This window comes from Mixophyes fleayi, chromosome 6 (assembly GCF_038048845.1).
Source record: "Mixophyes fleayi isolate aMixFle1 chromosome 6, aMixFle1.hap1, whole genome shotgun sequence".
NCBI classification, from domain to species: Eukaryota; Metazoa; Chordata; class Amphibia; order Anura; family Limnodynastidae; genus Mixophyes; species Mixophyes fleayi.
This window is the reverse complement of record NC_134407.1, coordinates 194,588,680-194,660,768: the sequence shown is the minus strand read 5'-3', so window position 1 is coordinate 194,660,768 and position 72,089 is coordinate 194,588,680. Positions and strand designations below refer to the sequence as shown.

The 72,089-nt window shown below is 41.7% G+C and overlaps 1 protein-coding gene across 14 annotated transcripts; it reads right to left on the bottom strand.

The window, feature by feature from the left end:
* Positions 1-12,661: 12,661 nt before the first annotated feature.
* EXOC7 (exocyst complex component 7) lies at positions 12,662-38,258 on the bottom strand. 14 transcript variants are annotated; one of them, XM_075177797.1, is made up of 22 exons: positions 38,088-38,258; positions 36,070-36,135; positions 34,857-35,041; positions 32,427-32,532; positions 30,739-30,961; positions 29,966-30,133; positions 29,065-29,076; positions 27,194-27,286; positions 26,678-26,746; positions 26,170-26,315; positions 25,931-26,083; positions 22,966-23,064; positions 22,475-22,537; positions 22,162-22,228; positions 21,393-21,431; positions 15,715-15,780; positions 14,995-15,115; positions 14,344-14,439; positions 13,514-13,574; positions 13,381-13,422; positions 13,076-13,209; positions 12,662-12,866 (listed from the first exon to the last, which is right to left on the bottom strand). In XM_075177797.1, the coding sequence occupies exons 1-22, from the start codon at positions 38,145-38,147 to the stop codon at positions 12,761-12,763; spliced, it is 2,175 nt and encodes a 724-aa protein (XP_075033898.1). In that variant the 5' UTR covers positions 38,148-38,258; the 3' UTR covers positions 12,662-12,760. The 14 variants fall into 14 exon arrangements, with proteins under 14 accessions (XP_075033898.1, XP_075033886.1, XP_075033889.1 ...); XM_075177785.1 differs by lacking the exon at positions 26,678-26,746 and having other exon boundaries at positions 29,065-29,079; positions 38,088-38,257; XM_075177788.1 differs by lacking the exon at positions 27,194-27,286 and having other exon boundaries at positions 29,065-29,079; positions 38,088-38,257.
* Positions 38,259-72,089: the final 33,831 nt, after the last annotated feature.

The window sequence follows — 72,089 nt, the reverse complement described above, 5'->3', positions numbered from 1 at the left end:
TGATAGTGTTACAATGAAGGCGGTAGGAGAAGTGGCGGTATGACATACCTCTGCATACACCCCCAATTCTACCACTGTATACACTGTATATATAATGTAAGTGAATGGAATGTGATAGTGTTACAATGAAGGCGGTAGGAGAAGTGGCAGTATGACATACCACTGTATACACCCCACTTCCACCACTGTATATACTGTATATATAATGTAAGTGAATGGAATGTGATAGTGTTACAATGAAGGCGGTAGGAGAAGTGGCGGTATGACATACCACCGTACACACCCCCACTTCTACCACTGTATATATAATGTAAGTGAATGGAATGTGATAGTGTTACAATGAAGGTGGTAGGAGAAGTGGCGGTATGGTATACCACCGTATACACCCCACTTCCACCACTGTATATACTGTATATATAATGTAAGTGAATGGAATGTGATAGTGTTACAATGAAGGCGGTAGGAGAAGTGGCGGTATGACATACCACCGTACACACCCCCACTTCTACCACTGTATATATAATGTAAGTGAATGGAATGTGATAGTGTTACAATGAAGGTGGTAGGAGAAGTGGCAGTATGACATACCACCGTATACACCCCACTTCCACCACTGTATATACTGTATATATAATGTAAGTGAATGGAATGTGATAGTGTTACAATGAAGGCGGTAGGAGAAGTGGCGGTATGACATACCACCGCACACACCCCCACTTCTACCACTGTATATATAATGTAAGTGAATGGAATGTGATAGTGTTACAATGAAGGTGGTAGGAGAAGTGGCGGTATGACATACCTCTGCATACACCCCCAATTCTACCACTGTATACACTGTATATATAATGTAAGTGAATGGAATGTGATAGTGTTACAATGAAGGCGGTAGGAGAAGTGGCGGTATGGTATACCACCGTATACACCCCACTTCTACCACTGTATACACTGTATATATAATGTAAGTGAATGGAATGTGATAGTGTTACAATGAAGGCGGTAGGAGAAGTGGCGGTATGGCGTACCTCTGTATACACCCCCACTTCTACCACTGTATATACTGTATATATAATGTAAGTGAATGGAATGTGATAGTGTTACAATGAAGGTGGTAGAAGAAGTGGCAGTATGACATACCACTGCATACACCCCCACTTCTACCACTATATACACTGTATATATAATGTAAGTGAATGGAATGTGATAGTGTTACAATGAAGGCGGTAGGAGAAGTGGCAGTATGACATACCACTGTATACACCCCACTTCCACCACTGTATATACTGTATATATAATGTAAGTGAATGGAATGTGATAGTGTTACAATGAAGGCGGTAGGAGAAGTGGCGGTATGACATACCACCGTACACACCCCCACTTCTACCACTGTATATATAATGTAAGTGAATGGAATGTGATAGTGTTACAATGAAGGTGGTAGGAGAAGTGGCGGTATGGTATACCACCGTATACACCCCACTTCTACCACTGTATATACTGTATATATAATGTAAGTGAATGGAATGTGATAGTGTTACAATGAAGGCTGTAGGAGAAGTGGCGGTATGACATACCACCGTATACACCCCACTTCTACCACTGTATATATAATGTAAGTGAATGGAATGTGATAGTGTTACAATGAAGGTGGTAGGAGAAGTGGCGGTATGATATACCACCGTATACACCCCACTTCTACCACTGTATATACTGTATATATAATGTAAGTGAATGGAATGTGATAGTGTTACAATGAAGGCGGTAGGAGAAGTGGCGGTATGACATACCTCTGCATACACCCCCAATTCTACCACTGTATATATAATGTAAGTGAATGGAATGTGATAGTGTTACAATGAAGGTGGTAGGAGAAGTGGCGGTATGACATACCACCGTACACACCCCCACTTCTACCACTGTATATATAATGTAAGTGAATGGAATGTGATAGTGTTACAATGAAGGTGGTAGGAGAAGTGGCGGTATGGTATACCACCGTATACACCCCACTTCCACCACTGTATATACTGTATATATAATGTAAGTGAATGGAATGTGATAGTGTTACAATGAAGGCGGTAGGAGAAGTGGCGGTATGACATACCACCGCACACACCCCCACTTCTACCACTGTATATATAATGTAAGTGAATGGAATGTGATAGTGTTACAATGAAGGTGGTAGGAGAAGTGGCGGTATGACATACCTCTGCATACACCCCCAATTCTACCACTGTATACACTGTATATATAATGTAAGTGAATGGAATGTGATAGTGTTACAATGAAGGCGGTAGGAGAAGTGGCGGTATGGTATACCACCGTATACACCCCACTTCTACCACTGTATACACTGTATATATAATGTAAGTGAATGGAATGTGATAGTGTTACAATGAAGGCGGTAGGAGAAGTGGCGGTATGGCGTACCTCTGTATACACCCCCACTTCTACCACTGTATATACTGTATATATAATGTAAGTGAATGGAATGTGATAGTGTTACAATGAAGGTGGTAGAAGAAGTGGCAGTATGACATACCACTGCATACACCCCCACTTCTACCACTGTATACACTGTATATATAATGTAAGTGAATGGAATGTGATAGTGTTACAATGAAGGCGGTAGGAGAAGTGGCAGTATGACATACCACTGTATACACCCCACTTCCACCACTGTATATACTGTATATATAATGTAAGTGAATGGAATGTGATAGTGTTACAATGAAGGCGGTAGGAGAAGTGGCGGTATGACATACCACCGTACACACCCCCACTTCTACCACTGTATATATAATGTAAGTGAATGGAATGTGATAGTGTTACAATGAAGGTGGTAGGAGAAGTGGCGGTATGGTATACCACCGTATACACCCCACTTCTACCACTGTATATACTGTATATATAATGTAAGTGAATGGAATGTGATAGTGTTACAATGAAGGCGGTAGGAGAAGTGGCGGTATGACATACCACCGTACACACCCCCACTTCTACCACTGTATATATAATGTAAGTGAATGGAATGTGATAGTGTTACAATGAAGGTGGTAGGAGAAGTGGCGGTATGGTATACCACCGTATACACCCCACTTCCACCACTGTATATACTGTATATATAATGTAAGTGAATGGAATGTGATAGTGTTACAATGAAGGCGGTAGGAGAAGTGGCGGTATGACATACCACCGCACACACCCCCACTTCTACCACTGTATATATAATGTAAGTGAATGGAATGTGATAGTGTTACAATGAAGGTGGTAGGAGAAGTGGCGGTATGACATACCTCTGCATACACCCCCAATTCTACCACTGTATACACTGTATATATAATGTAAGTGAATGGAATGTGATAGTGTTACAATGAAGGCGGTAGGAGAAGTGGCGGTATGGTATACCACCGTATACACCCCACTTCTACCACTGTATACACTGTATATATAATGTAAGTGAATGGAATGTGATAGTGTTACAATGAAGGCGGTAGGAGAAGTGGCAGTATGACATACCACTGTATACACCCCACTTCCACCACTGTATATACTGTATATATAATGTAAGTGAATGGAATGTGATAGTGTTACAATGAAGGCGGTAGGAGAAGTGGCGGTATGACATACCACCGCACACACCCCCACTTCTACCACTGTATATATAATGTAAGTGAATGGAATGTGATAGTGTTACAATGAAGGTGGTAGGAGAAGTGGCGGTATGACATACCTCTGCATACACCCCCAATTCTACCACTGTATACACTGTATATATAATGTAAGTGAATGGAATGTGATAGTGTTACAATGAAGGCGGTAGGAGAAGTGGCGGTATGGTATACCACCGTATACACCCCACTTCTACCACTGTATACACTGTATATATAATGTAAGTGAATGGAATGTGATAGTGTTACAATGAAGGCGGTAGGAGAAGTGGCAGTATGACATACCACTGTATACACCCCACTTCCACCACTGTATATACTGTATATATAATGTAAGTGAATGGAATGTGATAGTGTTACAATGAAGGCGGTAGGAGAAGTGGCGGTATGACATACCACCGTACACACCCCCACTTCTACCACTGTATATATAATGTAAGTGAATGGAATGTGATAGTGTTACAATGAAGGTGGTAGGAGAAGTGGCGGTATGGTATACCACCGTATACACCCCACTTCTACCACTGTATATACTGTATATATAATGTAAGTGAATGGAATGTGATAGTGTTACAATGAAGGCGGTAGGAGAAGTGGCGGTATGACATACCACCGTACACACCCCCACTTCTACCACTGTATATATAATGTAAGTGAATGGAATGTGATAGTGTTACAATGAAGGTGGTAGGAGAAGTGGCGGTATGGTATACCACCGTATACACCCCACTTCCACCACTGTATATACTGTATATATAATGTAAGTGAATGGAATGTGATAGTGTTACAATGAAGGCGGTAGGAGAAGTGGCGGTATGACATACCACTGTATACACCCCCACTTCTACCACTGTATATACTGTATATATAATGTAAGTGAATGGAATGTGATAGTGTTACAATGAAGGCGGTAGGAGAAGTGGCGGTATGACATACCACCGTACACACCCCCACTTCTACCACTGTATATATAATGTAAGTGAATGGAATGTGATAGTGTTACAATGAAGGTGGTAGGAGAAGTGGCGGTATGGTATACCACCGTATACACCCCACTTCCACCACTGTATATACTGTATATATAATGTAAGTGAATGGAATGTGATAGTGTTACAATGAAGGCGGTAGGAGAAGTGGCGGTATGACATACCACCGCACACACCCCCACTTCTACCACTGTATATATAATGTAAGTGAATGGAATGTGATAGTGTTACAATGAAGGCGGTAGGAGAAGTGGCGGTATGACATACCACCGTACACACCCCCACTTCTACCACTGTATATATAATGTAAGTGAATGGAATGTGATAGTGTTACAATGAAGGTGGTAGGAGAAGTGGCGGTATGACATACCTCTGCATACACCCCCAATTCTACCACTGTATACACTGTATATATAATGTAAGTGAATGGAATGTGATAGTGTTACAATGAAGGCGGTAGGAGAAGTGGCGGTATGGTATACCACCGTATACACCCCACTTCTACCACTGTATACACTGTATATATAATGTAAGTGAATGGAATGTGATAGTGTTACAATGAAGGCGGTAGGAGAAGTGGCGGTATGACATACCACCGCACACACCCCCACTTCTACCACTGTATATATAATGTAAGTGAATGGAATGTGATAGTGTTACAATGAAGGTGGTAGGAGAAGTGGCGGTATGACATACCTCTGCATACACCCCCAATTCTACCACTGTATACACTGTATATATAATGTAAGTGAATGGAATGTGATAGTGTTACAATGAAGGCGGTAGGAGAAGTGGCGGTATGGTATACCACCGTATACACCCCACTTCTACCACTGTATACACTGTATATATAATGTAAGTGAATGGAATGTGATAGTGTTACAATGAAGGCGGTAGGAGAAGTGGCGGTATGGCGTACCTCTGTATACACCCCCACTTCTACCACTGTATATACTGTATATATAATGTAAGTGAATGGAATGTGATAGTGTTACAATGAAGGTGGTAGAAGAAGTGGCAGTATGACATACCACTGCATACACCCCCACTTCTACCACTATATACACTGTATATATAATGTAAGTGAATGGAATGTGATAGTGTTACAATGAAGGCGGTAGGAGAAGTGGCAGTATGACATACCACTGTATACACCCCACTTCCACCACTGTATATACTGTATATATAATGTAAGTGAATGGAATGTGATAGTGTTACAATGAAGGCGGTAGGAGAAGTGGCGGTATGACATACCACCGTACACACCCCCACTTCTACCACTGTATATATAATGTAAGTGAATGGAATGTGATAGTGTTACAATGAAGGTGGTAGGAGAAGTGGCGGTATGGTATACCACCGTATACACCCCACTTCTACCACTGTATATACTGTATATATAATGTAAGTGAATGGAATGTGATAGTGTTACAATGAAGGCTGTAGGAGAAGTGGCGGTATGACATACCACCGTATACACCCCACTTCTACCACTGTATATATAATGTAAGTGAATGGAATGTGATAGTGTTACAATGAAGGTGGTAGGAGAAGTGGCGGTATGATATACCACCGTATACACCCCACTTCTACCACTGTATATACTGTATATATAATGTAAGTGAATGAAATGTGATAGTGTTACAATGAAGGCGGTAGGAGAAGTGGCGGTATGACATACCACCGTACACACCCCCACTTCTACCACTGTATATATAATGTAAGTGAATGGAATGTGATAGTGTTACAATGAAGGTGGTAGGAGAAGTGGCGGTATGACATACCTCTGCATACACCCCCAATTCTACCACTGTATATATAATGTAAGTGAATGGAATGTGATAGTGTTACAATGAAGGCAGTAGGAGAAGTGGCGGTATGGTATACCACCGTATACACCCCACTTCTACCACTGTATATACTGTATATATAATGTAAGTGAATGGAATGTGATAGTGTTACAATGAAGGCGGTAGGAGAAGTGGCGGTATGGTATACCACCGTATACACCCCACTTCTACCACTGTATATACTGTATATATAATGTAAGTGAATGGAATGTGATAGGGTTACAATGAAGGCGGTAGGAGAAGTGGCGGTATGTTATACCACCGTATACACCCCCACTTCTACCACTGTATATATAATGTAAGTGAATGGAATGTGATAGTGTTACAATGAAGGTGGTAGGAGAAGTGGCGGTATGGTATACCACCGTATACACCCCACTTCTACCACTGTATATACTGTATATATAATGTAAGTGAATGGAATGTGATAGTGTTACAATGAAGGCGGTAGGAGAAGTGGCGGTATGACATACCACCGTATACACCCCACTTCTACCACTGTATATACTGTATATATAATGTAAGTGAATGGAATGTGATAGGGTTACAATGAAGGCGGTAGGAGAAGTGGCGGTATGTTATACCACCGTATACACCCCACGTCTACCACTGTATATACTGTATATATAATGTAAGTGAATGGAATGTGATAGGGTTACAATGAAGGCGGTAGGAGAAGTGGCGGTATGTTATACCACCGTATACACCCCCACTTCTACCACTGTATATACTGTATATATAATGTAAGTGAATGGAATGTGATAGGGTTACAATGAAGGCGGTAGGAGAAGTGGCGGTATGTTATATCACCGTATACACCCCACTTCTACCACTGTATATACTGTATATATAATGTAAGTGAATGGAATGTGATAGTGTTACAATGAAGGTGGTAGGAGAAGTGGCGGTATGACATATCACCGTATACACCCCACTTCTACCACTGTATATACTGTATATATAATATAAGTGACTGGAATGTGATAGGGTTACAATGAAGGTGGTAGGAGAAGTGGCGGTATGGTATACCACTGTATACACCCCACTTCTACCACTGTATATACTGTATATATAATGTAAGTGAATGGAATGTGATAGGGTTACAATGAAGGCAGTAGGAGAAGTGGCGGTATGTTATACCACCGTATACACCCCACTTCCCCCACTGGTCTAATAGAATGGCTCCCAGGTACATGTATTGAGCACTCCGATTAGATGGACTTATGCAACAAACATTGCTACACATACGGTGTTCGTGACAGGGCTATACATACATGAAATCACTGATGTTAATATAAGAAACACATGTTGCTTTCAATAGGAATGTCTAATAAAAGTCACGAAACATGCACCTAAGTGCTGGCACAATAAGTATTGATTCACTGATATTGATATATGTCCCTTCACTGGCAGTACAGAGCACACAATGCGAAGAATCCTTTATAGTGCTGCCCTGTTAATGAATGAATCGTCAATGCACGCATATTGTAATGTCATAGTGACATAAGTTTGCACAGGACAGGAATAGTAACCAGACTGTCATGTGGAGACAATGATACATTCAATAAACATAAGGTGACATCTAACCCCAGCATGAATAAAACAAAGTAATGACATAGCATTGTACAGATCTATTTAAGGCTGCATTTAAAATTAGATTTTGATGCAGGAGAAAGATAGATGTGCATTAAATGACCACAGAGTCACAGTAGATTTCATTTTTGATATTATGAAGCAACATCTTAATAATACGTGCCTTTTTGCTTTTCTATGTTTTTTATTTCAGTAACGGAATTGTCTACAGCGCATTGTGTGTTTTATTGTGTTCATTCCCCACTATGTACCCCCTTCCCGTGGTCCCTTTTATGTCCCTCTTTCTCTTTTTTACTTTCTGTTCCCCCATAATTGAAAAAATCTTAATAAAATCTATTAATGAAAAAAATATCTATATATTAGTAAATGATGTTAGAACAAAGTTGCAACATTATTAGTCAATAAAACAAGATGTTATGGTGATGTATATCTGATCACAACTAATTACACTAATGCAATGTGTACAGTCATGGGCAAAAGTTTTGAGAATAACACAAGTATTGGTTTTCACAAAGTTTGCTGCTTCAGTTTTTTTAGACCTTTTTGTCAGATGTAGCTATGGTATACTGAAGTAAAATAAAAGTATTTCATAAGTGTCAAAGGCTTTTATTGACAATTACATTAAGTTTATGCAAAGCGTCAATATTTGCAGTGTTGACCCTTCTTGTTGAAGACCTCTGCAATTTGCCCTGGCATGCTGTCAATCAACATCTTGGCCACATAATGACTGATGGCCGCCAATTCTTTCCTGATCAATGCTTTAAGTTTGTCAGAATTTGTGGGTTTTTCTTTGTCCACCCGCCTCTTGAGGATTGTCCACAAGTTCTCAATGGGATTAAGGTCTGGGGAGTTTCCTGGCCATGGACCCAAAATTTAGATGTTTTGATCCCCGTGCCACTTAGTTATCACTTTTCCCTTATGGCAAGGTGCTCCATCATGCTGGAAAAGGCATTGTTCATCACCAGACTGCTCTTGAATGGTTGGGAGAAGTTGTTCTTGGAGGATGTCTTGGTACTATTCTTTATTCATGGCTGTGTTTTTAGGCAAAATTGTGAGTGAGCCCACTCCCTTGGCTGAGAAGCAACCCCACACATGAATGGTCTCAGGATGCTTTACTGTTGGCATGACATAGGACTGATGGTAGCGCTCACCTTTCCTTCTCCGGACAAGTGTTTTTCCAGATGCTCCAAACAATCTGAAAGGGGATTTATCAGAGAAAATGACTTTACCCTAGTCCTCAGCAGTCAATCCCTGTACCTTTTGCAGAATATCAGTCTGTCCCTAATGTTTTTACTGGAGAGAAGTGGTTTCTTTGCTGGCCTTCATGACACCAGGCCATCCTCCAAAAGTCTTCGCCTCACTGTGCGTGCAGATGCACTCACAACTGCCTGCTGCCATTTCTGAGCAAGCTCTGCACTGGTGGTGCCCTGATCCCGCAGCTGAATCAAATTTAGGAGACGGTCCTGGCGTTGGCTGAGCGTTCTAGGGCGCCTGGAAGCCTTCTTCACAACTATTAAACCTCTTTCTTTGAAGTTCTTTATGATCCGATAAATGATTGATTTAGGTACAATCTTACTAGCAGCAATATCCTTGCCTGTGAAGCCCTTTTTGTGCAAAGCAATGATGACTGCACGTGTTGCCTTGAAAATAACCATGGTTAACAGAGGAAGAACAATGAGTTCAACCACCATGTGGCCAGAGAGGCACAATGCTACATATATGGTGGACCTGCCCCCGCATAATCCCTTTTTGGAACATGATCCTTGCTCTTATTAACTCCATATCTGAATAACAGGTCACCAAGGATCCCTGATCGCTCCTTCTCTCTCGCCGTCCCTGACGAGAGTGTCCCATCCAACAAGCTGATCACTCACATACTGGCTGCTGCCAAATCCCTAAGAGCTAAACATTGGAAAGACCCTAACCCTCCCACCTCCCAGGCTCTACGGAATTACACCTGGCACAAGGCAAGCATGGAGAGTATTACATGCTACCTGCACGACAAATGATACAACTTTGACAAGGTTTAGGCCCCGTGGTATCTACATGACAGCCGTAGCTGCTTACCCTCTTTGGCTTCCCTACCCTCTAATGACACATAGATTCTGGGCCGCCTCCGGATCCTCCAGGCTGGGTGTCGTGCACCATGGGTACGAGACCCGTATGTGTTGCCATCTGTTTTTTTAAGGTCATTAATCCTTGGATATGCTGCTCATATTTTTCATTAGTAATCATTAAGGCGATTTACGTGACTCTCCTTCTCCTCCCTCCCCCCCGATAGTAAAATTAAAATAAGAGGAGACATCTCGTTGACTTATAATCTTCTGTTTTATTTGTGGTTTGTACTTTTTATGCTGCTTCCTCTTGTAATAAAGAGTTTAGACAAATAATTAAATCATCTTTCCTACAGCAGTCCAGATGGAAATATCAATTAAGTAATGCAACTACAAATAAACTAGCAGACACACTTGACCCCTCTAGCTGAAGTATCAGGAGGGGTCAAGTGGCAGTCAGCCAATCAGAAGCCGCTAGCTAAAGTAGTTTACCGTCATCACCATAATGGTCAGATCTTGTTGCACTAACCCTCCAGCACGGGTAAGAGATGCACCTCGTGACAGCTGTATATGCATCTCCGCACATGTCTACTTCAGACACAATTACATGAACACGTGCTTATGTACTTGGCTATTCTTGGCTTCCCCTTACCTCCCCAGTTCCACCTCTCCAGTCATAAGGAGCCGTAAGTGTACGATGCAACAAACTCCGTATATTGACTTATACATCTTTTTGATGCACATGGGCAGTATGGAGATGGGTATTTAAACCCCCAAAAAATATAAACAAACGTATGCCCAACTCTACATGAGACCCCTAATTTATTAGCTACAAACCTGACTAGTCCCCGTAAGGCTGGGATGAAGGATTATATACATGGATTCCATCACTTATCCAGCTATCGTAGACAGCATGCCGTTCTGCTGACATCTAATGTTATTTTGAGGCACTGCACTGTTTTGTTCATTGTCCAGTTTATAGGTTACATTCCTGAATGTGACATGACATTTTCAATTACACAATGTAAATATATAAACCTCTATAAAGCTCCAGAACATTTAACTTAATTCACTTTGTTAAATGTATTTCTGGTGTAGTATGGTCCCAAGGGTACGGTTTACCCAGATCTGCCCAGCAACTGACAAAGGCAGTTCCAGAGTTACGTCACATGAAGTATTCTCTGTCCATCACTGCTTACACGTCTCTATATTTCCACTATCCCTGTTAATCCACGAGGTACATTAAGAGTATTAATTCTTGGAAAACAGCATTCCACAAAACACAACTGTCCTGCATTAATCATACTGCAATGTGTGTAGGAGTAGTTCCTAATGTGGCAAGTCTCTAAATAAATCAATATTTAATTAGAACACCGACATAATGCAATGCTTTAGAAAACACACAGAACCTGCTTCTGTCAAACTCTGTGCTTATTGGATACCAATGAAATGAGAAAATCTGGCAAAAAGCTAGCTATAGTGGGTCAGTTATAACACATCATATTTAATTAGACAGACACAAATGGAACAGCAACAAGTTATATTTATGAACCGTTTCATATAGAGGTGTATCCGACACCAGACTCTTTCCACATCACTGCTCTGTGCTTATGGAGGACTCTGCTCCTTCCACTACGTGTGCCTGTGGCTTCCCACTAACCTCTACCCCCCTCCTGAAATCATGATACTATCTCACATAGCTCCGTCAGAAGCATAGTGACAACAGTGGAACCTGTCCTCCCATAAATTCAGCAAACTCCTCTTCTATAAATACCACCATTCCCATCAAGATCAATATAACGAGTCCCCAGGTATTCTGTTGTGACTGTATATAAGGTAGACATGGAGAGATAATAACTCAATGCCAATATCCCTACACTACACATTTTGTGCGTCTGTGTGATTCAGCCATAGCAACCCCTATTAGCTAGCACCAGGGCCGGTGCTAGCCTCCATGGCGCCCTAGGCATTTTTACAAAATCGGCGCCCCAGCCCCCCCCCCCCCGCAACAATCGGCGCCCTCCTCCCTCCTCACCCCATCTTTCCTTACCTCACCACCGCCGCCTCTCTGCTCCGTCTCCTCCTCTCCACTCACTGACACTAGTGAGTGGAGGGGAGGAGACGGAGCAGAGAGGCGGCGGTGGTGAGCAATAGCCTCTTCCCCCCCTCCCCGTGCATCTGAATGCTGTGCGGCGGCCGTGACAGGTATGGTCAGCGGTCGCCGCACAGTTTTAAAGTAATTTTCATTCTGGAGGGCGCCTTCCAGAGCCCGGCGCCCTAGGCAAGTGCCTAACCTTGCCTAATGGGAGCGCCGGGCCTGGCTAGCACATAATAATCTATATAAGTTGCTATAAAATAATCCATTAAATACCCTACAAACATGACACTCTACATGTAGAGAGCAGATTAGATCTGTATGACAGGGTCTCAACATTTCAATTATTGTATTCAAATAAACACGGAGGGTAAAATGCACAAGATCCTCTGCAACAAATACAAACAACAAGTTCCGGTATTAGTGTTTATTGAGTTAGTTTCTCAGTTATGTACAGCAGTATGACATATGTATAACGTATATATATACAGGCTTCAAGAGGAGTAGACATTCATGCAGATGTGTCAAAGAGCCTCTCGATCATTTCCCCAACGTGTTCCACCGAGTATTTTATGTATTTATCGGGGTTCTTAGTGAAGTTTACACCAGTACCATATCTAGAGGAAAAAGAATAAAAAGACATTAGAGAGCAAGGGGAGATGTAGTGGCACGAGGGCGGAAAGGCAAGTGGGAAAATCAGGACCTGGAGTAACATTTAATTAGAAGCTATGAACATAGTTATTTGAGAAGAGAACATCAGGAGATAAGGGTGGGATGTAAGGAGAACATTAATATTAAACAAACATCACACAACGTCTTGACTGACTTGTGTAAGAACGCCCCATATGCCTCCTGAACGATCTTCTTCTGAGCTTGACGTATCCGCTCACGCTGTTTTTTGTCTGGAATTGCCCACGATTTCTGGATTTTGCAGATCTCTTCCAGACCTTCATTAAACCCCTAGGTTCATATAAGAATATAAATCAAGGATACGATTAATGATGCTTCAATGCTACCACAACATTGACGACCATCCAAAAGCCATTCCATATTATGCTGCTATTATGGTATGTAATGTTTACTCATAATAAATCTTTGGTTCGCATAGTACACAGAATCCCGTTTACAAACCTTGAAGCGCTCTTTTATCATCTGTCGCTCTTTGTCCTTCAGCTGTAATAAAAGGTAGAATATTTAGTAAAATCACAATTTCATATTTAAACCTAGCAAGATTAATATGTCCTACGATCATTAGACAAATCACCTTTGTTCCCTGGAATGCTGGCATGTTCCGGTCATTGACGTATTCAGTCACTTTGAGCCAGCTAGAAGCAAAACGTACAACCTTAATAATGGGCAAAAGAAGTGTGCAAGATAATGATTTGGGTACCCTGGGGTGCCTAGCAAGTTCACTGAATGAGATTTCTGCCTTCTCTCTTGTTCCTGACAATAAGAGAGCCCAGGACCAATGATTTGAAATTCACCCAATAAGAATACTAGGATTGGAGCTGAAAACAGGAATGTTTAAGGAAAAAACAAGAATACAATGTTCTGTGCAGTCTGGAGCAGAAATATGTTCTGCCATGCCCAGCAATACCCACAGCCCATTTCCAGGTGGCCACGCTTTGTCACCCACTCTACCCCAATTGGCTGCCTGTACAGTAGACTAAGGGATATATTTACTAAACTATGGGTTTGAAAAAGTGGAGATGTTGCCTATAGCAACCAATCAGATTCTAGCTGTCATTCTGTAGAATGCACTAAATAAAAGCTAGAATCTGATTGGTTGCTATAGGCAACATCTCCACTTTTTCAAACCCGCAGTTTAGTAAATATACCCCTAAGACTTGCTGCTGGATTCAAATGCTAGATGCTGTCTCCTAGTTGCTAATCAGAGCCCATGAAATAAATCTAAACAGGGATAAACATCTACCCGTAGCCTTGAATTGTCCCTTAAAAAAAGAGGGACATATGGGTTTCCTAGACATATGGTAACTATGTGAAAACTCATGCGATGTCCACTTTGCTGACACAAGTAACGTAAAGGCATTTATATAGAGAAAGATTGTGTTCATTGGGGTGCCGGATAGGAACCTTTGCTGGTACGTCTGGATCTGCTTCTCTATGTGGTCGCGATATACACTGTCAGGGTTCTTCTGGGTCACCGAGACCACCTGCATGAGCTCTGACCTGTGGACGACGAAACAAGTGCAATCTCAACCCTCAGATAGGACATGCGGCTTTCTCACTGGTCCAGAGATCTCTCCTCACAGCCTGCTGTCATACACAGTTATATACCGCCGTTTATACAGTTTGACATACAAATGTGTAAGAAAACTATCAAGTATCCATCATATCTGTCACTTAAACTTAAATTTATAGCTCTGCCTTAACTGGCCTCTACTTCCTGTCCCGTCACTTCAATTACTGACGTTTTCAAAAGACAACATTCTGAAATATTGTAGACTGATGTGATGGGAGTTTGTTGGCAGAACAGGAAGTTTTCACTCGTATTAAGTTAGCTTTAATTGTTGAACCTATTACATCCAGAATAACCAGGACACAGACACAAATATCTATTGTTTGAGATATCCAAACTCTACGTCTACTCTAAAGGGCCACTGACCCAAGTCTGCAACAGCCCTAAGAGAGCAGCAAACAATAATACAATGATTCACTACGGTGCTTTGTGTGTCAGTTAGGCCTGTCCTTTATTCTACACAGTGCGTCAGCTTCCGACCTTACTTCTCCAGTGACTTGAGGATGTAGTTATAGTTGTTGTGCAGGAAGATGGCCCCCAAAGCCAGGTCCTCGTACATCTTAGATTTCGACAGGAGTTTTAGCTGCAAATATCCAAGGACTTTGCCTGTGAGAGAAGAATGACAGGTACAACACATGCAATATTGGCTGTAGAGAGGGTGGCAGAGAAAGACGGTATTGGCCGATAGGGAACGACAAAGGCTAGAATTGGCAGCAGGTAGAAGTTCCCAGATGTCCCGAGACAGGGGCGCACGCAGGATTTTTAAGGGGCTGCAGCAGCTCGGTTCAGCAGCTCTGTACTATCTAGCAGCCGCGGCGCTGTCAAAGAAGCGTCTGGACACTTCTTTGACAGCGCCGCGGCTGCTGGATAGTACAGGGGCACTTCTTTAGCGGAGAGGAGGGGTTTCTGGAGACCCAGAAACCCCCCCTGCGTGCGCCACTGCAAGAGACACATAGTAAGGGCAAGAGGCGGTAATTACCAGAAACAAAGGAGGGCATTAAACGCACAGGGTGGACTGGTCGCAAATATGTAGGTAGGCGACATAAAAGACAACATTAGTGAAGTTAACATAAAATGTTACATAAAATAATAAGGATTAGACAAGGAAACCCAGATACAAGGGGTACAGTCATTGCAATATCAGGTTTGCTTTATGCCCTGTAATCCTCTAAACACATCCAATAGCGGCCGGTTCCCATACTCACATATATAGGTACTGAGTAGGCGCCTGCTGAATTCAGAGATGTTGCTACTGGCAGTGGAGCTCGTCTCTACAACACATGCAATTATGACACGTTAACAACAGTACATCCAAACTTACTTATGTACTGTATATTCATGACAAAGCTGACTGCCATCATAAGCCAACATAGTTAGAGACTCACTAAGCTGAAATGCAAGATTCCGAATATGAAAGGGCCATCAGCTAATGTGTTCTGTGTGTGTGCACACGGCAGGAACAATGGAATGTTTTGTATAACCCATTTATACAAAGGGTATTTGGTTATTCTAATAATTCCAAGATAGCGGCACTGATGAGGATTTAGAATATCCGCGTAAAGTTGGGGCCATCTATATTTAAAAAAAAACGCTACACCGCCATAAATTAACATTGACAGAGGTCGCGATGATGTCAAGCTGTAGTGCCGGAGACTTGTCCATTCGGATTAAGTTGCTGTCAGCATGCTGGTGCCATTGGAGATGTGCAGCGTTGGGTTTCAGGCAAGTCTGTTTATTTTGCAATTGGATTTTGATAAGTTCGGATTTTATTTGTAGGGCTTGTCAATGTCGGATTTATGGTAATCATTAAAACGATTGCCACCGATGAAAACTATAATAATGTATTTTATTAAAAGCTAAATAGGTTTTATTCTTGGTGGATTTGAAAACACACCTGGGGGTAAATGTATGAATCTCCGGATTCTTCATCTCCGGCGTGTTCAGCCTCTTCAGCGCTTAAATTTAAAGCGGCGCTGCATTGTAAAGGGAGGTTTCCCTTTACAATGCAGCGCCGCTTTAAATTTAAGCGCTGAAGAGGCTGAACACGCCGGAGATGAAGAATCCGGAGATTCATACATTTACCCCCTGGTGGTAAATGCATTAACTTCGGATTTTTTCAACTCACCGCTATTCGGCAAGTTTGCAGTGACAATTTAAAGCGGCAATGGCTTTAAAGACATTATTTTGCCTTTAAAGCCATTGCCGCTTTAAATTTTCACTGCAAACTCGCCGAATAGCGAAGAATTGAAAAGAAAAATCGGAAGTTAATACATTTACCCCCTGGAGTGTTGACTCACACCACTCAACATATGGAGCGATAACGGTCAGGAAATAAACAAATTATAGAACCTTAGAAAACACAAGTTGCTCACGAGTCTCTTTTTCCCAAGACAGATTTTTTTTTTTTTTTTGCTAATAGGACACTATAAATAGAAGTCTTAAGCCTCATATGGTGCATTGCTGCCCTCCTGTGTCCACACTATAACCTGCTGTAGGACACACAGGCTTCTGTGCATAAACACTTCACAAATTGTGCGGTATATTATAAATGAAAGGGTACATTTTCCACAACTTGGCAGCTTTTAAGTGACTTTCATATTATTATTTCATATTATTCTATAACAGAGTGTAGAGGATTTTTGTCAAGAGACACAATGTAAAAAAATAGTGTTCTGATATGGGATTTACTAATACAGTACATAAAACAAATTAGATGCATGAGCTGTTTCACATAGATGTGAGTAAACACATAAATGTTCACTTATATGGCCCATTACATTATTACTGTGAGCTGCTCCCTGCTCCTCCTTCCACTATGTCTCATTCTGGGACTTCCGGTTGCCCTCCGTTCCCCCGCCCGTCACCGCTAACCTAATCACATAAGCGGACAGGTCAATGGCCCCCACAAGCTCTGCATACTCATCTCATGAAAGCTTTGTGCTGCTGTTATCATTCTGATGTTGTTACATCCTCTCCTACTTCAAAACTGGGGGCATATGAACGATCAAGAGATAAAGATTAGTACCTGAGCCAAGATAATTAATGAAAAAAGGTGTACTGACCCTAGTAAGGGGCAGCTAGAAAATAGGCTTTTCCTCTTCAATCCTCTATGGCAGCCACCACTAGTTCACGTCTAGTGTAGGTAGAGACAGGCTAAGCAAATACACCCCAGACACTATATAATGCAACTGTATTTTGTATAATGTGTAGTATTCAAGCTAAGGGGAAAACAAAAAGCAGCCTCATGAGCAGTTTAAGGAACATATAGCCTGGATGAAGGAGTCTTTTGTGACCAAGGATGATCTGTGGGCTATGTAAGGCACAGAGAGAGGAAGGTCGCAGACAAGTACGGAGTTTGGAGATGGACACTCTCAATCAGGGTGGGATTCTTCAGGGAATTTAGAAGACTCCTCTAGTAATGAATCTGGAGAGATTATAGAAACACCCAAGATGTTTACTAGATAATGCAGACATTTTGCTCGAACACATATACAAATTTATGGGCATCAATGAAGAAACAAATTCGAAAGTGGCTCAGAAAGTGTAGAGTTTTCCCGGTACATCAACTTGTGAAATAACTTATTCATAAGGAATGGTCACACGTGGAAAAGAGTCAGCCTAACTCAAAGAGATAACAACTTATGTATCCATTCAGTGACTAAGCGGCATAGAAGTGGAACTTGGTTCCAAAAACAGACGCAGCTATAGCCAGTATGTCGACCCGAACTACCATCACTCTTGAAGAGACAGTGGTCCTCTAAGCAACCCTATGGATAGAAATATGGAGAGTCGTTTTAAGAAACTTCATATTTCATCTGGAACCACATAGAAGTCAGGAGTGGCTGGAATGCTCAGGTTCTAGAAAGAGACGCGCTCTAAAGATTGCCAAGAGAAGGTGACTAGGCAATACTTATTGAAAACTATGGAGGTTACGCAGAGAGACATAGAAGTTTTGTCTGAGCATCTTTGGACACCGTTGCTTTTTCAGCAAGGTTGATGGCATCAATAGTGTACCGGCTAGTCAATCTTCCATTTGAAAGGTTCTTGCTCTTTAGAGACAAATTAGATACCATGATACAGAAGTCTTCTGGAGTTAAATCTAACCACTTTCCACAAGATCAGAGGTAAAAAAAATTCCTTGTCCACCACCCATCGACACGTCAAAGACGTGAGAAGTTATAGACCAAGGCAATACACCAGACAGAATATTCCTACTACATCCGAACAGTCCTTTCAAGTATTCATACTTAAGGATGGGAGATCAAATTAGTGGACTCCACAATGACTGTTGCCAGGACCCTTCCCTAATAAACACTGGTAGGAGGCAGAATTACACAATATGCAGATATATGGACAAACTATGCCAGATCAGTGGGATTTATACATTGTAAGAAATGGATAAGAGACAGAGCTCCATCAGTATCCTGAGGAAAACTTCTTTGTCTGATCCAAGATTTCACCAACCCAAGCAGAGTTGGAAGCCTTAAATAACAGTCTGCAAATGTTAAGGAAGGCTCAAACAATTTATCTGGTTCCTTTAGATTTAGAGGGCACAGGTTGTTTTTTTTCCAGGCTCTTACTCAACAGAAAGTCATCAAGAGCCTTTTGCACTGTTCTGGACTTTCAGACACTTTAGAATGGAGTCTTTGGATTCTGTCTTCGCGACTGTAAGCGAATGGGATTTTCTCACATCCATGGACCTTCAGGATGACCATTGTCATATCCTTGCTGCAGTTCATCACAGGAAATTCCTCAGGTTCTGGGTCATGTGACAACACTTCAGCCAGGAAAAATTCCTGAGAACTTTTACCAAAGTGTTGGAGACGTTAGTGGCAAAATTAAGACAGCAAGGGGTTTATATGGCCCTATTTGGACGACATCCCGGTGGCAGGGAGTTCGGAATACATTGTCAGTTGCAGGACAGCTATGTGATAACCTTTCTGTAAGAATATGGCTGGATTGTGAACAGGAAAAAACGTTTTCTTGTCTCATCACAACAAATAAAGTATCTAGAGGTCTAAATAAACACCATATAGAACAACGCAGAAGAAAGATGCATTCCCTGGCACCTCAAATACAGACTTATCACCAAACAACGATAAGAAAGGAATTTCGATTGTTCAGAATGTTTCCCTCCACTATAGGGGTCATCCCCTGGGCAAGATGGCATATGCGGAGTCTCCAGCTAGAACTACCGACATAGACTTTTCTGAATTATACCATCAGACTGTCAAGAACCACCAAGGAGTCTCTCAGTTGGTGGCAAACTCCAAAATTAAAGGCAAGAGGAGGGTCACTTATAGAACCTGAGTAATAATCACAATAAATTCCAGTATCACGGCCTGGAGAGACCACCTTCTAGCTGAAATAGCACAAGAGACATGGTCATGAAACAGGAAAAAATTCCACGTCCACCAATCAGCCACAACATGAAAACCACTGACAAGTGAAGTAAAAAACAATGAGTATTTCATTACAAGGGCTGAGAAATATTAGGCAGCAAGTGAACAGTCAGTTCTTGAAGCTGATGTGGGAACAGGAAAAATGGGCAAGTGTAAGGATCTGAGCGACTTTGACCAAGGCCAAATTGTGATGGCTAGACGACTGGGTCAGAGCATCTCCAAAACGGCAGGTCTTGTGGGACGTTCCCAATATGCAGTGGTTAGTAACTACCAAAAGTGGTCCAAGGAAAGACAACCGGTGAACCAGTGGCAGGGTCATGGGCACCCAAGGCTCATTGATGTGCGTGGGCAGCGAAGGCTAGTTCGTTTGGTCAAGTCCAACAGAGGAGATACTGTAGCACAAATTGATGAAAAGGTTGATGCTTCGACAGGTCAGAGCTGTTTTAGTGGCATGGGGGAAACCTATACAATATTAGGCAGGTGGTTTTATTGTTGTGTATGATTGGTGTTTATGTCTTAGAAATGAGAGCAGTGTAGAAGGCAGTTCAGCACTTTTAGCTCCAATTAAAAAGCGTTTCAGAATATTTTCAGACAGCAAGACGGTTGTGGCTATCCTATATCGCCAGGGAGGTACCAGAAGCAGAGCCATGATGGCAGAAGTAACACAAATCCTGTCTTGGGCAGAAAAAGATCAGAAGTCACTCTCAGGGGTATATTTACTAAACTGCGGGTTTGAAAAAGTGGAGACGTGGCCTATAGCAACCAATCAGATTCTAGTTATCATTTATTTAGTACATTCTACAAAATGACAGCTAGAATCTGATTGGTTGCTATAGGCAACCTCTCTACTTTGTCAAACCCACAGTTTAGTAAATATACCCCTCATTGTTGCATGTAGCAGGCAAACAGAACATAATGGGCGATTATCTTAAAGACAAGTTCATCCAGGGGAGTGGGCTCTGCAGGAAGTGTTCCAGCTACTAACAGAAAAACCTGGACTTCCTCAAGTGGACATTATAGCAACAAACAAGAATATTAAAACTACCCAGATTCTTGTCTTGGACATCTTATCTTCTATTGACTCTCAGTTTGGGAGACATGTTCTCCACACAGCTACCGAATACTTTCTTGATTATACAGCATACATGGCTGATTTGTTCTTTTGTAGTCCCTACTATTGCTTGGGTACATCCACTAGTGGATGCCATGGAGGATTGAAGAGAAAAAACTGCAAGTTACAGTTACCGTTAATTCCTTATCCTCAAAATACTCCATGGAAGCCCAGTTTCCCACCCATGTTTGATATGTTTATATTTCTTCCGAGATAGCTTATGAAATGCTAACCCAACACTGAAATGTTAATAGTAATGTATGCAAATTTGTCAACGGTAATGATGGAATCTTAAAGTCATGCAGCGAGTAATCACACATATGGGTAAAAATGATGAGAGGGGAGCCCCTAGAAGTGTTACACCGCTTACCTCTAGGATCGATAGGAATATTGTAAGTGTCCCCAAGAACTATTAGCAAGGGAGGGAAGGGAGAGAGGAAACAGAAGCAGAAGGGAAAGGAAGGGGCAGAAGAACAAGAGGACAGAACAGAATATCAGTTTAGTGCACTAAAAGGAGAAGATCAAAATTACAAAGCAAAAAATTACTGGTGTAGCTGAAGTTGGAGTAGAGGGGAGCAGGAGAAAGACAGAAATGTGGTTAAAAAGTAAAAGGGACAAGAGAGAGAACACACAGATAAAAGATGGAGTGAAAAGGTGGAAACTGTCATGGGAGCAACCAAGGAGACAGTAGAAATGAAAAGAACCAAAACATGTTAATGATAATCAGAGTTACAATATCTCAGGGAATGACAGGAGACAAATGGAACTAAGAGCATATAGTCATGAAAACAAGCAAGACAGATATAGATGAAGAGGAGAAACAGAAATAAGAGACACAAATAGAAACAGAGCAGACTAAATGAGACCAAAGGCACAAAGAGTAATGAAGAGGTGGGATTACTAAAAGGGGAGACTGAACGTGGACACGTCACCTACACACAGTGCAGGCAGAGAACACACTCTACCATGGCACACGTGAGGCAGCAGTATTATAGCAGCAAGTTGGAGGAATGAACGGAAGAATGAAGGAGAATGCTGGATGGGAAAACGACTTGTACCAAACCGGTTCTTCATGGTGTGAAAGTGTTTGTGGATATGGTCCGGTTACATGGATACGGCACAACGAAGGAACCAATTACCTTGTGAGGCCAGCATGGCTCCCGCCGTCTCCTGGAATTCCAGCAGCTGTTGCAGGAACAGGATGGCCTGGGGGAGAGTGGAGGATTAAACCCCACAAGACACCCAGAGATACAATAACATTTCGCACTAAACAGGGTTTATGCCTCCAGATACACAAATGCACAAAGCTGTATACAAACTTATATTCGTGGCCACCTAGCAGAATACTGACACACACACACACACACACACACACACACACACACACACACACACACACAACCGCTGACAACCGCTGACAACCGCTGACAACCGCTGACAACCGATACTCACATTGCTGGTCAACTCATGTACTGTGCCATCCTTGGACATGCTGTTCTCTTTATCAGGGTCATTCTATGGGACATGGAAGGAGATTGAATAACCTTCCGATAAGCAGAACTGCTAATAATATAGATTTTAAGTTTCAATGCAGTTGTTGTTTTTTTACTGGTTTTAATTAACCACTAAATAACCCAATTTCATTAACTACTAAATAATTAAAATAATTAACTGCTAAGCATATGCTGACACTCCAGAAAAACATCCATCTATACCAGTGTTTCTCAACTCCAGTCCTCAGGATCCACTAACAGTGCAGGATTGCCAGGTGACCAGTGAAATAATTATACCACCTGCTACACTGTGTCAGTCAGTAATGAATACACCTGTGCTCCAGTAAGGAGATATGGAAAACATGTACTGCTAGGGGGGTCCTGAGGACTGGAGTTGAGAAACATTCATCTAGACCATGTCACAGAGATGGAATTAGAACCTGAAATTACCTTAATACTGTCTGCAAAATCCTCTAGGGCTTTGGCTCCTGTTGTCTCTATAGAGGTTATGAGGTTTGGCAGCTTGTTCTTGGTGCTGGCAGCAGTGCCCTGAGAAAGGGAGGGGACAGAATGTATAAATAGGCATCAGATACCACAACCCGCCTAAATTGTATTCTTAAGACATGGGGGTAAATGTATCAAGCTGAGAGTTTTCCGGCGGGTTTGAAAAGTGGAGATGTTGCCTATAGCAACCAATCAGATTCTAGCTATCATTTTGTAGAATGTACTAAATAAATGATAGCTAGAATCTGATTGGCTTTTCAAACCCGCCGGAAAACTCTCATTTTGATACATTTACCCCATGGTGTTATTTTCTGGCACAGTGCTCTAGCTGGATCACTAGGACAAAACTAGCATTACAAAGAGAGGGAATTATAGTGCAATAAACGGACACCGATGCATTTCTAAAGAGAATATACAGTATTTGTATTTCCCGAGTTTCCATGCATTTCATCCGGATATCAAATTTCCTCCAACAGTCCAAAAACAGACTGGTAAATTAATGGATTTCTGACAAATTCAGGCCTACAGTGTACCTATGCTAGGGACATTAGATTATAAGCTCAGGGACTATTGTGGCTAAATAACATGTTTTGATTGTACAGAGCTGTGGACTATGTTGGTGCTTTATGAATAAAACGTAATAATACCTGGTGATAATTTTTAGAAATTCCCTCCTTAAAACATTTCAAGGTTTATTCCAAATAGGTCACCATACAGTCATGGCCAAAAGTTTTGAGAATGACACAAATAATATTTATCACAAAGTCGGCTGCCTCAGTTTTCATGATGGCAATTTGCATATACTCTAGAATGTCATGAAAATTGATCAGGTGAATTGCAATTAATTTCAAAGTCCCTCTTTACTATGACAATGAACTTTATCCCAAAAACAACATTTCCACTGCATTTCAGCCCTGCCACAAAAGGACCAGCTCAGGTCAGTGATTCTCTCGTTAATACAGGTGAGAGTGTTGACGAGGACAAGGCTGGAGATCACTCTGTCATGCTGACCGAGTTAGAACAACAGACTGGAAGATTTACAGGCAAGGATATTGCTGCTATTAAGATTACACCTAAATGAACCATTTATCGGATCATAAAGAACTTCAAGGAGAGAGGTTCAATCGTTGTGAAGAAGGCTTCAGGGCGCCCAAGAATGTCCAGCAAGCGCCAGGACTGACTCCTAAAGTTGATTCAGCTGCGGGATCGGGGCACCACCAGTGCAGAGCTTGCTCAGGAATGGCAGCAGGTAGGTTTGAGTGCATCTGCGTGCACAGTGAGGCGAAGAATTTTGGAGGATGGCCTGGTGTCAAGAAGGTCAGCAGAGAAGCCACTTCTCTCCAGGAAAAACAATAGGACAGACTGATATTCTGCAAAAGGTACAGGGATTGGACTGCTGAGGACTGTGGTAAAGTAATTTTCTCTAGTGAATCCCCTTTCAGATTGTTTGGGGCACCTGGAAAAACGTTTGTCCGGAGAAGGAAAGGCGAGTGCTACCATCAGTCCTGTGTCATGCCAACAGTAAAGCATCCTGAGACCATTCATGTGTGGGGTTGCTTCTCAGCCAAGGAAGTGGGTTCACTCACAATTTTGCCTAATAACACAGTCATGAATAAAGAATGGTACTTAAACATCTTCCAAGAGCAAATTTTCCCAACCATCCAAGAACAGTTTGGTGACTAACAATGCCTTTTCCAGCATGGTGGAGCACCTTGCCATAAGGCAAAAGTGATAACCAAGTGGCTCGGGGATCAAAACATCAAACTTTTGGGTCCATGGCCAGGAAACTCCCCAGACCTTAGTCCCATTGAGAGCTTGTGGTCAATCCTCAAGAGCCAGGTGGACAAACAAAAATCCACAAATTCTGACAAACTCCAAGCATTGATTAGACAAGAATTTGCAGCCATTAGTCAGTATGTGGCCCAGAAGTTGATTGACACCATGCCAGGGTGAATTGCAGAGGTCTTCAAAAAGAAGGGTCAACATGCAAACATTGACTCTTTGCATAAACTTAATGTAATTGTCAATAAAAGACTTTGACACTTATGAAATGCTTGTAATTATACTTCAGTATACCATAGCAACATCTGACAAAAAGGTCTAAAAACACTGAAGCAGCAAAGTTTGTGAAAATCAATATTTGTGTCATTCTCAAAACTTTTGCCCATGACTGTACATCAGAAGAATATATTCTGAGTAATGCCATCTGCATGGGCATACTGGATTTTTAGATCACAATGTGGGCCGATGCTGACAGTACTAAAGATGAAATAGGCTGTTGAATGGATCTTCTCTACTGCTCAGAGCAGGATAGAATGTGAACTGCTACAGAGACAGCTACACTAATAAAAGAGGATGTTTGTATGCTCTGTAAAATCCATTTAAGGGACACTGCTTCAACATGGGCTATAGAGGGCGCTGTGATAGGAGGCACTAATCTATACTAAAACCTGTATTTCTTACTCCTCCAATGCACCTTCCACTGTTTGTACTCGGGAAAGGGGGGGGGGGGTTTAGCTAGCAAAGCCCATAGGATAGGACTGAAATAAGCCATACTTGCCAACTTTGGCAAGGACTGCTCTGGGAGATCAGGGGGAAAAAGGGCGTGGTTGGGGTGGGGCCTGGTGCATCACATTTGAAAAAACAGTCATTATTTAACATATGTGCAAAACAGAATACTAATTTTCACTCCTTGCATTGTAACATGGTTTTGTCCAGGAGACTTAAATAAGAAGTTTCTCAAGTTAAGATCCTTAATGAATCAGGCCCAAATTCTCTTATCTGTCAGAAATGTTCTCCATAACATAATATAAAAAACAACAACTCAAAAGTCGAATACTTAATTACCCTTAATACTAACAGGTTTACTCAATATGGAGTGAAAACGTGTCACCGTTTACCATGTACTAACCTGAAGAACTTTGTCAAACTCAGGCTTGGTGAGTTTGAGGTGCCGTAATATGGGAAAGATACTCAAAACAGAGGTAAAATCATGCCGGGAGTTGGCCTTCTTGGCTGCCAAGACAATGTTCTCTCCCTCCAGGATAAGATTATCCAGGGTTTCCTGATGGAATATATATATGTGGGGGAGGATCAGTGATACCTTACCGGTAAGATGTATAGAAAATCTCCTGCATAATAATCACAGACCTGAATTAGAGAATCAAAAGCCTTCTTCTGGTGGTGCTCGGGGATGATGTCCATAAGAAGTCTGTACTCACTTTGTGCGAGCCTCACAAAGGCACTTATACAGTATATGTAGGTGTCAGTCTCAAGATCCAGCACATCCTCTTTCCCTGGAATAAAAAGGGGAAGTCACCTAAATTGGTACAATATGAGCGTATACTTCGTAGGGTCAGTCAGTCAATCACTTCAAAAAGAAGTCTAAAGTCTTTGAGCTAGATTTACGAAACTACAGGTTTGAAAAATTGGAGATGTTGCCTATAGCTACCAATCAGATTCTAGTTATCATTTATTTAGTACATTCTACAAAATAACAGCTAGAATCTGATTGGTTGCTATAGGCAACATCTCCACTTTTTCAAACCTGCAGTTTAGTAAATATACCCCTTTGTTTTGTTTTTTAAATGCACAGAGACCTATGCCAACCCGCTAAACTTATATTATATCTGTCAGAGTCAAGGGCGTTGGTACTCACCTAAAGTGGTCCCGTGTTTTTCACCCACGACATCTCCGTGGTATCTGCTATGGAAGTCTTGTTCATGACCTGATCAGTGTGAATGGGGAGGCAGGGGAGACGGTTATCCAGTAGGTCACACTGAGGCCTGGGCCACACAGAGTGGCTGTCCGGTGTCCGAAACGGGAGAGTAATTGTACCATGGCGTAGGATCAATAGCTGCGTCCCTCACAAGCTAAGGTCCACCCACAGCTTATGCAGGCTACATTCTTCTATATTCCAGCATTTTTAGAATCCTAATTTAGTTTTCTAAACCAAGTAGAAATGTAATGTCTAGCCTGTCGCTTATAGCAGTATTGAGTCTAATTTTACAGAAGGATGTGGCCTGCATTTAAAAAGCCCCACCACAAGATTGTATGCATGCATAGTCCTGGCGTTACATCTTCCGTCAGGACCGCTCCAAACGGTACACTGAATTCAGATGGTTGTCCTTAAAATCCCAAATCAGCCAAAATAAAAAAAGAGATGCGAAATTACCTTCAAGAACTCCGAGACTGGACCCTCCCTTTTTCCCCTCAAGCCCGTGCTGTGAGTACTGTTTGAGAAGATTCTGAGCCTTTCGGATAGTGCCTGTCACCAAGATGAGAGCGGAAAGAAGAAAAGAGCGACAAGGGAGGGAAAAACCTTCAGCAGGAAGATATCCAAACACCAAATATAAGATGAAAGACCACCAAGCAGTAGCTTAGAAAAGGATGATGTCCAACATGTGTTAAAAAGGTCATTTCTGAAAGGGTTTGAGGCCCATTTGACTCCCACTATAGCCCATTGTATGCTGCTAAGCCACCACCAGAGTCCATTTCGAATACAACACTTGAAAATAGCAACTATACATGCAAGCCAAAATATCAAAAACCCTGGCAAACGGTGACACGGACCAAAAAAATCCTACAACGAAACCAAACATATTCAGAAAGAGCTATACCCTATTTTTATTTCATACTTTTCAACAGGAAAGTGCAACAATGGATTAGGCTGAGAGATGGCCTTTCCTCCAATCACCAACACGCTCCCAGTCTCCACCATGTGCAGAGCAAGCCGACCAGAGAGAGCACACTCTACGTAGCTTGCTTTGTATTTTACAATTAGCGGCCCATATACCATCAGTAAACTATGGCTATCATACCCAAACACTATATTTAAACAGGGAGGGGTCTTGGCTTTGATGCTATTAACCTGGAAAGTCCAGTGCCCATACAATATGAAAGTGAAATAATTCTCTAGAACCAAAACATGGAGGAGGTTCGGTTAATATATATGTGAAGGACAGTCTGGTTGCCAGTAGCTGACTTAAGAGGACTAGTTCATCTTTCAAGCCTCCACCTTGACAGTGATACCTGGATTATAGAGCTCACACTCAATGTCTAGAACACTATATTACAAGAATATGTGCAATACCTAATCTGAATGCAGCCTAATCTGTAGTGATTGTTATTTCGAGATGCACAATACTGAAGTCTCAAAGATACAGTCAATACAATAAGCATATCCTGAGGCTTGGCAGCAAAGAAAAATAAAACAAAATATAAACAAATCTCGCTAAAATGTACATTATACTTCTGGAAGGATCAGATACTTAGTGGATAGCAATATTTTGGCTTGATGTGGCATCATAAAATAAATGCAGAGATATTTCCTTAAACATCTCAGACCGTATGGCATAGAGAGTTTCAATGGATTTGGAAATTTGTAAAAACAGAATAGTAAATTAAAATGTAGTTTAAAATCAGCGATTCTTATTTAATAAGAATGCACGGCTGAGATATAAAAAGACTTCTGTAGGACTCTTGCAGCAGATTAACAGCATGCATTGCACAAAGAATACACCCAGAGTTACTGAGATTGATAGCAGAGACCCAGGCCAATCGTCTGTTAGGGGAGGCAGGGAAGAAAACGAGAAGGCTTTTGTCCCCTTCCCCCGGACACGCGGAGAGGCCTTAACTCTGGGGAGGCTGCAGGCTGACAAAACAATGATTAACATGTTACACAAATACTTATCCAATAGCATGGCAAGTAACACAAGACAATGAAATGTTAGAATATAAAAACACATTGTGCTGTTAGGGACACCTTGTGATGTCCAGAGGCAGCATATGGCATCTGCACGTCCTCTCCTAGGACGCTTAGCTGGTCAGAAACTAGCCGAGCATGTTAATACTGCTCCAGGTTTATTGCCCAGAGCTGACTATCCATGGAATGTTGGTTAAAGGACAGATATGAAAGAACAATGCTCAGGTTATTATAACAAGGAAGCTGGCTTAAAGCGGAGAGACTGCACACGACTTTACACACGTGCAATGCATGTATTTTTGTTAATGCTGGCATTGCACACTATAGAGCATTATTATTACCTGGCATGAAGACTGCTTCATCGGGACATACAAAAGAGGAGACAGTCTTGTCAATATCTCCCAGGCAGGTACAAAACCAACGTACTTCAATCTAATCTATAGCAAAAGTCTGAAGCTTGGAAATGAAGGTGTTTAGGGAAGTGGAATACTGTGCATTTATAGATTAGTTTATATAAAGCTGTCCATAGCTACTTTAGCTATCCTGTCTTTAGTGTGCACAGTCATATAACAATCCTCAGAGATGGATACACCACCTCTGCTCACACTTGCAAAACTAATACTAATTTTGATGCAACTGTACAATTATGGCTACATGTCCACCAAATGAACTGAAAACGGTGTAATATGATTTAGAACTATAGTTATCCAAGTCTCCCAATATTATTTAAAAATGGCCATACTGTTGTGATTGGGAAGATAGCTTAATTATAATCTTTCTATTTTCTATTCAAAATCTTAAGTCACTCATATTACTGCAATACAGGTCATATGACATACTGATTAGTCTGTGTGCATACAAATAGTGCCATGTAACGCTCCTACCCATGACATCACTATCCCTGTCCCTGTGTACGAATCAACCAATGGATGCAGTGCATTTCTGCACAGCAAGTCTGTAAAGTGGTCACTCAAACTCTGTCTGCTCAGTTAGAGGAACATCGCCCCCTAACAGCCAGCTGTAGGGGGCTAAAAGAAAATATACTCACTCAAGTTATTTCATGTGTGTTATTCAGCTCAGTAATACACAGCCCTTAGTATATTTTAATGTCAAACAATGCCCTTTAATGACATAGAGCTGTGGTAGAGGGATAATGGGGTGCTTGCTCTTGCCTCTGGCTCTGGTGGTATATTGGGGCAGTAAGTAATGTGTCTTCACAGTACACAATAGTGCTTGCCTGACCTGGTCTCTTGGCTGGCTTCTTGGTTGGGGTATCCTTCCTTTTGTTTTGCACAGCAGGTGAATAAGGGACCGCACTGGATGAGCTGCTCTTTCGGAAATGTTCCTTCAGCCCTTTAATAGAGCGATCCAGCTGACTGGAGCGAATCTGATAGTACACATTCATGAAGTCTAGAAGAAGAGTTTGAATCGTTATGATGGAAGGACACAGGCGAATGGAAAATAAAATAGAATAGAAATACATTTTAAAAGCTATACAACAAGAAAAGAAAGAAGCGAAAGACGAATGCATGGCTAAATAATATGACATCATGGTCTGAACAAATTAAATGGCATATCCACATGGTTCACTCGATCCCAGATTACCACAGGTATTTCATTTACCAAATCCACAAAGATAGGCTTCATCAGGATCAAATCTTGAACAAGTTTCCAAAGATGGAGCATCTGTACCATTTCAAACATTAACAGGCTCCATTTTCTACCAATTAACATGTTACTTTCAGGGTCTGTGTAGGCAGCAAGGGGGTATCTGCCCCCCCAAGCCGGACACCTGCACTTTTTTTCCCATTTAAGAAGTGACCTAGAATACCTGACTGTTGGTAAATTAAAATACTATTTAATATCACGGGACAGCAGGTAGTCTTGAATAAAGATGTAAACAAAAGTTGATTGGAAGACAGGAAGGATCTCCCATTGGCCCGCACTCTGAGAGCCGCTACTCTTTAGTGATGTCATATTCTTGCCAATAGGAATCAAACCTATGAGTGTTTCACCTTGGTTCCTGCCGTACTCCACCAACCACTGGGAGATACGGATAATGTCCTGCAAGATTCCCTCTGGGAGATGGTCCAGTATCCCCTCCTCTTGTCCCTCTATCTCTTCGTCTGTACCAATCAAGTCCAGGATGAGAATAGGAGGAACCGGCTTACTGTGTCTCTGCAGCAGGTTGCGGAACTCAGCATCCAAGGACTCCTTGCCTCGTTCAAAGAGCGATTTCTGCAAAAGTTGATAAAGAAAGTATTACAGAGCATACAGATCACAAGCGACGCACTATAATACTGTTAAGAGGAGCATTACCTACAACACTATAGACCTGCATTGGTAACTAGGCCTTAGCTTCCTATATGGTTGGCCTTTTTTTGTTTTACACGGTCATATAGTCATCAGAAAGTCTGGACAACCTTCAGAGCTCAAACCTCTGCAGATGCTGTAACCTGGAGACCAGGTCAAGTGGTGGTGTCCTTCATTACAGATGGAGGAACTTATTAACGGCAGTGGCCATGGGGGGATAGTACCTTTTCTCTCAGGTTTAGTTAGTAACAGTGTTGGTATGGAAGGAGACACTCACTCTTCAAATAAACACTAAACTTGCTTGCGTACTGTCATCAGCAGATGTCGTTTAACTAGAGAACAGACCTTCATAATGACTGGGGCACGCCTCATCCGGCACACAGCCAATTATTGGCTGGCAACATCTAACTAGGAGGAGCTAGGTCCTGCAAGACTGTCTGCAACAAGCATTTATTGATGGTAGCATTAGCCAAGTGGCTAGAGTGGTACATGGGAATCCCGGATAGCTAGAGGCAGAGAAATCTGCAAGACAGCATTAGGAAGAACATGACTAGTCCTGGCTCAGGTAGCCAGGGAGGAGCGCTAGCTGTCGGTGAGCCCATCCTGATTTTCCCCTGCAGATCTGCTGAAAGTAAAATGTCATTACTATATCTTCTCAGTTTGTCTGAGAGACACATGGCCCCAAAGCAGTGCAGGTTGCCCTTTCTATGACATTCAGTGGTCATGTTTGTGAATCAACCAAACTGCAGTCTATGTTTGGAGACTTCAAGCCAATCACTCACTATACTGTATAAGAACAATACAAGAATGAGAAGCACCACCCTCCTAAATTGCTGTAAAAATGTATGTATATTGTTTAGTTCTAGACACACATATATTTATATATTTGTGGCCACCAGCTCTTTAAAAGAAAAAAAAGTTGACACCTTAAGGTTCTATTTGGTAAATATCCTATACATAATCATTTGCTGATTACATGCTCCCGTAGAGTGGATCTAACACGTTTTGCTACATATGCTCTATCTGCAGTGAAGGGTGTATGCAGTCTTTTCACAATGCCAAGTTCCCACCGGTGGTGTGTCATAAATATGACGTAGTTGAATTAAAGGCAAGGCAGTTTTAACGGAGTGTGAATGGCTTTTCCGAACTACTCGCTTAAAACGGCTGACATCGGCCAGACGTGGGGGCTGGGCATAGTGAAAAGACTGCATAGGGTAGGTGCTAGATAAAATCTGCTAGGCAGTGCATCTAGCAAATAACTGAACACAGTGTAAGGTTATATTTGCAAAATAAATCCTTATGGTCCACAAACATTAAATTTAGACATTAAAAAGATTCTCTTTAAACCAGGGTTAGTTGTGCGTCAGTTTGTGGGTAATAAACAACGTACCACTCTGTTTAGCTCAGGGCTGTCTGGATTGTTATCTTGAAAGTATTCTACCGCCTTCTGGATCTTGGCAATACAGCTCAGGTATTCCTCCAGCCGTCCTGAAGGCCTGGTAAAAACAAGCATGCACTGTGTACGAGTATAACAATAAAGTTCACAAACCCTGTGAGAACATTTGACAAATCACAGAATGAAAGCCTGCTAAATCACTGAATAAACTACCAAGTTATTTTACTTGCTACTCGGAGCTAGCAATGCCCAGCGCTTGTACCTTAAAAAATAAATAAATAAATTATTCCCAAAACAACGCTTTAGTATGTTAAACGTCAAGACAGGGCTGCTGGGGACACTAAGCACCTGTCACCTATGTTTAGTGTAGTGTAGAGGCTCACCTAGTAAGATCAAGTGGGTACTTCATCCGGTATCAAGCAGCAAGCAACATGAGTATACTTGTATCACATGCACAGAGCATTACTTGGATGGAACGACTCACAAGATATGCTGCCATAGCAACATATCCAAGCATTTCAAATGCAAGGAAGCTTCAAGGGGATACACATGCCTCCAATCTAGCTGCATGATATACATGGTGGGTGAATCCGAACAAAGTACTGGACTCCCCACCCACATGTTCAAATCTATAATTCTGGAGTCCACATAGATAGAAAAGGATATATCTGTGTCCCAGTGCCACTCAATGACTTAAGGATTTTTAAAAGGCATAAAGTTAAGGAGCTTTAAATGCATTAATGAGAAGATCGTACCAAATCGAAAATCGAACATATTCAGAAAGCAAAGTATTTGGACATGTAGAATCCAGTTTAGTTAAGGGAGAACTCCACTTAAAATATAAATTCCCGTAAAACAAGCCCCAATTTATCACTTCATGGGCAGGAGCCCGGCAGGTTGGCCCTTCTCTGCCCGGCAGGTTGGCCCTTCTCTGCCCGGCAGGTTGGACCTACTCTGCCCGGCAGGTTGGACCTACTCTGCCCGGCAGGTTGGACCTACTCTGCCCGGCAGGTTGGACCTACTCTGCAGCATCAACTCTCACAGTATGATTCCAAACCTTCACGTTTTTCAAGTCCTCAAGTTTCTGACGGACTGAAGGAATCAGAAGCAATTTTAATGGTAACTGTAGAAGGAAGGCAGCAGTTCAATGACTGTGGCACCTTTTCAATCAGGACCCGCTCTCGATCCCCACTTCCCAGCCATAAGCATTATTTATTATTATTTCAAATTCAATAGCACAACTACAAACTAAACACTTATATATCATGCAAGCTTTTGTTTCGAAGATTGCTATAGTAATACAGCTTTCCTATTAGTCTGCTCTCTTCATTTTCTGGACCTATCAATCGCTGTAGCCAGGCAAAGCAAAGTCAGATATTCAGCAGGCAGGTTTAAGAATGTAGCCTTGAGGAGAAGCATGAACAGGATGATCTATATACTTCTCATGTAGATCAATGGGGAACACAGACAACTAAGGTCTTAACCCTGGCCCGTTGAGCAAGAGGATGAGGTTTTGCTCAGGCAACAACTGAACGATAGCCACCAAGAGATGAATAGGAGCCTGAAGCCATACAAAGGGTAGGGAAATAACTGCATAAAAAAAATGATTTTAATGTAGCCAGGGAGTGAAGCTTGCACAAGTTCCTGATGTGGGAGTCTCCATCCTAGAAGGCCACACTTCACATAGAGATAACAGACTGGCAACGTGAGTCTGTACACATAAAAATAAGAGACGCTGTATGGCTGCACTACAATTAGTTTACATGCATGTTTTTATGGTAAGCTACAGACACGCGGCATGCATGACAACAAATTGCAGTGCACCATGCTGCACGTGTAATTCATATGTGTCCAGATTTACAAAGACAATCAGTTAACCCTAGGAGGCTATAATGTTATTAAATTCAAAACATCTGTCTCTATGATAGAAAAAATTAAGTAGGTATAATCCTATCAATCATCATCATTTATTTCTATAGAGCCAGCAAATTCCGCATCTTTACAATAATTATTAATGTTTGTGCTACCTATGGCCATTGCAGGGGAATCTGCATGAAAGCCCATTTTAGAATGAAATAATTTGCATGTATAAGAAAAAGAAAAATTCAGTGGCTCGTTCAGTTGTTCATTTTTTCTGTACATTACTGCGTTTGGTTTTAGTCTAGCACAGGTTACAATTCTGGATGATAATTAGCGAACTTAACGCAGTTTCAGGTAACACAGACTAAGAAAATGAACATATCAATTTGTTCAAGCACCTTGTTTCTGAAAAGCCAGAGAGAAGCTCACAGTCACCCATGACCCCAATGTCATTTTATGGTGGATATGACAGGTCCACATGAAGAACTTAGATTAGTCTTCCGGGAGTCACAGAAAGCATTGTATTCCACCCTGTAGTCCTAAGGACTCTGTTCCCCGTCTTACCCTTCCCTGATGACCTTCTCGGTCTCTGTAGCTACATGATAGTAACTAATAACATGGTCTAGGCAGGAAAGAGTCCGCTCCACATTTTCCTGCAGACGTTGCAGCGTCTCTGTCTGCTTGTGGACCGGGATAATGGAATTTTCCAACTTCATAAGTCGACTCTCGAAGGAAGAAAGGATGGACACCTGAAGAGGAAGAGAAGAGAAAAGAGGCCGCTTTGATGTCTGGACGTTTCCCATAAACCAATCTGACACTCCTTGTTTTAAAGTCCACTTTTCTTAGTAATGAAATGTTTTTAGCAATTTTTAAATTAGTCTTAATTGCCTACCTAATATAGTTCACCTGCAACAGCCTCTTGTATTTCTGGGAGGCAGCACAGCCCTGCATCATTTCATGAGGCACCACTGGACACCATACCAAGCAGTGATTAAATTCAACATATGGCCCGGTCCACTGTAACGGATCGTACCACTGTAACGGATCGTACCACTGAATCTCACGCTGCTGCTTAGCTCAACAGGAAGCATCACCCCTATGTCATAGAGTTGAGCTCTCCCAGTGCTACCTGCCTTCCTCTCCTGTTAACAAATCTGCACTTCTGTACCAGGGAGGCAGAAAGATTTCCCAAATATGACAGACATCAGTTAGGGGCCGGTACTCGTTCTCAAAGTTCAGCCATGATACAGTCAGTGCCATCTTGCTTCACCTCCACAAAACCAAGCGTTATGGGAGGGATGTAGTTATTCGACAGGTACTAAACTACTGTGCCTCATTATTTATGTAGAAATTCTAGAAACGTCTTTTGTACTTGCAGATAATGGCCTAAACATTTGGGGACTGAGTCATTAAGGAAAGTAAGGCAAAGAAAAGGAGTTAATATTCTACGGGACAAACCATGTTTCAATGCAAGGGGTGCAAATTAGTTTATTATTTTGCACATATGTTAAATACTGGTTGTTTTTTCATCTAGCACACAAATACTTGGTAGCTTTATTTGTACACTGAAATTTAAAGTTGATTTAGAACATGCTCTACCCCCCCAACTATAAATCTGTTCCCACATTTTAAATTTATCTCCCCTCCTCCAATGCAACATGGTTTTGCCCAGGTGCAAAGTTACTCCTTTTTTATACTTTGCTCTCCTTAATGACTCAGGCCCTTGGCCGTTATTTGTGAAATGTTCATTGTGACTCGAGCTAGGTGGTAAACTCACCATATTGTTGGTTAGTTGATCACTTTTATCAAGACTTTCTTTGATGAATGTCAGCATTTCCTCCTCCTGTGAAAAGCAGGTTAGTGGTATGGTTCAATGGTCCAACTAGACAGTAGACTTATAAAAGTGTTCATGTCAAACTCTGCTTAATGTTGCTAGCTTATCAATAAAACACAAATACTCATTCATATCATATGTCAGTTAACCAAGACAAAACGAAAAATGTTCTACTAAATACAGTACTAAGATGCGGAAGGATACAAAGTCTCCTGTTTCTCCCTGAAAACCCCCATTTTTACTTTACCCAGGTTAAGATTGTCCCAACAGTATAATAAACACTGATCAGCCACAACATTAAAACCACCTGCCTAATATTGTGTAGGTCCCCCTCGTGCCGCCAAAACAGCTCTGACCAGTCGAGGCATGGACTCCAGGAGATATCTGAAGGTGTCCTGTGGTATCTGGCACCAAGACGTTAGCAGCAGATCCTTCAAGTCCTGTGAGTTATGAGGTGGGGCCTCCATGGCTCGGACTTATTTTTCCAGCACATCTCACAGATGCTCAATTGTATTGAGATCGGGAGAATTTGGAGGCCAATTCAACACCTTGAACTCTTTATCATGTTCCTCAAACCAGTCCTGAACAATTTTTGCAGTGTGACAGGGTGCATTATCCTGCTGAAAGAGCCCCCTGCCATTAGGACATATTGTTGCCATGAAGATTGCACTTGGTCTTCAAGAATGTTTAGGTAGGTGGTATGTGTCAAAATAACATCCACATGAATGCCTGGAGAACACTGCCTCCGCTGGCTTGCCTTCTTCCCATAGTGCATCCTAGTGCCATCCCTTCCCCAAGTAAACGACGAGCCTAGCTTCATTCATTGCTTCATGGTCCAGTTCTGGCACTCACCTGCCCAGTGAAGGTGCTTTCTACGTTCAACTGGGGTCAGCGTGGACACTCTGACCGGTCTGAGCTGCTACGCAGCAAGCTGCAAAGTCCTGTGTGTTCTGACACCTTCTATCATAGCCAGCATTAACTTTTTCAACAATATACGCTACAGTAGCTCTTCTGTGGGATCTTCTACGCGTATCAATGAGCCTTGGACAGCCATGACCCTGTCGTCGGTTCACTGGTTGCCCTTCCTTGGACCACTTTTGGCAGGTACTAACTACTGCATACTGTGAAGACCCCACAAACCTGTCATTTTGGAGATACTCTGACCCAATCGTCTATTCATCACAATTTGGCCCTAGTCAAAGTCGCTCAGTTCCAGCCCTTGACAGGTGACATTGAAACTAGAAAATCAATGTAATTCATTTCACTTGTCGGTGTTTTAATGTTGTGGCTGATCGGTGCATATCCACCTACATGAAGAAATGTTTTCAAGACCTGAGGACTGATTGGAAAACCACTGTAGCAGAGTATGGACTGTTGGTTTCTCACTGAAACACTTGACAAGATTCAATGTTAAATATTGGCACCGTTTTCTATAACAAAGCACCAGATTTTGCATTTTATTATCATAAACCTTGTATTTATATTATACTAATGTTATCCTGGATCACAAAATCTTCCCATCATAGTAAAATAATCTATTCTAATAACATGGATAGTGATAATCACAGATTTGCATCACCCTCCAAGAACACAGATCAGTGGTGCTGGAATAATTTCTGACTCTAAACTGCATGATAATCTCTCTGTGATCATGGTACAAACCCCCCTCAATGTGTGCAGACTAGGACCATCATTTGTTACTGATTACATCTATGCCTACAAACCTGACATTCATTCAGACACAGGTAAGCAGCCTACAGCCACAACTTATAATATATAGAGAACTGTCGCAAACATGCAATGCACTGTGTGGATACGACCTAAAACCACTTAAACGTGCACATCTGTCTATTATATATTATAGAGCATACACAAGGATTGCATTACAGTAATTATACCTATCAGACAAGCGTATATTGCTTTTACTCCACTTGTACGTACAGAATAGAAATAAATCTAACCTGCTTGAGCTTCTGCTCTATTTCCCTCTTCCTGGTAGAACTGTCCTCGTTAGGTATCATAATTGCTTATTAAATCACCGAAAAATATATGAAGACGAATGAATACAGAATCGTATCCTCCACCCTTCCTGGCAAATACAAGCATCAGATGTCAACATACAACACTTCCGCCCAAAGGTCAGGTCACATTTCCGTCAATAAGACACCCGCCATGTTTAGGGTGGCAGGGAACTGACTGTACCCGCCATGTTTAGGGTGGCAGGGAACTGACTGCAACCGTCATGTTTAAGGTGGTAGGGAACTGACTGCACCCGCCATGTTGAAGGTGGCAAGGAACTGACTGCACCCGCCATGTTGAAGGTGGCAGGGAACTGACCGCACACGTCATGTTTAGTGTGGCACGGAACTGAATGCACCAGCCATGTTGAAGGCGGCAGAGAACTGACTGCACCCGCCATGTTGAAGGTGGCAGAGAACTGATTGCATCCGCCATGTTGAAGGTGGCGAAATGTAGTTACAGTAGCAGTTTAGAAGGACCTACACTACAACTTCCATCATTATATGTTTGCTAACCATGATAATAATGTTTTTTTTGCATTCTGAATGCTTGTCTTTAACAGACATTAACGTATAAATGACAAAGGATTATAATACATAGGTGCATATTATATACAGCTAAAGAGAAGTTTTATTCTGCATGTTGTCAGTCTTAAAAAATAGGAACTACCCCATAGGCAAATCCTTAAAACTTGGGCCTGTCCCTTAAATTAGCGACAGTTGGCAGCTATGAATCAAGTGCTCCCAATAATTGAATATTGGAAATGTTGTACATGTTGTAGCCCTAAAATATACAAATAAAGGCCTAATCTTAATGTAAGTGATGTGAGCTATCTGGTATATATATATATATATATATATATATATATATATATATATATATATATATATATATATATAAATAAAATTATTATTATTATCTTTATTAGGCGCCACAAAGGGTCCACAGCGCCGTACATGACATATACATAGAGCAGTGACCCATGACACAACATGATACAGATAGAACAAAAGATGAAGAACAAAAAATGCAAAAACATAAATAAAAACACATACACACAGGTAAAATGGTAATGCAAATCAAATTATATCTGGGACAATGTGTGAAAGTGATGGTAGAGATCAGCGAGAAGTAGGCCGAAGCTTAAGAAAAGAAACCAAAGCTAGGGAATCAGGCCAAGAGGTACAGGGGGTGATGGAATAGTAGAAGGAGCACACAAGGAAAGAGGACCCTGCTCCTGAGAGCTTACATCCTAAAGGAAAGGGTGAGACACAAATAGGGTGGTACTAACTGGGGGAGAGAGTCGGGACAAGGGAGTTAGAAGGAGGACTGATAGACTTGAATAAAGAAATAATTTTTTTCCAAGGAACCATCATCAATTAGCAGAAGTCGTCTTATTATCTCACTGCAGCTCATTATGACTCTTATACCACTGGTTAAGTCTTTCTTTGATCACCAGCTTAAATAATGGGCAATTTGTCATTAATCACATGCGCATCTGTGAAATGTAGAGGGATCCCTGCTTAGAGGAACAACCTGGAGCGCAAACCTTAATCTTAATGCCACACTCAATCGCTGCATTGAAATTTTGTTCTTTAGTGCAACCCTGCAATATTTATTTTTCCTAACATAGTCAGTTTTTAACACTATGGGGGAGATTCAAGTCAGCACAATGTGTCTCTAGAACAGTCCACGGAGGCACACCGACACGATGTTTAGGATAGAATCTCCGCTCATTTTTCTTGGCGTCCCGTAGCGGTGTGCAGAAAAAAGAGGAGATTCTTACCATAACGGGCAGAAATGTGTGCATTCGGCACCTTTCTCCTAACTAAATCTCCCACTATGGGGGGATTTCAGTTGTAAAAAATCTGCGTGAGGTGCATTCGGAACGACTGTGAGACACTTTGTGCAGATTTTTTTTACAGAAGTAACGTTCATTTTTGAGGTCAGATAGTTATAAGTCAGACCTATTAGCATTAATAGGTAAATGCAGTTTCCAACACAGCAACAGGAAGCGGCAGTGCAAGCAAAGTAATAGCAGGTAATCACATGCTGTCAATAACAGTTGGATCGAAAGCACACTTTTTATTGTTTATTTGTGTATTTGCTCATTTAAATATAAAGCTCACATGATGGTGTAACTATACATATGACGCACTTAGTGCTAGTGGCCACTAGGCGTTGCTGTAGGACCTCATGTTTTGTTCTAGGGACAGACCTTTCTGTCCCAGGGCAAGACAATGGTTTGGTGGAACTAAAATTAAGCATGATACTCTTGTTTTTACTACTGATGGCAATATCAGACCGTAATAATGGGAATAATGTACCCCTATTGTAAAATAAAAGGGGTCTCTTGACAATGTAAAAGCACAAGTCAAAGCAAGTTGCTGATACGAGGGGATCCGGGTATGTCTTATCCTTCACTGACAGTCATACTTTGCATCCTGTTTGATAATGATTCCTCCCACACTCCAAAAACATACCAGTAGGTGTTAGGGAATTTAGACTGTAAGCCCCAATGGGGCAGGGACTGGTGTGAGTGAGTTCTCTGTACAGCGCTGTGGAATTAGTGGCGCTATATAAATAAATGGTGATGATAATTTAATCTTGATGAAGCCCATCTTCGTGGATTTGGTAAATGAAATAACTGGTAATCTGGGATTGAGTGAACTATGTTGATTTGCCATTTAATTTGTTCAGATCATGATACATTTTTTGGCCATGCATTCGTCTTTCACTTCTTTCTTTTCTTGTAGTATAACTTTCAAAATAGATTTCTATTGTTTTATTTTTCATTCGCCTGTGTCCTTCCATCATAACGATTCAAACTCTTCTTCTAGACTTCATGAATGTGTACTATCAGATTCGCTCCAGTCAGCTGGATCGCTCTATTAAAGGGCTGAAGGAACATTTCCGAAAGAGCAGCTCATCCAGTGCGGTTCCTTATTCACCTGCTGTGCAAAACAAAAGGAAGGATACCCCAACCAATAAGCCAGCCAAGAGACCAGGTCAGGCAAGCACTATTGTGTACTGTGAAGACACATTACTTACTGCCCCAATATACCACCAGAGCCAGAGGCAAGAGCAAGCACCCCATTATCCCTCTGCCACAGCTCTATGTCTAGGATCCATCTCTTGTCCATAATCTAATTCCAGATAGTCTTCGGTGTTAATATTACTGGTAATGTTATATGGCCAGTGTGCTGCCCATCCGTAGCTCTAGACCCCAGCTCTGAACTACTTCCTGGTAAGATAGTTTCACTTTTGAACTTTGTATTGTATAGAAGAACTACTGAGAAATACTGAAAAACAAAGAAAGTTTATATATTATACAATGTAATTTTCACCTAAAAGCCGTGAGCTGGAGAAATACATTTTAATCCATGGGTTACTTTAACTTTTTTTTTTTTGGTCATTAATCGCGAGGTATAGCCGGGAAAAAAGTAGAATTAAAAAATGTGACTTTTATGTAGTATAACTAGAGATTATTCTTCCTTTTTTTCCGACTGTGGTGGTGGTGATGATGACGATGATGTGGTACAATTAACATCACTGCACACAAATATAGGGTTATATTTTACAGGACAGTCATCACTACTTTTCAAATATAAGTCATGACATCAAAATTCACCAAATATAATTATATATTGTATACGAAATTTTACATATATTCATGTTACTTGTGTTATATACATAATATAACTCATACAATATGAAGTATAATATAACATATGGATCTGTTAAATATCTTTCACAGAAAACAAGTTTCATTTTTTTTCAAACCTCATGTTATTCATCAAAATCAGAACAAGGTAACGTCTTAAGAGATGTAATTTATGCATATCAGTTATTGCTTCTACAAGAACATATACAGCGATCAGCCACAACATTAAAACCACCAGCCTAATACTGCGTAGGTTTCCCTCGTGCAACCAAACAGCTCAGACCCCGTTGAGGTGTGGTCTCCACAAGACCCCTGAAGGTGTCCTGTGGTATCTGGCACCAAGATGTTAGCAGCAGATCCATTAAGTCCTATAAGTTACAATGTGGGGCCTCCATGGCTCAGACTTGTTTTTCCAGAACATCCCACAGATGCTCGATCGGACTGAGAGCTGGGGAATTTGGAGGCCAAATGGCAAGGCTGCTGAAAGAGGCCATCAGGGAACACCATTGTCATGAAGGGGTGTACTTGGTTTGCACCAATATTTAGGTATGTGTCAAAGTAAAATCTACTTGAATTCCATGACCCAAGTTTTCCCAGCAGAACATTGCCCAGAACATCACGCTACCTCCGCTGGCTTGCCTTCTTCCCATAGTGCATCCTGGTGCCATCTCTTCCCCGGGTAAGCGACGCACACAAACCCTTCCATTCACATTATGTAAAAGAAAAGATGATTCTTCAGACCAGACCATCTTCTTCCTTTGCTTCACGGTACAGTTCTGGTGCTAACATGCCCATTGGTGGCGCTTTCGGTGGTGGACAGGGGACAGCATGGGCACTCTGACCGATTTGTGGCTGCTAAACCCATACGCAGCAAGTTGATATGCACTCTGTGTTCTGACACCTTTCTATCATAGCCAGAATTATCGTTTTCATCAATTTGTGCTACAGTATCTCTTCTGTGGGATAGGACCAGACTGGCTAACCTTCATTACCCACACGCATCAATGAGCCTTGGGCGCCCATGACCCCGTTGCCAGTTCTCCGCTTGTCCTTCCTTAGACCACTTTTGGTAGGTACTAACCACTGCATACTGGTAACACCCCACTAGATCTGCTGTTTTGGAGATCCTCTGACCCAGCCATCACAATTTGGTCCTAGAGTCCCTCAGATCCTTACGCTTGTCCATTTTTCCTGCTTACAACACATCAGCTTTAAGAACTGACTGTTCACTTGCCGCCTAATATATCCCATACCTTGTCAGGTGCCATTGTAACGAGATAATCACTTTACTTGTGGTTTTAATGTTGTGATTGATCCGGGTATAGTAGAAGAATCAGCAGGAGAATAAATAGCCTAACTGAATATATTTTAGTTGTGAACTGTGGCAACTATGTAGGCAATTGTTTGGGCATCTATAAAAGTAACATTGTAGTTCAAAGCAATGCTGTATATCATTTAATGTAATAATAGCATTTCCTATGTACACTGCACTTTATTTTTATATTATTTAAATTGTTTAAATTTATTGTTTCACACTGTAAATAACCTTATCATCATTTCTAGCTCAGATTCAATACATTCACTTACTGATGGTTGGAATATTTCACAAGTCTTGTGGATAATACAAGAGAATGTTGAAAGGGCCACTTGACCCTGACGCAGCAGCAAAGGTGAAATTGGTTAAAAAGTGTCCATATAGGGCCTGATGCAGAGTTGGTCGCAAAATGGGAGTAAATTAGTAAAAAATAAAAATAGCTTATTTCAACCAATACGCAGAGCCGTATACATCTCGGGGTGCGCTCAGCTCTGCATCAGAAGCATATGTGTCTGGTTTAGGACAAGTCGTCATCATCAGCGAGTATTTTCAGATGCAAAAGATATGGCTCCTAGCAGACGTCTATGCGTGTTCCTGAAGGGCCGTCACTGTACTCAATTCAGCTAAAGAGATGACCAGCAACAACGGAAAACCTGTTAACTTATAGTGTTGTCCATCTCTTAGTTTTGGGAAGTGTTACCTCTCTACCTTAATTTTAGCAGTATACAAAAATTGTCATACATGAGATTATTAATAATGTATAATTTGGAAGGGATCTATATATGAAAACAAATGTTATAAGGCATTATAACTGTGTGATTCGGATATGTTTAGTTTGCTAGTTACAGGAGAGAGTACACATTGATCAAATATTTACTGAAGAATATATCTAAGGCAGTGCTTCCCAAACTTTTGCAGTTTGCGGTACCCTTAGAGTCTCCATAATTTTTTCAAGGCACCCCTCCAAAATATTTACTGAGCAGTCCTGTTTTAGAAGTAGTTGGGTCAAAAAAATGTAATAAGTATTCAGGTCAGGACAGAAATACTTATTTAGATGTATGCAAAAATGCCCCCTCTGCATCCAGACACACTGCCCCCTCTGCATCCAAACACGCTGCCGCCTCTGCATCCAGACACGCTGTCCCCTCTGTATCCAGACACGCTGCCCTCTCTCACGCTGTCCCCTCTGCCACGCTGCCCCCTCTACCCTCTCTCACGCTGTGCCCTCTGCCACGCTGTCCCCTCTGCCACGCTGCCCCATCACTCTGTCCCCCTCTCTCTGCCACCTGTCACGCTGTCCCCCTCTCTCTACCACCTGTCACACTGTCCCCCTCCTCTGTCTTCTGTCACACTGCCCCCCTCCTCTGCCCTCTCATGCTGTCGCCCCTCCTCTGTCATGATGTCCCCCTCCTCTGCCCTCTTACGCTGTCCCCCCTCCTCTATCACAATGTCCCCCTCCTCTGCCCTCTCACGCTGTCCCCCCTCCTCTGTCACGATGTCCCCCTCCTTTGCCCTCTCACGCTGTCCCCCCTCCTCTGTCACGATGTCCCCCTCCTTTGCCCTCTCACGCTGTCCCCCCTCCTCTGCCTTCTCACGCTGTCCCCCCTCCTCTGTCACGATGTCCCCCTAATCTGCCCTCTCATGCTGTCCCCCCTCCTCTGTCACGATGTCCCCCTCCTCTGCCTTCTCACGCTGTCCCCCCTCCTTTGTCATGATGTCCCCCTTCTCTGCCCTCTCACGCTGTCCCCCCTCCTCTGTCACGATGTCCCCCTTCTCTGCCCTCTCACGCTGTCCCCCCTCCTCTGTCACGATGTCCCCCTCCTCTGCTCTCTCACGCTGTCCCCCCTCCTCTGTCACGATGTCCCCCTTCTCTGCCCTCTCACGCTGTCCCCCCTCCTCTGTCACGATGTCCCCCTCCTCTGCTCTCTCACGCTGTCCCCCCTCCTCTGTCACGATGTCCCCCTCCCTCTCACTCTGCCCCGCGCCAGCCATAGAAAAAACAAACAACACATAAACTTACCAATCCGCGCGGCGCCGGGACCCAGCATCCTCCTCTCTCACGCAGCTTGTAAGCTGTTTTGTTTGTGTTGTTTGTTTTTTCTATGGCTCACCCGCGGCACCCTTGTGACAGCGCCGCTGCACCCCTGGGAGCCGTGGCGCACACTTTGGGAACCGCGGATCTAGGGGTAAATGTATCAAGCTGAGAGATTTCTGGCGGGTTTGAAAAAGTGGAGATGTTGCCTATAGCAACCAATCAGATTCTAGCTATCATTTTGTAGAATGTATTAAATAATGATAGCTAGACTCTGATTGATTTTTCAAACCCGCCAGAAAACTCTCAGCTTGATACATTTACCTCCAAGACTTATAGAAAACATTCTATAATAGAGTATCTTGAAAGTCCCTAAATAACCCTCAAGTGACAAGCTTATGATATATGAAAGAGGGTAAAACTGTATACCTCCTAAATAATTCATGAGGATTAGTAAAGAAGCATCAGATATCTGACAGTGAAGTTACCTGGAATACTGTTTTATAATACAATATATTCTCTCTTTTCACTATTTTTTATTTTATTTTACTGCCTTTAAATAACCTATGTGCATATTAATAAAGTTTTTTTTAAAAAATGTAATGTCATTAATGGTCTATGTGCACTCCACAACTACCTGCATTGATCTTTCTTTTGTATATACTTTATTGTACTCAGCCTGCATTTGTACTTCCCTACCCTCCTCTCCAGGGACAGGGCGTGCATGTTTTTTCATATAAGATATAATGCGCAAACTGGTGTACATCCTATTCTACATCAGCCCCTAAGTGCATTTGCGTGATATAAACATGCGTCTTGTTACAAAATCGACACTGCCTATGCAAATAGCTGGCGGAGATATTTACAGGTGCACGTTCACTGCTACTACACCTTGTGCTTGGAGATGTATAAGTGCAGTATATTAAGGGTTTGCAGATGAAAGTTAAACAAGTCCCTTTGAAATGCATCTTATTTTGAATTTCCCGGATCTTGAAATACGTTAGCTGTGAGACCTGCACTTACATACACCAGGTGAAAGCTGATGGCTATTATTGATGCTTCCTTGTAATAGACACATATATTGGATAGATTTAAGGTCGCAATTATCCTAAAACGCATGCATCTTAAAATACAGATGTGGAAACTCTGTAATGAGAGGGAGGAGAAAGTACAAAGAACCAGGGCCCGTGCCTGCCTGGGGGCCCTGGCCTGCTTGTGTAGTGGGAGGGACTACCAACCTGGTGTGGCCATGCCCCCTGAGGCTATGGAAGGGACCCCAAGAAGTTGCTGTACTGGGACCCGAAATTTGTCTTGGCGGACCTGCTCTAAATCAAGCCCATAGTATGTGCTGTTTTGCCTGAATCAATTTAATGTACATTTCTTTTCTAAAAATGTACTTCCTGCATGATAGTGGCATAAAATGACGCGTTTGCATCATTACGTCACCGGTGGCGGGTCCAAAATGCCGTGATTTTGCAGCCCTGCCCCCCGCACGCCCACCTCCCCCAGGGAGGCTCCCGGACACCAACGCCAAAATGTTGGCAAGTATGCCCACCCCTTCTTTGAGAAACTCAAAGGTTAGATACTGGTGAGGGTCTGAGCTGACTTTTACCCATTATTACTTTTAATATGTATCATCATCAGCTCTGTATTAAATATAATTTATACACAGTTTCAAGTCCCAATCATGCACATCTACAGTTTTCTATCTGACTGTCAGCTTCCTGTACACAAAGCTAGTTATGGATGACTCATATTACTGGACATGTAGCTGTTTTCAGTTGTAGTTCATTTTATTGTGGTCTCTGGTTAGATGGCACTGCCTGGGTAGTCGTCTTTTCTGAGGATGTATTATGGATGGCAATGTTGGTATTATATGTCCCACTGCTAGTGTAATATCGCAGGCACTGCTTATAAAGTCATTGTGTGTGGGCCCCGATAGTATAATGTGTGAGCAGACCAGTACTGTGTGGATAACAAGAGTTAGATCCAAAACCTGTTACCCTGCACGGGCTGAGCTCTGCTTGCATGTAAGCAAGTGAAACTACAGTTGGTTCTACACGATTTCCAGGTTATTTGTAAATGTTACATGAGGACCACTTGATAGGAGCAAAGTCCACAAGTACGGACACTCAAAAAGATGTCGTTGTCCAGAAAATATATTTACTAAACTGCGGGTTTGAAAAAATGGAGATGTTGCCTATAGCAACCAATCAGATTCTAGCTGTCATTTTGTAGAATCTACTAAATAAATAATAACTAGAATCTGATTGGTTGCTATAGGCAAAATCTACACTTTTTCAAACCCGCAGTTTAGTAAATATACCCCCAGGAGGGAGTTATAAAGGTTGTTTACTTTTGGACAATCCGCTCTCTTTCTTAAGGTGCTTCCACACGCTGCAATATGGCAGCTGACATCACGCAATTGGGCCAATATGGTAGCTTGTGTGGGCTGTAGATTACCTTAATCCTCACAATTTCTATAGAATTGCATTGTCAGGCATGGCAGAAAGAGCACTCAGAAGATGACCACTGTTGACCTTTGTATGCGGCCGTCTTCCCACCATTCTGACAGGCTGCAGTGGAGTAATGGGCCGAATATCCAGATTTCGTCTGATTTGGTCACCAATGTGTTTGGCCAAACTAATTCTATTGCTCGATTCTCGGATCGTGCGTTTGGATCACCCTATGTGCGAATAGCTTTACCTTACCCTCATATAGCAAACAGAAAGAGGGATTTGGCTATATCAAATCCCATCTTATTGGATTATATCTAGTCTAGACTTGGATGGGGCAACTTAATGACTGGTCAAACTGACCAACCAAAATCTCACTGTATGTGGGCAGCAAAAACGGTGTCTACAGTTGTTTCCAACTCCAAAATCACTGGTGTTTGTAGTGTGATTCATATCAACCAAGTAACATTAGATATAAGTCTGAAATATACCCCCCCCCCCCCCCCCACCTTCATGGTGCCCAATATAACTCTCACTGTACTAGCAGGACTAGAGTCTTTTATTAAGTGGATTAGATCTATTACACAGAGTCAGTTTCAACAATCTTGAAGGATTCTTAGTAAACATTCAGAGATAGAATTTTCATTTCCCAGTAATCTAGGAAAACATTCTGCAGAGTTCCCGAGCTGTGGGCATTACTCAGTAGCCGTACACACAGTGCGAGTTTCGATCTTGCTCTAGGTGTCAGTTGATGTGTCCTTGGTCGCTTTCAGATTAACAATTCACTGTGACATGAAACTCCAATCAGCAATCCATTACCTGTGTACACAGGAGCTGGGTTTAGCGTGAAGTCACTTTGTTATATGAAGGTGGAAACACTTAATAAATGAGCAGGTAATCCTTCCCATTGTTACAGCACTGCAAACCCATTTGCACTCAATGCTCTTCCATCTATTCCTACTGTTTCTACACAAAGGGAGATTATTCAGAACCCTTCTTGGAAGTCAGTAGCTAGGTTTACTTTCTAACTTGTAATAAAACCATCATTGCAAAAGATTTGAATTACAAACACCTTTACTCTCTCAAAGTAACAAGTATATTGTGCTTAATGTGTCTTTTATATCCTATGATAATGCATCTACTCGTCATTCCCATGCATTTGACTGTGTCTTTGTTATAGCCACCCCTCTCTCGCTATATAACTTTGTGGAGGGGGGGTGTCTTCAGGACATCTGCGGAGACATATCACGCCGTTAATGTTCAGTTGTTCTCCATTGTTTTATTTACCCTATATGTTCTTGGATTTGTCATCTCATTCTTGTGCTAACACCATCCCAGTGATTTTTCTATATCAATTAATTGTTATTATAACAAAATAATCTCCCATAAAACAATGCCTGGCTGCAGAGAGTGATTTTCAGTTTTGTCAAACACTATCACATTAATGATTGTGCACACACTAAGGGGTCTATTTATTAAGACCCCCTGATAAGTAGATTTTCTATCACTGCATATCGCAGAGATAGAAAATCTTTTATTGGGAAGAGGAGTCTCACCACTTGTCAAACCAATCACGGGACCCTCTGTGCAGGTCGGTTAGGCTATGCAAACTGGAGCTGGAAGTCTGGGCCTCCATTTCCAGAAAAAAATAAACTATTAATGTTAAAAAGTGTAAGAAAAAAAAACCCTAAAAGAAAAATTGACAAAAAACAGAAAAAATGTTTTATTTAGCAATGAGAGCATAACAGCAGTACTTGTACTGCTGCTGTCCTTGGTAAATAGGCTTCGCAGGAGGTCCCCAGAAATGAGTACCCATGCAGAGTTTGACTCATGTTGAAAGTAATTTACTCTAATAAATCCACCCATATATATAAAAAAAAAAAGACATTCCATGTTAGACTTAATATAAAAAAACAAATTTAATATTCCTTTTCGTGTACAGATGAAAGTCGCCAAAACATTATTTTTAAGATGCGCCCACAAAATCCTAGAATATATGCGTGATCAAAGAAGCAAGCACCTATCAGCTTCAGAGTTGAATTTACAATCAGCCAATCAGAAGCTAGTGCTGGTGGCCGTCATCAGGTGTATTTACACCTGTCCTCTAGAAGGGGAGAGAGATACAGCCAGAAATCACTCTAATGTTGTAATATGTGAGGTATTGATAATTCTCCCTAGAGCCTTTTATGATGTAATTAGCAGAAAACCTGCTGTTGTTTTTTATTCATAATTATTATGTTTATCTGCTGGTGAGAATGCTGTGTGACATGGATGTGACCTAGCTGCAGCGTGTTCACCTGCACAGTATAATGATATAACGTGGAGCAGAAGTACAGGAAAAGTGAGAATTGGGTGAAAGATGGGGTTTAGCAGCTGATAATAAGCTGTCCCGGACTGTTATCTGTCACTCACTGGTGCTGGTAATTATAGACTCTAACAATGCTGCATCAGGTCAGTAGGAAATTCCTTTGTGTGCAGGAATGTGAGGGACATGGAGAATGTAACACACGCAGAGTGGGATACAAGGAGGGACGTGTAAAACATGGAGAGGACAGAGATGCTGGGCTTTGTGTCTGCAGTCAGGAAATTCTCCTCATATAATAAGGGGATGCCCTAGAGACATTTAGGGCCCGAGTCATTAAGGAGAGCAAAGCATAAAAAAGGAGTAACATTTCACCTGGGCAAACCCATGTTGCATTGGAGGGAGAGGTAAAATGTGAGGACAGATTTATAATTGGGGTAGGGCGTGTCCTAGATAAGCTTTTAATGTCAGTGTAAAAATAAAGAGATCATGTATTTGTGTCCTACATGAAAAAACAGCCAGTATTTTCCTTGCGTGCAAAATAATAAACTAATTTGCACCCCTTGCATTGTAACATGGTATGTCCCGGAGAACATTTACTGCTTTTTTTGCCTTACTTTCGTAATGTCCAGTTAGTCCTGTCATAGTTTGTGGACATCGTGTCAGGTGACAGTCCTCTCATAGTGAGTTCTCCTCACATTATGCTACATGTAGTGCAATAACCCCGTCTGACTCCTGTCACAAATTAATTAATACATAAAGGAGGGTAAAAGCGACTATATTTTAGGAGAAAAAAACATCATGTTCAAATGAATTAAGGAGGTCAGTACTTTCTGTTGATATGTATTTTTGCAGACTAGCGCATTTCAGTCATGGATGACAAATCAGCAAGTTGGGAAACAAAGCATTTGCTCAAAAACTTCATAAAACGCTGAATAACGGCACGCACGGCTCTATATGTGTTTTGTGGTAGGATCATACCCCCCAAACTTTTTAAGTTTGGAATCACAATGAGACCCTGCCCCATTGGAGCTTACAGTATAAATGCCCTAATATAGACACACACTCACACACAGACAGACAGAGAGGGAGAGACTAGGGTCAATTTTGAAAGCAGCCAATTAACCTACCAGTATGTTTTTGTGTGGGAGGAAACAAGAGCACCCTGAGGAAACCCACGCAGACACAGGGAGAACATACAAACCCCACACACATAAGTCCATGGTCGGGAATCTAACTCATGACCCCAGTGCTGTGAGGCAGAAGTGCTAACCACTAGGCCACTGTGCTGCCCCAGATTTACTAACACTTCTAAAAAGGAAACGTTGAAGTGTTTCCCACAACAACCAATCATATTCTGGTTTTAATTTATCTAGTGCATTCTAAAAAATGATAGCTAGAATCTGATTGTCCGCAATGGGAAAAATCTCCGCTTGTCATTTTTAGGTGTTTTAGTAAATCCACCTCCTAGTGTTCTTTCATATGTTGCTAAGTGTGAGTGCATAGGATCAATTTATGCATATTGGTCACATCCATACTGCGCTCCAGTTTTGAGTTAATGAGTGATAAGCACAATATAATCCTATTTTTACAGCGTGAGTGTATGTCACATACATTATCACTATAAATGATTGTGCAAACAAGCTGTTAGCACGTTCTCCTTTCACCTGTTGGAAAGAGATATTGAGGCACAAGCTTCACAACCTGTTTGGACACTGTGGGGAGTGTTTACAAGCGATTTACCTGTTTAGCAATGCAGATCGGCCTTGTGTTAGCAGATAATACCTGGATTACTGGAGTTTCAGTTCATTAGATGCTGCTAATCGCTAGACTGACAACTGGTCACACTTCGGCATTAACCCCTTTTTTTTTTTAAGAAAGTAGCATACAATGCATTGGACTATAATGGCTGTACTGTACTACTGTACATAATGCATAATGTGCTGTGTGTATTAGGACATAAATAATTTAGTCCTGTCCAAGTTTTTGGTATTAAGGTTGAAATATACATTCTAGATACATGTTCTTTGGCTAAACCACATTAAAAAATGTGAAATAATTTGCAATGTGAAGATAAAAGCAGCGATGGGCAGGGGCAGGGGGCAGGCTGGGGGGCAGGGGCAGGCTAGGCAGGGGGGCCCCCAGGGCTGGTCCCATAGTGGGCTACCTTGGGCTGGTTCACTGGGTCACCTGCATTTTTTGTCTTTAAAATGTTCCTAATTGGCTGCTGAGTCAAGTCTTGCCCCCCCTAAAATTTGCCAGCCCTCCCCTGGCGATGGGCAACAGATGGCCCTCTGAGCCGTCACCTGTGGTCCCCAACTCCTTCCTGCTTTGTTGTCACATTTGTTGTAGCTTGTTACACTTGTTTAAAATGCCTACTGATAAGTTATTACACATAGGTGTCTATTTCTGTATTGTTTTAACTTATTACTGTGGTTGAAGGTTATCTGTGGCCCTATTGAAGATTAAAGGGCCACACCACGCGGCCCCCGAAGTGTTTCAGGTTGCCTATCATTGATATAAAGGATCTCAATGTAAGGTCATGCAGATAGTACTGCTATAATGTAGAGGTGGTTAAATTAACTGGTTGGGTAGTCATTATCCTGTAGAATAAAAGTAACATAAACATTATGGAATTACAGGTATTTGAATGAGGAGCAGAGAATACAGAATGGCTTTATTTGCAGATGAATCAGGGGCAGGCTGGGCTGGGAGCAGAGGGGGCATCTGCCCCTAGGACGGTCCCATAGTGGACTACCTTGGGCGGCATCACTGAGCCACCTGCAAATTTTTTTCTTTAAAATGTTCCTAACATGCTGCTGAGTCTAGTCTTGCCCCCCGGGCTAACATTTGCCAGCCCTCCTCTGAGATGAATTGCTAGCAGTGATTACTAATCTGGTGGTTTCAATCCCTAACCTGATGGCTGAATTCCCTATATCTGGAAAACGTTCTAACTTCAAAATAAATTTTTCCTGTTGCATTAAACAGAGCTCTACACCCACCTTGGGTTTTGGTGATGTGCAACAAGGTCATCATAACTAATCTCCCTTCCCAGCTATATAACTTCCATTATAAGATATATTTATTGTGATCTCTGGTCTTGCTGTCAATCTCAAAACTCCTCATTGGTCACGATTAATATTATTAAAATGAATGCTCTACTGCATTGACTAAAAGTTGTTAATTTCTGGTCCTGCTGAAATAGTAATTACATATACATGTACTGTACAGGCCTCAGTCATCAAGGAAAGTAAGGCAAAAAAAAGGAGTAAATGTCCTCCGGGAGAAACCATGTTACAACAGAACGGGTGCAAATTAGATTATTATTTTGCACATAAGTTAAATACAGGCTGTTTTTTCATGTAGCACACAAATACTTGATAGCTTTATTTTTACACTAAAATTTAAAGTTAATCTAGGACATGTCCTACCCCAACTATAAATCTGTCCGCACATTTTAAATTTACCTCCCCCTCCAATGCAACTTGGCTTTGCCCAGGTGCAAAGTTACTCCTTTTTTATACTTTGCTCTCCTCAATATGTAAAACAGAAATGTAATTTATCCTAATCTAGATAAATCATACAGTAGTTTTTTGATCTTTTGCATTACTTGAATATGCTTAGTACAGAACACATCCAGTATTACACAAAAAGGATCTACTGTACGGTACATTGGCAGATCTAGGACAATGCAGGACAGGTCATTTAAATGGTGCCCAATGAAATGCTTTAGAACACGAGGAGAGAGACAGGTGTGCAATGGGGAACAGGGGGTTATACATTATAAAGGTTAAAAAAATATATTAATATAGCCTTAATAGGGTGTCCACATAAGGCTTTTATAACCTGAGTAGAAATCGTTTGGATTGAGAATTTGAGACAGCTTGAGTGATTACCCAAATTGTCCCATCTACCAGAGGATTTAAGGCTTTTATTATTCCTATAATTATACTTTAAACACTGACCATAAGTCTGTACAGTGTTAAATTTATTTAGTATTAGATTGTGCAGGTAATTTTCCTACAAAGAGCCTACAAAACAATTTTACCGTTTTAGAAAAGACACCGGTTGGGAAAAAGCAGCATCTTAATTCTGCACAGATGAGAGAGCATAAATATTCCCACACACTGTGATTAAAAAGTAACCAATTTTACTGTGTAGTGGGAGAGCCACTGATCAATCCTGACTGACGTATCATGGAGTGGATTAAATATGCCTGCTCAGTGAGGACCACACACACACAGCTATCTGCCCAGTGGAAGCTATTTTCTCATAAGTAAATACTGTAGCTAAATAGCGTACTGGTTACTAGTGGGAATTTTAAGGAATGTGATTGATGCAGAAACAGGGATTTCTAGATTCACTTTACTTTCGCATATATGATTATCATTTTGTGCCTAAAATAAAACGTTGGGTTTTTTTGTTTTGTCTTTTAGATGTAAATTCCTTGAATGCCATTTATCACTATTGTTTATTACTAATGTGAAAATAAATTATTTATTAGGGTAATCTTTTTTTGCTGTTATAAATAATTTCTTTTACTACCATGACAAATAATACAATGATATTGTGGAACAGTAGTGTTCCAAAATGAAGGTAAAAAACTCACTGATATAAGAATGTTGGGGGTATATTTACTAAACTGCGGGTTTGAAATAGTGGAAATGTTGCCTATAGCAACCAATTGGATTCTAGTTATCATTTATTTGGCACATTCAGCTAGATTCTGATTGGTTGCTATAGGCAACATCTCCACTTTTTCAGACCTGCAGTTTAGTAAATATACCCCTAGGTGTTGTTTTTTTTAATGTAGTACTAGGATATTCTGATTGGTTACTCGCTTGCTATTAATTATTCTGGCATACTTTGTTTCACCTAGTGCCAGCTTGAAAGGTGTTATGTCATCATGTACTTCAGTGAGATCTAGAGAAGGTGCTGAGTGCAAAGCATCCTGGGAACATCCATTGAATAACACATGCGGATAGTATTGCTTAGGTCATAGTCTTACACTGCACTTCCTGACAATTAATTACACACAACACCGAAAGCTGTTCAACTGTCGTCCACCTTCCCTCCTGATCCCACAGACTTTAGAGTATGACGTATTTTTGGTCATAGTTGGAAAACACATGTGGTCTATCACAAAACATTATAGTTCAGTAGGATTCCAGTGAAATCACCCATTGTTCTACTAGTTATGTCTAGAACCATGAATGTTTGTTTCATTACACATAACTTATCTTTATGGTCTCAGTGTGTTAGATGTTGGCTGATATTAATATTCTCCCTTCCCCAGCCGGCAGTCTCCCATGCCCCCGCTCTGGCGACCTTTCCCAGGTCACGCATTCCACAGGTTAATATTTGGCAGTTCAGCCTTAAAACACAGAAATGGTTATAAAGTTCAAAGCAGTCAGACCTGGGATTATAACACTGAAGTGGGCAGGCAAGAGGTTGAGATACAGTATATCAGAAACACGTTGATTTTCGCTCGATGGGGGGGAATTCAGTTAGCCGCCAGGTGCCGCGGCGTTTCTCCGGGACAGTCTGCGGAGACCCATGGCCTCCGTGCATTTTGTCAGATCTATGCTCATTTTCCCTCGTGTCCCATAGAGATGCAAGGAGAAAATGAGTGCAGATTATGTACTGTATCCAGGGACAGGCTAGGATGGGGGGCAGGGGGGCATCCGCACCCCGAGCCGGTCCCATAGTTGGCTACCTTGGGCTGGGTCACTGGGACACCTGCATTTTTAATAGACTGCTAAGTGGAGTCTTGGCCCCTGGGCTAAAATTTGCCAGCCCTCCCCTGACTGTATTGTGCCTCAATGTGCGCCGCTGGTCATCGAGGCAATAAAGTGCCCTCCAATATGTTATGTTTCGACCAGGGCCTTATCTGTCTGGAGTTTGTATGTTCTCCCTGTGTCTGCGTGGCTTCCTCTGGGTGCTCTGGTTTCCTCCCACACTCCAAAACATACTAGTAAGGTAATTGGCTGCTATCAAAATTGACCCTAGTCTCTCTCTCTCTCTGTCTGTCTGTGTGTGTATGTTAGGGAATTTAGACTGTAAGCTCCAATGGGGCAGGGACTGATGTGAATGAACTCTCTGTACAGCACTGCGGAATCAGTGGCGCTATATAAATAAATGGGGATGATGATGATAATGAAATGATAGAGAAACTAGAAGTGGCTGTTACAGAGTGGTGAAAACAGAGACCAGGAAATGTTATAGAAGAACAATGGTAACTTGAGACGAGGGAGGTGACCAGCTAACATTGCTGAAAAAGAATGCTCTACAGGAATAAAGCATGATATATTGTATTGAAGAACGAGGGAGTGTTGAGGGGATCAATAGGGCTTAGTTGATGATAATGTAAATATAAAACATTATTTGCTTAACCCGTTAGCACTACTGTACAGAACAAGTTAACAGACAGGTGACAACACTTCCCGCAGCTGCTCCACACCTCTCTGCAAGCTCACGCTGACCATAATGTTTGCCGTGGATCTCAGCCAAGGGATAGGTATGGGCGTAACTACGCGTGTGTTCTGTGTTCCAATGCCCAGACATGCCTGCCCATCACTCACACTGTATAGAAGGAATTACATTGAATATGTCTGAGGCAGAGATTCATTAACGTGCTAATCTTTCATGCACCTTAGCACTCTTCCACGAATCGGTCACGTCTTCTGCTAAGTATTAGCCATTTTCCTTTCCTTGAGGAAGTGTAGAACTAGACACAGTAGGCTTTGGGTTTCCACCTGTTGCACTAAGTGCATTTACCATTACAACCAAGCCTGAAGTAGTAGAAAGGCCTTGGTTTAGGGTGGAAGGGAAGTAATATAGTAGTGTCATTGTGCACACTTTGCGCATCATTGTTTTTATTTATTATTTGTTTATTATTATTATTATTATTATTATTTATATACTATTAAGACTTAACCATAAGTGAATTTTCTTTATTTGACAGGGGTGAGGTGCAGTTGGAGTTGGGATAATGAATAGTTCTGCAGAAAAATGGACTTGGGGTTTACTTGTATAAGGCATATGCTTGAGTCATGGGTTTATACTGTGGCTATATGGTAGCATTATGGACTAAACATTTAAAGGAGTCAGATAAGATAAATAAAATTAGAAAAATATATACTTGCCTCCGCTTCTCTCCCAATAGGAGCAAGTTGGGTCTTTTAAAAAAAATCTTTCTTATTTTATTTCCCCAACTCTTCCCAAAACTACATTTTTGTATAGACTTTTGATATCAATGGTCACATAACAATATTCCTATTTCTTATGTGGGTGGATTATTTTATTGGCGTTGTTGGGGCATATGCGCGCAGGTTTTCTTTCATTTCATTTAATTTTTTGCTCATTATGTTAAAATGATGCAATTGACCATTTCTTTTATACATGATTTACTGTCTATTAAAGCTACACTAGCACCCAGACATTTTTCCTGAGGTGGCCCCTCCCCCAATCCGTTCTTTAGTAACACAGAACCTATCCCCCTCCCCCTCTGGTTTTCGTCCGGAGCGGTGAGAGGAATGCAGAAGCCCCTGAAAAAACGACGGCACTGGCTATGGATAAGATAAACGGGCACCTTTGGAGAAATATTTCTTATGTGGTAATAAGGCATTAAGTGGCATTTTAAAAAATGACATCTGACAGGTGCAATTCCTCAGGCCAGGTCTTAGGCTTTAAACTATCACGATGTGTCGGCCTTTCTGAGTATAGAGTTAATGAAAGTTTGTCAATAGCTCAGTTTGACGTTCTGCACACAATGCCACAGTGCATGTCACTTGTCTGTACTATGCAATGACGCAGGATCTATTCCCCCCCCTCTCCCCGCCCTCTCTGTCCCAATACATTAGCCTCTTGCCAGTCTGCATTCCTGAAAGGCTAAGGAGCCTCCTCACCGGGCCAGCGTCCAGCTCCCCCCCCCCCTTCACTCACGCTTGTAACGGGCAGGCCTGGACCTGCCATCTCCATTGTGTCCCTTTCAGCTCAGACACAGCTGAAGGAGCAAAATATGTCTGCAAATAACAGAGAACCTTCAATGCTACGAAGATTGTTTATATCTGTTTACGTCCTTCGTCTCCCAGCAAGACCATAATTAATAGCTTGGATTGTCATCTTATGACGACTGTGCCCCTTTAAAGTGTAGCAGAGATTGTATCTGGCATCCTAAGGCCTTATCGCTCTTTTAATTAACGTGCATTGGTATTCTAAGAGTAGCTTCTAAAGAACAAGCTTGTTTAGTGGACTTGTGTCAATTGTACGGTGTCAGAACTTGAACCTGTAATACACGTACAGGTTTCAGATAATAGGATGATTATAGATTATCAGGACACGTAGACAATAACTATGTATAGTATTTATTAGCGCACTAGAGACTGTGGAGAGTGACAGATTTAAGAAACTACATTAAGGTACACAATAATAGCAGATTGTCAGGTGCCTAGTATGGCAGAAACATTATATTTTTAATTCCTTATTCACAGGACTATTTTATACCTTAATAAATCGAATAAGGCCTAGGTTCCCAAACTGTGCGCCGCGGCCCCCAGATGAGCCGCGGCGCTGTCACAGGGGTGCCGTGTACAGGAAGAGTAAAAAAAAAAAAAAAAAAACTACCCAATCCGGCGGCGCTTGGGACCCAGCTTCCTCGCTTCTCACGCCCAACATATTCAGTGAGAGGCGGCAGGAGAGAGGATGCTGGGTCCCGGGCGCCGCCGAATTGGTAATTTTTTCTTTGTCTGTTTTTTTCTCTTCCTGGCCACGGCGGGATGCAGAGGGGGCAGAGCAAAGATGCAGAGGGGGCACAGCAAGGATGCAGAGAGAGCACAGCGAGGACGCAGAGGTGGCAGAAAGGATGCAGAGGGGACAGAGCGAGGATGCAGAGGGGGCACAGCGAGGATGTAGAGGGAGCATAGCGAGGATGCAAAAGGGGCAGAAAAGATGCAGAGGGGGCAGAGCGAAGATGCAGAGGGGACAGAGCGAAGATGCAGAGGGGGCACAGCGAAGATGCAAAGAGGGCACAGCGAGGATGCAGAGGGGGCAGAAAGGATACAGAGGGGGCAGAGAGGTCAGAGCGAGGATGCAGAGGGGGCACAGTGAGGATGCAGAGGGGGCACAGTGAGGATGCAGAGGGTGCAGAGCGAGGATGCAGAAGGGGCAGAAAGGATGCAGAGAGGGCACAGCGAGGATGCAGGGAGGGCAGAGCGAGGATGCAGAGGGGGCACAGTGAGGATGCAGAGGGAGCAGAGCGAGGATGCAGATGGGGCAGAAAGGATACAGAGGGGGCAGAGCGAGGATGCAAAGGGGGCAGAGCGAGGATGCAGAGGGGGCACAGCGAGGATGCAGAAGGGGCAGAAAGGATGCAGAGGGGGCAGAGCGAAGATGCAGAGGAGGCAGAGTGAGGATGCAGAGGGGGCACAGTGAGGATTCAGAGGGGGCACAGAGGGGGCAGAGTAAGTGGATGCAGGGGGCACAGAGTGTGTGGATGCAGGGGGCACAGAATGTGTGGATGCAGGGGCACAGTGTGTGTTAGCTGTAAATTATTCTTTGACAGAAATAAAATTGAAAAAAATATATAAAAATATTCTTTTCCCTTGGATTTATGTGTATTATTTTTGCATACAACTAAATAAGTATTTCTGTCCAGACCTAAATACTTATTACTTTTTTTGACTACTTATAAAACAGGACTGCTCGGTAATTATTTTGGAGGGGTGCCTTGAAAAAATGATGGAGACTCTAAGGGTGCCGCGAACTGCAAAAGTTTGGGAACCACTGGAATAAGGGAACATACCTACCGGGATTTGAAAAACATCTTTTAATGCTAAATACAATGAGCGTTGCTGAAACTTTTACATATAGATATTTATGAATCTCACTAGGAGAAGCTCTTGAAAATTTTGAGCCTGTTCATAATTCAAACAAATGTCACCAGTCGGAAGGTCTGGAACATGATCACAGTAGAAATGACAGCACAGTGCACTTCAAACTTAGTTTAGTTTGTTTAATTGATTTAAAGATTGAGAATGTTTGTCAAATATTTGAACTTTGCAGCCGGTTCAGGTAACCAGCTGGAGAAATAGTTTTAAAAATGTCAGCATTTCTTCTTACTTGTTAGTAGCGTTTTTATACTTTTTTAATATTTGTAGTGGTTAGGAGTATATTGTATTAGGGCAGAATAATCTTGTAATGTCTATCACTTGTGCAGGAGAGTGAGTTTCTCAACAGAGTGAGGCTAGGTAGACACTGGAGAATTTTCCGACCAATCTGTTATCGATTGTACCTATGACTGAAGGTCTAACCTGTCGGGTGATTCATGCGTACACACTACACATGATTTACCTTCAGATCTGTGCTATAGTTGTTTAGAGAATGACAGCACAATGTACATTCATTCATTCCTGTCACACTGATTAACCACCTTGTTATAGCTATCCACATGTCATAGCAAATTACGTTAGCTGCTGAGACTCTGAAACAAAATATTCGGTCTCAGAACGAAGAAACAAATTATTCCATCTACAGCACTCTCTACATTTAGTCACCAGGACATGTTCATTGCCGGCATCGGCTGAAAAGACACTCTACCTGATTGAAAGGACATTGGAACGAGCAACAGTACAACCAACCAAATGAAACGACAATTGGCACTTTGGAACGACTGTCGTTCACCGTGTAAGTAAACACACTAACACAATATGTGGGTGAGCGGTCATTTATCGGGTGATTGGCCCAATAATCATCTGAAACACCTCCAGTGTGTACCTAGCTTAAGATGATCTTCGGACTGTAGATCAATTAAACAACAAGGTCAGATAGTGATGGTATTGTATGCCATGTAGAGTGCTGTAGGATGTGCTAAACTGCATGTACCAACTTCCTTCTCAGTTTTCTGGCCCCAGAGCTATGAGGACATAAGACATTAATGTGTGCTCTCCTTGTTCAATCGTCAAACCAGTTTGCCATTCACAAAATCCTTGACTGACAAGTCAATAAAGCTGGGTACACACATATGCAATTATCCAGCAGATCCCATGATTCACGTCAGATATTGCAAGAGTGTATATGCTCTAACGATCATGTTTTATCTTACCAAAACACATTGGGCCTGAGTCATTAAGGAAACTAAGGCAAAAAAAGGAGTAAATGTTCTCCGGGACAAACCATGTTACAATGCAAGGGGTGGAAATTAGTTTATTATTTTGCACATAACTTAAATACTGGATGTTTTTTTCATCTAGCACACAAATATTTGATAGCTTTATTTTTACACTGAAATTTAAAATTGATCTAGGACATGCCCTTCCCTACCTATAAATTTGTCCCCATATTTTAAATTTACCTCCCCATCCAATGCAACATTGTTTTGCCCAGGTGCAAAGTTACTCCTTGTTTATACTTTGCTCTCCTTAATAGGGCTCATTGTGTCTGTTAATTCAGTTTCATAAACTTCCTAAAAATCACTATCCTCGATGGAACGATGTCAGGCAAATCACGACCAACAGCATAGGCAGACTTCTGTAGAGTGTGTATAGAGTAACAATCTTTTCAGCAGATGGTTATGACAGATTAAGAGCACAGATCTGAAGGCAGATTGTGTAGTTGTGCTCACATGAATCTGCATGCTCATTGGAACTTTCAATCGTTGGTGAAATCATAACAAAAATTTGCACTTGAAGTAAGATTACATAGGCGTGTATCCAGCTTGCGTGTCATGCTAACCATCCCTTGACTATCTTTTCCTTCAAATAATTAGATAATGCAATATGATGGACAGATGGGCGGAGGGGTCAATAGAATCACTTTAAAAAAAAGACATGAAATGCATCAGTCTTCCATACATTCTGGGAGGATTGGCAAGTATGGGCTTAGCCTCATATATTTCCTAAATGAACCATGAGATTGAGAGGACATCCGGACTGTCTGCAATACATTTCTCACTTCTGTGTGTTTAAATCAGTCTTATTACATTGGTCAAATTGCAATGGTGACCCATTAAAAGTATGGGCTGAACCTTGTGTAATCATTTGTTATTGAGCTTATATTGTTTGTGTCTGATAAACAGTTAAAAAAAGATATAGACTCAGGTCTGGTTTCCACCATCTCTGATGATGTGGAAAAAACAAGTCCTTTTAAAGGAGATAAATGCTATTTGTACCCCCTCTAAGCAGAAAACGCTGGCTAAATGCGCTATTCTTCAGCCATTCAATGTAATTTAAATAATCTTCCACAAAGCAAAAATCTTGGTTTTGCTTGTAGGTGCGTTCATGCGCCTAACACACACTCATCGAGGAACCCACCAAATCTGCTTAGCTCCTCCGATCAGTAGATAATCTGTTTTGCAGACACCATTACTTTGTTCCACAAATTCATACGCTAAAGATATAGGCACAAACAGCATATTCTGCACGAGAAGAATATGCTTCTCTGTTTCATGTAAAAAGAAATGAAGGAGACCTGAGAGAGGGAAAGGGATGGAGAGAGAGGGAAAATGTTGTTCTAGAAGGAGACGTAGAGGGAGACACAGACGGAGGAGCCTTTTCTGCAGACAGCACTGGGAGACAAAAAGGCGGATTAGCATTCCCAAACAGGGACAGATTAGCCAAACTGTTTATTCTGCTTGTTGATTTTAAATATTTAGCATAATTAGCAAGTGAAAGGCGAGGCATTGTGTGTGCTGTGAGTGAGTGAGCTGAGACAGATACAGGGGCAATTTCAGTGTAGGAGAGGCACCCCCTGTGAATGTATTGAAGGGAGAGACTCTAGCAGCCCAGTGTGACAGCAATGTACTGCAGAACAGACATGTCAAACTCACATGGGCAGGAAAGAAAATTTTAAGTGAGTCAAATTAATACGCTGTTGAAACCGAAATCCTCCAGGATGCTCTGTTATTTGAAGGGTTAACATTCCACTTTACTCTCTTTTGTTTTGTAATTCATTATAGGCGTATAGTATAGATTGCTGCAATTCTGTCCCAGCCATGTAAAGAGCCTACAACAGACTCCCAGCCGTGGGCGTTCCCGGCGTGAGGCCCTGTGGTTCTGTTTGGGGAGAGGGGGGTTCATTCTGTGAATAACATTCTTTCCATGGAGTTCTCTATAATAAGTAGAAATAAATGACATTTTAGTTCTAATTCCATCCATATGCCTCTCCACCGAGCTTCAGTGAGCCAGGATATCGTTCTTTTTAAAGGGGTCTCTTTGCTAATGATCTGCGGTAACAATCATTATAATAAAGCAGTCACACTGCTATTTATCATGTCTCGGAGCTGTTCTCCTCCAGAAAGTAATTTTACTGTTCACTGGCAGCATAACACAGGTAAGAGATCAGCCAAAGCCGGGGAGGCTTCAGCTGAATCCCATTGTAAAAGACCAGTAACGGCATCCTGAGGTAGCGTTACTTTGCTGAGAAAAGCAAAGCTTTTCGCAGCTTACTAAATTGACTAGTGCTGCTATCCCCAAGGTCTATGGGGACCATAGGCAACCAAGGGGGGAGGGGGTTTGGGGTTCCTAGTGCCTGGAAAATTATAGCTACGCCCCCATGCATGCTTGTGACACCCACTGGCGGCGTGGTGTGGAAACACCCCTCTGCAAATCCTGCATTTGCCCCTGGGGACAGCGGCAAGCTACGGTAATGCGGTTAAAGAGCGGAAATCTCTGATTTCTCCGGCATTGACCCTTTCTTAAATAGCCTAAAGAGGTGAAAGGACATTATTTTGGCTCTTCACTGCTTGCTAAATACACACCCCCCCTCCCCCGAATCAGTGATATGACTGCTAAGTCTGTCTCCTCTTCAGCGCAAAAGTGATGGCAAGTAAACATTTCTGTAAACAATTGGTTAACAACATATACACGAAATCATGGTGATCACACTTTTGCTTGCTTCATAAGAAAAAGCACCAGAGATCCCTCCGGTTAATATTAAAGTGATATTATACTAAAAAAGGTGCCATTTATAGATCTCTTATTAAGCATGGGTATTGCCCATGTATTACTTGGCAACACCAGGCTAGCGTTCTTTGATAGCCTAGTCACATGAGGTACTGTTCCACTCATGTCTATAGTTGAGGTATCCGCAGTATACGGGGAAGATTCAATGCAGCGCAATGGCTCTCCGTAACGTCCACGGAGACACCTCGCGTCGATGTTATGACAGAAATTTCCGCTCATTTTTTTTTTCACAGCCCATAGTGGTGCATAGAAAAACGAGAATCCTACAGTAATTGCCAGCAATGTGTGCATCGTTGTGATGTCCGCAGGCCATATCGCCGGTAATTAAATTTCTCCATACATCGCAAATTCAATTCAAGGACAAACTACCGGTCATTACGGTAGGGAAGACTCTGCGAGCAAAAATGAGCGGAATCATCCTAAACTAGGCCGCCACGGAATGTTAACGTGTCTTGTACTGATATGAACCCGCTCCGACTGGTATCAGTAAGTGCCAATATGAAGAAAATAAATGAGTAATTGCTCTTCATGGACCTCATTTAGAGTCGGACGCAAAGTCCGTTTTAGGCGCATCCAACAAAAAAACACTATCATGCATGTGCAGAAAAGCACCAAATCCACCTGCATCTTGGACACTTAAGCCTAAAACAGACTTTGCGTCCGACTCTAAATGAGATCCCATATGTTTTTCTGTTTATAGAACAATGAAAGGACATATGGGACATCTGAACCCCTCATTAAAGGCAAGAAAATATCTTTTCATATTGATTATTGAGTGAGAATTGTTTTATTAGTGCTTTACGCTGTTTTTATTGTTAATGTGGCCACACTATATTTTTGCACTTTACATTTTGCTCTACAAACTTTTCACTACAGAAATGAAGTGGTGTGTGTGTGTGTGTGTGCAGCGCCGGGCCTGTGTGTGTTTGTGCAGCGCCGGGCCTGTGTGTGTGTGTGCAGCGCCGGGCCTGTGTGTGTGGTGAGCAGATGAAGGGCCTGTGTGTGTGGTGAGCAGATGAAGGGCTCTTTATAGAAAGTTGCCTATAATAGAAAACGTATTTCCAGTAAGACTTTGCAGGTACAGAAAAATCCGGAGATGACTTCTGGCAGTACCATGTTTCTGTGGTAATGAAGGGGGTTGTTAGTCCAATAAATGTTACAGGAGCACTCAGCAAGTGCGTTGCTTCAATAAACATCAAATAGACGGTTAAATGCTTAGGATTCCAGTTTCATCAATACAATTTACAAATAAGGCTTGAAATAATGCAGAGTGCTATTGATAATGCCACAAATAGGCTCCAGGTTTATCGCTGGTGGTGAAAACGATGGTATTGCCAGTGGTACACCCTTTCTTGTATTGGGTGAAGCGAAAACGAGCCCTTTAATAAATAGATACTAAGGGCTAGATTTACTAAGCTGCAGGTTTGAAAAAGTGGGGATGTTGCCTATAGCAACCAATCAGATTCTAGCTGTCATTTTGTAGACGGTACTAAATAAATGACAGCTAGAATCTGATTGCTTGCTATAGGCAACATCCCCACTTTTTCAAACCCGCAGCTTAGTAAATCTAGCCCTAAAACTGCAAAATGCAGGTTCTCCTGCCTACGTGTACCTGAAGATCATGGGGTATATTTACTAAACTGCGGGTTTGAAAAAGTGGAGATGTTGCCTATAGCAACCAATCAGATTCTAGATATCATTTTGTAGAATCTACTGTTAGTACTGTGTGCGGCGCTGCGGATACCTTGTGGCGCCTAACAAATAAATGATAATAATAATAATAATAATAATGTACTAAATAAATGATAGCTAGAATCTGATTGGTTGCTATAGGCAACATCTCCACTTTTTCAAACCCGCAGTTTAGTAAATATACCCCCATGTCTTTATTATCTATGTAAAGGAGAGATATCATTTAAACATACTTTTTTTCAGACTATTTTCACCTTAAATAGACAAACAAAGTGCATTTTTTACAGCGCTAAAGCAAGAGATAGTACCAAGTTATACTTAACCACTGTGCTAGGCTCTAGTAGAGGTACCTTGGATCTGTATTTACATTGGCTGGGAATAATAAACAAAAACAGTTAACGAGACAACTTGTTTTGTGTAACATTGAACACAATGCCTTAGAATTAAATGCATGTTGATAGCTATTAATGTTATATGTAGATCTCAACTGTGATAACTTTTTACTTGTAAGATTAACTGTTTACAATAATAGACATATTTCAGCTTTAATTTCAGTAAAAATTGTTTGCAACTTGGTGCGTACGTTTATAGTAAATAAATAAACGGTGATGATGATAGCTGGTCACACAGGCTGAGATATTGAATCATTATGAGGCATGTTGGTTATTTGTCAGAAGACGACTACTAATGTGTTCATTCAGCTTCCAACTACACTAACGAGCCGCAATTTACATGGAAGTCATCCAGCCTCTTAGCCAGACCTTGTTAAGTTTGGCCTCCTACCCATATGGCTAAGTTGCAGATTGATCATGACACTTGGCTCTGGGCCCTGGTATCAGGATCAGCCCCTATGTCGGCAGCTTTAAGTTTAGTTTACACAGACTTTTTAAATTGATGATTGGAGGGGGGTTTAAAGCACGGATGTATCATGCATCATGCAGGGGCTGGCTGGACGGGGGGACAGATGGGCATTTGCCCTTCAGGCCGGTCCCATAGCGGGTTACCTTGGGCTGGGTCATTGCGCTACCTGCATTTTTTCCCTTTTAAAATGTTCCTAATGGGCTGCTGAGCCGAGTCTCGCCCCCCTGGGCTAAAATTTGCCAGCCAGCCTCAGCCCTTAGGTGAGATGCCACCGGGCATTGAGGCACTTTAACAGTGCCATTTGGCACAGCTTGCAGGAGCCCCATTGGAGCTTACAGTCTAAATTCTCTAACATACATACCCACAGACAGAGAGAGACTAAGGGCAAATGAATAGCAGCCAATTAACCTACCAGTATGTTTTTGGAGTGTGGAAGGAAACCGGAGCACCCGGAGGAAACCCACGCAAACACGGGGAGAACATACAAACTCCACACAGATAAGGCCATGGTCGGGAATTGAACTCATGACCCCAGTGCTGTGAGGCAGAAGTGCTAACCACTGAGCCGCTGTGCTGCCCATTCATGCCATCTTGGCCCGCCCTATAGTCATTTAGTATACTAATATGTACTATTTTCTATCACCATGATAGACAACGATAGAAATTTTCTTGTCACAATCGGGCACTGAATACTAAACAGGCCCCTCAATATTGCCGCTGTTCCCTTCCAGAAGAATGGCGGCTGGAGAATGTTCACTTTTTATTAAGGCAATTCAGCTCGGCTTGTTTTTATGAGAGTAGGTCCTCTTTTATTTTGGACATCTGTGGCTGAACAATAGCTTGCGGTCCAGCTCTGGAGAATCCACAATCGCTCAATGAGAACGCAGGCAAGTCCAGGCAGGCAGAGCTGGGCCGTGTGACCAAGGTGCAGCACTCTGTACGTAACCCTTTCACCTCCTGGAGGAAGTGTCCCACTGACACTAAGGCCTACCAAGTGAACACTTTTCTGTAGCTTATTTACATACCTATAGTCTTTATTTTTCGATTTTATTGTCTATAAGCAGCTCCTCTAGTTTCTTCACTTGTTGTACTTACTCACTATTTTAATAATTTTGTATTTCTTCTTACTCCCCGAACATATCTCCAATCTGATCTGTCTCCCCCCTCCTGCACTATTACTATGGGGTATATTTAACTATTGTTCTCTGATCTTAGAAAAAGTAGGTGTTTTTTTCATCACCGTTTATTGTAGAGATAAAAAAAAACACTTATCAATACAATTTAACAAAGAAACTCGGGCTGTCAGTTCCACTAAAGTGATTTTTTTTCTAAAAGTTTAAAAATAGATTAAATTAGTAAAAAAAAAAATCTTCTAGTCATTAAAAATGCTTTATTTAAGAATAAAGCATTTTTTGAAAATGATTTTAATCAGCATTCCGAGATGGCAGTATTGCAGCGTTACAAGTAAATTAATAGTCCCATGTCTCTGAGAATGCAGCAAAACTTAGTGGTGGGGTTATTACGGCGATAGAAGTGTTAGCGCTGCCGGTAACCCTTTGATGTATAGGCAGAAGTGACTGTTAATAAGGCTTTTTCGCTTTTAATAAATCAGCTCCTATATTTTTGTCTATCACTCTCTTCTCAATTCATTGTCATCCTCATCCGCATCTCTCCCTCTTTCATCACTAAAACATGTATTTATACATTACGTTTCCCCTTCTAGTCCTTGTCTTCTTCCTCCAATTTTAGCTCACTCCTTCCTAACCCCCCCCCCCTCCCTCAAACTCTGTGCTGTCTCTCCCAATCTTCTCTCAGTACACAGAGTTCTCTCTGAATAGCTTCTCATTTCTCGTAGACCGCAGTCCAAATACACAGTTAACAAGGGAGGGAGAAGCTTGCATTGTCTGGGACACCCCCCCCCCCCTAAAATACTTCCCTTGGTTCTGAGAGACTTGTGAGCGTTGGCGTCTTCTCCCCCTCCCTCCGAGGATGCACTCCAATTACACTTAGAAACACTCTTGCATATTAACCAACAATACAATAATAATAGGATAACAAATTAACCATTTGCTCTTGACCTGACTGGCAGTCAAGGGATTATGCTGTTCTTAAACGCTTTCCAAATATTATGCAGTTTATACACATTAAGATGGATGAGGGGCAGGGGGATGTGAGCCCGTGTTCAAAGTCTCATCTATTGGCATCTTGGAACATTGTTAATCATTTACTCTTATGTCTTTAATCTGCCTCAAGCAGGGAAAGTATTTTGTCTGTCTTTGGACCTTATGAGCAGTAAATGGGACGGGTGCTTGGAATGTCTAACTGTATTGCAATAAAGGCAATTTAAAGGAAAGCACTACTGATTATAGGTGTTACCAATATATATATATATATAACCAGATGTTTGTACTTAATTTGAATTTAATTTGTATTTTATTACATTTTACATTCCAAATGGGGCTGTTCATAGGCAAACCGAGGGGGGGGGGGGTTTCCTAGTGCCTGGAAACCCCCCCCTACAAGCCTGGGGCACTGTATAATTGAGGTGGCTGGACCCTGCTCCCACTTCACACAGCTCTGCTTGAAAAGGGAGAGCTGCGTAAACCTAACAGTAGTACATGCAGCATTGTCCATCTATATTATGGGGATAGGAAGAGTTGGAGAGCAGCCAAGCACTGTCTAAAATTATAGCCACCCCCCATGCATGCTGGGCACGCCCACTGGCGGTGTGATATGGAAACCTCCCTCTACAAATCCTGCTGTTGTTCTGGGCATTAAGACTGCTGGGCATAAGACTGTTATGCTGGGAAAAGACAGTATACGGTGGCATAGAATTGCATGTATGAGGCTGTTAAATGAACGGTATATGTTGAGCTTAAAACTATGACGGTCTTGAGGCTGTTATACCAGGCACAGGTCTGTATACCCAGGGCATGGGAATAGTGGGCATGTGGTTTTAATGCTGATCAATGGGCTGTATGTGATATACATGGAGTGGTAATGCTGGTCACTATATGTAGTGGACACCGGTTCAATGTGTGTCTGGCCCGATATTAAAGACCACATGGTATCTAAAGAAACACAATGCCCGGTAATAATACAATCAAAATGAAATATGCCATTATCAGACATTCTAATAAATGTGGTTGCTACAATTATGCTCTTAGTAATCTGCCAAATTTACCAACCTACGTGGATGTGGTTAAGTTGGACACAAATTAATGACTACATTGAACAGGGCACCATCCATCATGAAGAAACAATTTTTGGGACAAAAAATATGATGAGGTGTCTGTAAACAAGGCATGTGATAAAGTATTACATACTGATAGAGGTACTCTCCTAACCTATAAGAGAACTAATGAAGAACAGTCTACACAGGGCGATAATAAACAAAAGGGGGATTCTAATAAGGTATACTTTATAGCAGATTACTCCAATGGAGCCCATCAAATTAAACAAGTTCTCCAGAAACACTGACACATCTTGAAACATGATGAAGTTTTAGCCCCAATTTTATCTGATTATCCAGACATAATCTTCATAAAAGCACCAGATTTAAAAAAGATCCTTAGTAAGTAGTCAAATTAATGGCAGGAAAACAAATACCAACCAGAGTTTGCTAGGACGTAGGGCCCAGGGTCCTACTATTGTGGGTGATGCAGTAACTGCACTAGTTTAAAATGTCGAAAATCCAATGCTATACAACAATATCAAGCTACTTCAGATGGAAAATGCTATCAAATGAAAGAACTTATCACATGTGATCCCACCAATGTAATTTATCTAATCCAGTGTCCATGCGGAAAACAGTATGTGGGCCGCACAATTAGAAAATGAAAAGTGAGAATAAGGGAACATGTTAGGAATATTAAAATAGGTTTTGAAAAACATCATTTGTCGAATCATTTCAAAGAGGAACACAATTGCAACCCGTCAGGTTTGGTATTCTTAGGCATTAAGAGAATTAGCAACAATTGAAGGAGCGGCAATTTTTAAGAAAAAATTAATAGGGAAGAGACTAGAACCATTTTTAAATGGCTCCCCAACAGTGAGGATTTTCTGGATCACATCTGACATAATTAGGACCACCTGTGGATCTGTTACAATGTGTCAGTCATTAATGAATACACCTGTGCTCCAGCAAGGAGATATGGAAAAACTGCACTGTGGGGGAGCCCTGAGGACTGGGTTTGGGAAACCCTGCATTAACTCCTCGTGGTTTGAATATGGAACTTGACTTGATGATTTAAGTCAGTTGGGATCAATCCACCCCAGGGGTTGATGAATATGAGAGGGGTGGAATATTGAGAGGGCAACGCATCTATCCAGAGCCCAGATGTGACTGGGGGTAACAGCCTCTATGGTCATACCACCCTGGAGATGCCCAAAACGTTCGATCTTGGAAGGCAAGCAGGGTGGAGCCAAGTAAGTAATAGGATGGGAGACCACCTAAGAACACCTGGTACAGTAGGTAAGCTGTACTCTGAAGTCACAATGAGGCAATGCCTGGTGGAATCCAAACCACGATAATATTTATCTCCACATGAACTGTCGCCCTGAACCCCATTAAGGTAAATAGCTGAATATATAAAACACCTCTTGGACATATTGTCTACCACATAGGTTAAAGGATACGTTTATTTCAAATATAAGATATTGGTTATTTAGAATCAAACTAATAAGAACAGTAGAGACAAAAAAAGTGAGAGGTCTTTTATGGAAACATGGTTTATTTATTATTTATAATTGTAATGTTGTTGTGGTTATACAAAGTATGTTTATCAAAGCAGATAAATAATAGAACTGATCCACAATTTATTTTTATATTTAAAATGCAAAACATCAACCTCAGATAATAATTATTGTGCGATATATGTTTTAGATATTAGGATCATTAATGCTATTTTCGCAATTTAAGCCGTTTAAAATAGAAAACAAGTGATTTGAATAACTTCTCCGGACCTAGAGAGTCATGATTGGTCACCCTAAGATAAAAGGCACATTCAAAAACCAATCAGATTTGAGCCCATACTACTAATACCATCTAAGGGAGATTCCGTGCATATCATCCTCTTGAGAAAGTCTGAACCACAGACGAAACGCGTTGAGGGGCACCTACGTCACAGAAAATACAGCAGAACCCTGCGTTCCACCTTGGAGCGCAGCTATTAACAGCAAATATATTTCTTGTAAATTATTAACACTGGTAACAGAATCTCATTTTTGATATCAAGCTCATAGAACAGCAATGGGACTTACTGGATCGATTATTTCAATGTGGCATGGTACAGACTAACACATTACATCATCCATCAGAATTTACCTATAGTGAGACTAACCAGCAAGCAGTGTACTAATATGATTTTCTGACAAAACGGACATTATATATATATTGGATTAAGTTAGCTGTTAAATTGAATTTATTGTGCTATATGAGACATTTTCTAGCACCTTATTTTGCATATGTGCAGTCACGATTTTGTGAATGTTTTATGTGTCTAGTATTATTCTAGGGTATATTGGGGTATCTGTATTTGTTTTATGTTAATAAAACCAATTTTAATATATCATTAGAAAAGGTGGTATATCTGTGAAGGTCATTACAACCATTAAACTAAAGGCCCCTAAAGCATTGGCCATTATTAGAAACATCTATCTATA

Excerpts from the sequence above, each read along its gene's own strand:
- EXOC7 (XM_075177797.1), bottom strand. The coding sequence starts at position 38,147 with ATGATACCTAACGAGGACAGTTCTACCAGGAAGAGGGAAATAGAGCAG. Across the intron at positions 35,042-36,069 it reads ATCAACTAACCAACAATATG|GTGTCCATCCTTTCTTCCTT; the intron begins GTGAGTTTACCA and ends CTTCCTCTTCAG. Across the intron at positions 26,316-26,677 it reads AAAACACGGGACCACTTTAG|GGAAAGAGGATGTGCTGGAT; the intron begins GTGAGTACCAAC and ends TTTTTATTCCAG.